Source organism: Dendropsophus ebraccatus, chromosome 4, assembly GCF_027789765.1.
Source record: "Dendropsophus ebraccatus isolate aDenEbr1 chromosome 4, aDenEbr1.pat, whole genome shotgun sequence".
Lineage (NCBI taxonomy): Eukaryota > Metazoa > Chordata > Amphibia > Anura > Hylidae > Dendropsophus > Dendropsophus ebraccatus.
Window position 1 is genome coordinate 83,235,510 of NC_091457.1, and position 72,089 is coordinate 83,307,598.

At 40.5% G+C, this 72,089-nt stretch overlaps 1 protein-coding gene across 2 annotated transcripts; it reads right to left on the reverse strand.

The window, feature by feature from the left end:
• Positions 1-28,343: 28,343 nt before the first annotated feature.
• On the reverse strand, positions 28,344-58,627 carry KCTD15 (potassium channel tetramerization domain containing 15). 2 transcript variants are annotated; one of them, XM_069968554.1, is made up of 5 exons: positions 58,219-58,627; positions 52,220-52,395; positions 42,846-42,990; positions 34,074-34,379; positions 28,344-30,569 (listed from the first exon to the last, which is right to left on the reverse strand). In XM_069968554.1, exons 2-5 carry the CDS (start codon positions 52,381-52,383, stop codon positions 30,417-30,419), a joined length of 768 nt encoding a protein of 255 aa, XP_069824655.1. In that variant the 5' UTR covers positions 52,384-52,395; positions 58,219-58,627; the 3' UTR covers positions 28,344-30,416. The 2 variants fall into 2 exon arrangements, with proteins under 2 accessions (XP_069824655.1, XP_069824654.1); XM_069968553.1 differs by lacking the exon at positions 58,219-58,627 and adding an exon at positions 57,902-58,176.
• Between the last annotated feature and the right edge of the window lie 13,462 nt (positions 58,628-72,089).

Consider the following 72,089-nt stretch of genomic DNA (forward strand, 5'->3'; position numbering starts at 1 on the left):
GTGTGGAGCAATACAGATGGGGAGCCTGTGTGTGGTGTTGAGCGGACAGGCCAAACTGTTCAGGTTTGGTAATGTTCTTCAATCCTGGATTCTCGGCATTTGACTCCCCACAGCTGCAGAAGGTAGATGCAGCCCTGGGAAGTCCTGGAAAACATGGATACAGCCTATCCACTCAACACTTCTTGTGTACCATTGGAATCATCTTCTAAATGGGTTGATGTATGTGAAAAATACTGGTCTTTTTATAATGGATTTTATTTAGTAATCGTATGGTGATATTGTGTGGCAATAATATCTTTCTCTTATATACTGGTAATATTGGTCTTGGTATACTGGGATTGCAGTTTACCAAGACCAAAACTTTAATAAAACCATCGTCACTTTCCCTTTCTATGTCTTTCTTTGCTGTGTTTGCCCTTTTTCCAATACTCTATATCCACCTAAGAACAAAATGCCTCTTTCTTCTTAATCATTTACTACCGCCCCCCCCCCCCCCCCCGCCCCCTTTTCAGGTACGACAGATACCTTTATTACCTGTTATCATTGTGCATTGTGAAAGAAAGTATTTTAATAGACAGATTTTGATTTATATGAAGGCAACAAGCTTAGGCTAGTCCACCAGGCTGATAGACAGCAAGCGAGTAAGTGAGGTGTATATGAATTACATGTTTTTATTTCTTCTTTTGTAAGCAATTTAGCCCTTTAGGCTTTTATATATTTTTGCAATCAGTATTTAATAAATACTAATTTATCTATAAACCTAAATAACAGTAACTGCACACATGTCCAGTGTGATCTCGCTAGGCTACAAGTCCATAGTTCTCCACCTTAGCGAAGGAAAAGGCAGATAATAAGCATCATTCCATAGTTAAACAAATGTGGAAAGTCAAGTGTCAACACCAAGAAAAGGGATTCGGCACAATTGTCAAATTTTCTTTTTAGATCCCTTGTCATTGCTTGCAGTGGGAAGCTAAAAGTGATATGCAGGCACCAAAGGGTCAAATCCAAGAGAAGGGTGGTGAAAACAAAGACACTTGGATTTGCTCACCTTATGATTAGAGATGAGCGAACCGGTTCGCCCGGTATGGGATCCAGTTCGGATTTTCCCAAAAATCTGAGTCCGATCGGATTCGGATTTTTGGAAATCCGCTTCAATTTTTTTTCCTTGCTTTTTAAAATGGCAGCCGCCATTCTAGAAAGCAGGAAGTGTTCCGGGCGGGAAAAGCGCCGTTCCTTTCTCTCCATTTCGTGTTTTTACTGTTCTCCCTTCTTTGAACAGCTCGCACTCCTTCTTAAGACCCACATGTCCAAATTAGCAGGATATGCCTGTGCTCACATGTCAGTACCTTATGTCTTCCCCATTCTGTGTGAGCAGCTGTGGTGAGTGTAATACTTTATTCATACTTGTGTTGTTTGGGGGCAGCCTTCCCTGCCGGTGGTGCTGGCCGGGTTCTGGTGGGGCATTTAGGGTTTGGTCCTGTGACGTTGGGGTTGCAGGGCCATTTCATGGCCTCCCTTCCCTGCATGTGCACGCTTTGCAGGGTTGGCGGTCACTGACCGATACGGTGTGGAGTTAGCGTAGGGACCCTTGTGAACCAGGGGACCTGCACGTTGGTACACGGGGTTATTATGGTTTGATCAAATTTTATACAGACACCCTGGTGTTGAATTTTAAAATAGGCCTAGCGGCATTAGTATCAGCCATAGATGGGATGTGCAGCCGTTCCTTTGTCTCCATGTCGTGTTTTTACTGCTTTCCCATGATGCCCGGAACACATCCAATCAGCAGGGATCTTGAACTAGCCCACCCCCTGTGTGACGTCGGTATTGCTTTAAAAGGAGCGGTCACATGACCGCACCACGCAGTGTGTAGAGGGAGAGAGAGAGAGGAAGCAAGCTGCTGTTGTTGTGGTGGTGTACTACAGACTACTGAGAAGATATTGTGGGAAAGGAAAGATTAGGAAAGCGGAGAGGAGAAACATTTAGTGATTGAGAGAGAAATATAGAGAGGGCGAAATATAGATAGATTAGGCATTGGAAAAGGGTGCACAGAACCAAAATGTGCAGTACAGATATACAAGTCCTATACTACTGATAGTGTGTATATCACATCCGTCTTATCCTGAGAGACAAAAATACCTGGTTCAGGTGTATAGCATTGTATCTTTAAAAAAGTGCTATATATATACAGTATATATATATATATATATATATATATATATATATATATATATACATACACCCAATTTCTATACTTGGACCCTTCTGATTGAAAGTGTGTATATCACATCCGTCTTATCCTGAGAGACTAAAATACCTGGTTCAGGTGTATAGCATTATATCTTTAAAAAAAGTGCTATATACCCAGTTGGCTACTGCTGATCCTGCCTGCCCTCCATGTTGACTACTGTTGCTCCTGCCTGGCCTCCATGTTGGCTACTGCTGCTCCTGCCTGGCCTCCATGTTGGCTACTGCTGCTCCTACCTTCCCTCCATGTTGACTACTGTTGCTCCTGCCTGACCTCTATGTTGGCTACTGCTGCTCCTGCCTGACCTCTATGTTGGCTTCTGCTGCTCCTGGCTGGCCTCCATGTTGGCTACTGCTGCTCCTGCCTGGCCTCCGTGTTGGCTACTGCTGCTCCTGCCTGGCCTCCATGTTGGCTACTGCTGATCCTACCTGCCCTCCATGTTGGCTATTGCTGCTCCTGCCTGGTCTCCATGTTGGCTACTGCTAATCCTGCCTGGTCTCCATGTTGACTACTGCTGCTCCTGTTCTGGCCTCAAATGACTATTGCTGGACCTCCACTCGCCTCCAATAACTACTGCTGCTCCTTCACTGCATTTGTGACCTTTTCCCTGCATAGACCCTGTAATGGTGAATTTCCTGCATAGACCCTGTAATGGTGAATTTCCTGCATAGACCCTGTAATGGTGAATTTCCTTCATAGACCCTGTAATGGTGAATTTTCGTCATAGACCCTGTAATGGCGAGTTTCCTGCTTAGACCCTGTAATGGTGAATATTGAAGTCTAGAAAAAAAAATTGACTTTGAGATATTGAACAGATAATGATGTTACTGACATGTAAAGCCCTAAATTTAACACTACCCCCGTATCATAAAGATACTTTAACCCCTTAGGGACCAAGCCTATTCGAGCCTTAATGACCAGGCTCATTTTTCAAAATCTGACCTGTCTCACTTTATGCGCTTATAGCTCAGTGATGCTTTAACATATGCTAGCGATTCTGAGATTGTTTTTTTCTAACATATGGTACTTTATATTAGTGGTAAAATTTGGTCACTATCTTTCGTGTTTTTTGAAAAACATAAAAATATCATGAAAAATTTGAAAAATTTGCACTTTACAAACTTTGAAATTCTCTGCTTCTAAGAAAAGAAAGTTGTATCACATAAATTAGTTACTAGGTCACATTACAAATATGTCCTCTTTATTCTGGCATAATTTTGTAAACATTTTACTTTTCTTCGGTGTTACGGGGCTTAGAAATGTATCAGCAAATTACCAATTTTTCATGAAATTTCCAAAACTAATTTTTTTAGGGACCAGTTCTTTTTTTAAGTGTGTTTAGGAGGCTTGTATACTTGAAACCCCCATAAATGACCCCATTTTGGAAACTAGACACCTTAAAGAATTAATCTAGGGGTATAATGAGCATTTAACCCTACAGGGGCTGGAGGAAAGTATTCACAATTAGGCCAGAAAAAAATGGAAAATAGAAATTTTCAAATAATATGTTCATTCAGATTAAAGTATCTCATTTTCACAAGCAGCAGGAGAGAAAATACACCCCAAAATTTGTAACGCAGGTTCTCCTGAGTACAATGGTACCCCATATGGGGGCGTAAACCAATGTATGGGCACACAGCGGGGCTCAGAAGGGAAGGAGCGCCAATTAGCATTTTCAGTGCAGATTTTGCTGTACAAGTTTTCAGGCGCCAGGTGCGTTTGCAGTGCCCCTGTAGTGCCAGGGAAGTGAAACCCCCCAAAAGTCAGCCCATTTTGGAAAGATAACCCCTCAAAGAATACATCTTGGGGTGTGGTGAGCATTTTGACCCCACAGGTATTAGAGGAAAGTATTTAAAATTAGACAGTAAAAATGAAAAACATGAATTTTTTCAATAATATGTATGTTTAGTTTGAAATTTCTCAATTTCACAAGGAACAGGAGAGAAAAGGCACCCCAAAATCTGTAACGCAGGTTCTTCCGAGTAGAAAGTTACTCCATATGTGGGCATAAACCACTGTATGGGCACACAGCGGGGCTCAGAACGAAGGGAGCGCCAATTAGCATTTTCAGTGCAGAGTTTGCTGTAGAAGTTTCTGAGCGCCAGGTGCGGTTGCAGAGCCCCTGTAGTGTCAGCAGAGTGAAACCCCCCCATAAGTCACCTCATTTTGGAAAGGGCACCCCTCAAAGAAGTCATCTTAGGGTGTGGTGAGCATTTTAACACTACAGGTATTAGAGGAAAGGATTCAAAATTAGAAAGTAAAAATGAAAAAAATAAATTTTTTTCAATAATATGTTTGTTTAGTTTGAAATTTCTCAATTTCACGAGAAACAGGAGAGAAAATGCACTTCAAAATTTGTAAAGCAGGTTCTCCTGAGTACAACGGTACCTCATGTGTGGGCATAAACCACTGTATGGGCACACAGTAGGGCTCAGAAGGAAAGGAGCATCATTTTGCTGGTGCAAAACCGCAGCTAGTATCGGTTATTAGAATAGCGCAGGTGCTAAAAAATTTTTTTTAAAATGAGATTACAGGTAATCTGGGGTAGTGACGGGCAACCTGGGAGTGTTAACTTGCTATCTGGGGTGTTTATGGGCAATCTGGGGGTGTTTACTGGCTATCTGGGTTGGTTAGGGGCAATCTGGGGTGGTTACGGGCAATCTGGGGGTGTTTACTGGCTATCTGGGGGTGTTTACTGGCTATCTGGGGGTGTTTACCGGCTATCTGGGGGTGTTTACTGGCTATCTGGGGTGGTAACGGACAATCTGGGGGTGTTTACCGACTATCTAGGGGTGTTTACTGGCTATATGGGATGGTAACTGACAATCTGGGGGTGTTTAATGGCTATATGGGGTGGTAACAGACAATCTAGGGGTGTTTACCGGCTATCTGGGGTGGTGACGGGCAATCTGGGGGGGGGGGGTCACAGGCAAACTGGGGTGGTGATGGGCAATCTGGGGGAGGAGTGACAGGCATTCTGGGGTGGTTACGGGCAATCTGGGGTGGTTACGGGCAATCTGTGGCAATCTGTAGTGGTTATGGGTAGCCTGTGGCAATCTGGGGTGGTTACAGGCAATCTGGGGGTGTTTACTGGCTATCTGGGGTGGTTACGGGTAATCTGAGTAGTTACAGGTAAACTGGAGTGGTTATGAATAATCTGGGGTGGTTACAGGTAATCTGGGGTGGTTACAGGTAATACGGAGTAGTTACAGGTAATCTGGGGTGGTTACAGGTAATGCGGAGTGGTTACAGGTAATGTGGGGTGGTTACAAGTAATGTGGGGTGGTTACAGGTAATCTGGGGTGGTTACAGGTAATGCGGGGTGGTTACAGGTAATCTGGGGTGGTTACAGGTAATGCGAGGTGGTTACAGGTAATGTAGGGTGGTTACAGGTAATGCGGGGTGGTTACAGGTAATGCGAGGTGGTTACAGGTAATCCGGGGCACTTGACTTTTTAGAAAAAAAAAGTGCCGGAAGCATTTGGAACAAGTGATCAGTGGTATATAGTATATACCGCTGATCACTTGTGCCAGGAGCACATCGGCTAGTCCCTGATCATTGCCCCATGCAGGAGAGAATGCGAGTTTGATCTTTTTTTAAGGGTACAAACACATTTGTCGTATCCGCAGCGAGTTTCTGGCTGCGTATTCGCGTTGAGTGAGGCTTAGGATCCCGGCCCTGTGTACTCAATGGCAGACAAAGTCGCAGCAGCGATGTACATCCCTGCTGCGAGTTTGTCCACAGTTTGCCCCGTTAACTCCCCGGCCGCTGGAGACTATACGCCACCTGATCCCGGCTACGGGGCTCCCGACGTCTTCATGGCCTGTTCAGCCAATCAGTGCGCTGCCCCACCACAGCGGGACGTGCCTGGAATCAGCGAAGGACCTGGTGATGTATAGTCCGGACCAGGTGATGCAGTGGCGTAGCTACCATAGAGGCAGGGAAGACGGTTGCTATGGGGCCCTGGAGGGAAGGGGGCCCAGGGATGCACAGGGAAGATAAGAGCCTCCTGTGTCCTTCTGCTTAACCCCTTATTTACTGCAGTGTGTAAGTGAACCAGTGTTCTCTAACATGCTGCAACACAAAAAAAGGTTAATAAGCTAAAGACAATTAGCTCTCTGCATCACTAGTCTGATAACCTCTGACCTCTGTTCTCTGAGCTCCTGCAGAGGTCAGGGGTTATCAGTGCAGGAGTAGTGAAGGAGAGAGCTAATTGTCTTTAGCTTATTAAACCTTTTTTGTGTTGCAGCATGTAAGAGAACACTGGGTTACTTACACACTGCTGTACATAATTGGTTAAGCAGAAGGTCGTCTGCTCCTGCACCTATGTATATAACCATGAGGCTCCTAATAGGCTGTTATAGTTGAATACAGTGGATGGACAGAACAAGAAGACATTGGCTTTCTCCTCTGCCAGTCACTGTTGTGGCTGCACACACTACACACAGGATTCTGCCTTTGGCCACAAGAGAATTTTTTTTTTTTTCGCCACATCACCAAGCATGTAAATAAATATATATATATATACATATATATATATATATATGATAGTGGGTAGGGGAGGGGGCCCCCAAACAGTTTTTTGCTATGGGGCCCCATGAATCCTAGCTACGCCCCTGAGTCTCCGGCGGCCGGGGGGTTAACGGGTCGGCCTTTGGACAAACTCGCAGCAGGGATGTACATCACTGCTGCGACTTTGTCTGCCATTGAGTACACAGGGCCAGGTTCCTCAGCGAGTCTCGCTGCGAATGCACAGCGAGAAACCACATTTGTGTAGGTTTTTTAACTATTACCACTTTGGCGCAATAGAAACTATCTTCCTAGCAAAAACCCACAAAAACTGTCGCCACATTGCAAGATCCATAGCGTTCTTATCTTTTGCGCGACAGAGCTGGTTTTGGGCTTATTTTATGCGGGAAGATCTGTCGTTTCTATTGATACCAAGTTTTATATGTATATGACTTTTTGATCTCTTTTATGATGTATTTTCTAAAGCAGATTGATAAAATACAGCTATTCTGGTACTATTTTTATTTTTTATTTTTTTTTACAGCGTGTGTCGTGCGATATAATTATTGATATCGTTTTATAGATTGGTTCGTTACGGACGTAGCAATACCAAATATGCATAGGATTTGTGTTTTTGATCACTTTTATGTAATGTTTTATAGTGTATGGGGAATGTAATGCATTTTTATTATGGGGGGGGGCTGGGGGGGATTGTGCTTGGTGCACTTTTTTTTCCTTTTTTACACTAGTGTAACACTTAGATCACAGTATACAATACACTGTACTGCTTCTGCAGTACAGTGTATTGTATCGTGTGACCATCCTGCTGACAGGCAGTAGCACAGCCACCCCTGTCAGCAGGATGGCTTGTCCATGGTAAGCCCGGGGGCCTTCATTAGGCCCCCAGAGTTACCATGAAGACGTTGGGGGGACTGGACAACGCCGCGGGACCTCTGATCATGTAAGTGGACCTGCGGCGCAGTCTGGTACTCACCGGAACCCGTTAGATGCCGCTGTCATGCTTACAGGCAGTTACAGGAGGGTGTCAGCTGTCACACTAACCACTGATCCCCCACCCTGCAGCCACCGCCGGGCGTTAATTTATTCTTATGCGCCCGCCGTTAAAAGGCGTTCGCATCGGAATAAAGCCCATTAGTGGCCGCCGAGAAGAGGCAGCACGGCGGTCACTAAGGGGTTAAACTATGAAATACGAAGAAATACGAAATTCGGTCGGACCGAACCTTCCGAAAAAATCCAAAAGTCCGGTCGGACCGGACTTTTGAAAAGTACTTGAAAAGTACTACTTTTGATGATGTACGCAGAGCACAACATCTAAATACACTCTGTGGAGAAAGTGATGTAGGTTGGAGCAGCCACAGATTTCTAGGTTACTGGGATCCTAAGCCACTGGGTCCTGGCAGGATATGCAGAATGGTGGGGTGTCCAATTTCCACAGTTGGCCGAAGTCCAAAGCAGGTACTACTAAAAACACATTTATTTGTCTCAAGAGAATGTGTTTTGGGGTACAGGGCACCTCGTTCTCAAGTCAGGAAGACATGCAGTAAACAGTAGGGAGCAGGCTATTTAAATGCCAGATTCGGGCAGAAAATTGGGACTTAGCCTTGCCCCCAACCCAAGTTACACATAACAGGGTAAAAACACATTAATGAGTTTCTATTTTATACGAATTGCAAATATTTGCGCAAAATTGTAAACATTATTCGCGAATCACATACAAACGAATTGCAGAACAAATTTTTAAATGATTTCTTCCTATCGAGAAATAATATACAGCCTGAAAAGGGTCTCTACAGTAGGCTGCTCTCATGTAGTGCCTCATGGAAGCAGCTCACTTCAGAGCCGATATTCTGATTACCTATTAGAATCCAGGTCTGGAGTAAGCGGCTCCAATGACCCGGGATGTATATTTCTATGCTCTATTTATTACTATATACAATGGGGAAAAAAGTATTTAGTCAGTCACCAATAGTGCAAGTTCTACCACTTAAAAAGATGAGAGAGGCCTGTAATTGACACCATATGTAGACCTCAACTATGGGAGACAAAATGAGAAAACAAATCCAGAAAATCACATTGTCTGATTTTGTAAGAATTTATTTGCAAATTATGGTGGAAAATAAGTATTTGGTCACCTACAAACAATCAAGATTTCTGGCTCTCACAGACCAGTAACTTCTTCTTTCAAAGTCTCCTCTTTCCTCCACTTATTACCTGTAGTAATGGCACCTGTTTAAACTTGTTATCAGTATAAAAAGACACCCTCAAACAGTCAGACTCCAAACTTCACTATGGTGAAGACCAAAGAGCTGTCAAAGGACACCAGAAACAAAATTGTAGCCTTGCACCAGGCCGGGAAGACTGAATCTGCAATAGGCAACCAGCTTGGAGTGAAGGAATCAACTGTGGGAGCAATAATTAAAAAATGGAAGATATACAAGACCACTGATAATCTCCCTCGATTTGGGGCTCCACGCAAAATCTCACCCCGTGGGGTCAAAATGATCACAAGAACAGTGAGCAAAAATCCCAGAACCACGCGGGGGGACCTACTGAATCCAAAGTACACTGCCAGGGCAACGAAGGAGTGGCTTCGTAAGAAGCATTTCAAGGTCCTGGAGTGGCCTAGCCAGTCTCCAGATCTCAACCCTATAGAAAACCTTAGGAGGGAGTTGAAAGTCTGTGTTGCCAAGCGACAGCCCCAAAACATCACTGCTCTAGAGAAGATCTGCATGGAGGAATGGGCCAACATACCAACAACAGTGTGTGCCAACCTTGTGAAAACGTACAGAAAACGTTTGACCTCTGTCATTGCCAACAAAGGATATATAACAAAGTATTGAGATGAAATTTTGTTACTGACCAAATACTTATTTTCCACGATAATTTGCAAATAAATTCTTACAAAATCAGACAATGTGATTTTCTGGATTTGTTTTCTCATTTTGTCTCCCATAGTTGAGGTCAACATATGGTGTCAATTACAGGCCTCTCTCATCTTTTTAAATGGTGGAACTTGCACTATTGGTGACTGACTAAATACTTTTTTTCCCCACTGTACCTAAGTATTATTGCTCTTTTCTGTCTCTAGGAGATTATTTACTGTTTTGGCCTGTTGTTTTCAATAGATGTTTTCCATCCCAGAAGTTGGGTCTCCTGATGAAGCATTATTTTGGGGGGAAACATGTTTGAGATCCTCTCTTTTTTGTGCCCTTTTGTCTGTTCTAGAATAAATGTATGCATCTGCCACCTATTGTGACATTGAATGTCCCCATATATTATAGCATATGATGGTTACATGGCAGTTTTATTTTGTCACCAATATACACTTATTACGGCAAATGCACATGAAGTGCTTTTTTTACTGCACTTATCAAGGCTTTACTTCCTGGATAAAATGGTGATGTCACGACCTGACTCCCAGAGCTGTGCAGGCTGCGGCTGCTGGAGAGGATGATGGCAGGGGAACACTGAGGGACTCAGGGCACTGGAGGGACACTGAGCATTCCTCTGCCATCATCCTCTCCAGCAGCCACAGCCCGCACAACTCTGGGAGTCTGGTCGTGACATCACTATTTTATCCAGGAAGTGAAGCCTTGATGCAGTAGTAAGTGCAGGGAAAAAAGCACTTTATAAGCATTTCCTGTAATAAGTGTGTATTGGTGATTTGTATAACTTTTGGGGGGCAATACAAAAAATTTCCCTGGACTTCTCCTTTAATGTCTGCAGCACAACATATGGCACCATTAATGTGGCACTTTTTTTTTTTAGGGGGGCTGTCTTTGTTTTACTAATTTGAGCGGGTAATGGTAAATATAATTCAATAATCTCTCAAGTAGACAGTATTGGTAAACTGTGCTACAGAGAAGGAACAGTAATAGGGGCATACAAACCAGAAAATGGCACGAATTTGGAACAGCAGCAGGATAAGAAGTTTTTGTAGGTTGGAAGAAGGTAGGAAGATGCTTGAAAAGAAAACACTGCAGATGCAATTTGTCTTTATGGTGCTCTGGGCTGTTGGAGAAGATGGGCAAAGTGACAGCTCCAATTAGTGAAGACAGCACCTGTTATCATTAAATGGATTATATGGTCATTGCTTGGGGTAGTATTGGTCATTGTATAATATTTTCATTCAGTAAAAGTGTGTTAATGTTATTGAGTGTCTATGTAGATGCTTCTAACCTGCTGATAGTTTCCCTTTTTGAAATGCCTCTACAAGTGCTAGTGATTATCACTGCAGGTTTGTGAACTCCACCATTTGTATTAAATAAGTGTGGCTGTGCTATTTATACAATATTTTAGCATGTGGGACCACACTTTTAATTTTACCAAAGACCTCAATGTGTCTAAAACTGTCCTGCCTCTAAGACATGTCTGTAAGCAGTGATTCAGGCATGAATAGAGAGAGGCAATTAATAGACATCATGTCAGTGATACAGAGACGCTGCCGTGGTTCTCTACTTCTGGGAGTGATACTCTGGTCAGTTCAACAAACTCATGTCTGTGACTGAGTCATACGACATTCAGGACCAGTTTTGCCATTGTTCTGTGTGTCTCGCAGTCATATGTTGCAATTGTGCTGGTATTTTAGATGCTTGTAAATACTCGTGCAAATCAAGCTTTCCTGATGTTCAGCTGCAGGGCAGGGCGTGTTTCTTTTAAATGCCTGGGGAAAATGGGATGCAATTACATCCAAAGAGGGTGTAGCGTGCAAGAATATGCCAGATCTGAATGGTTCCAGGCGGTTTGCCTTAACTAGTTTGGGCTAAACATTCCAGCTCAGGAAAACACCAGGGAAAGACTGAATAAATTCTGCTTTTGTTAGAGCATAAACTGGGCTATTGTGTCAGGTTTCAAGTACGAAAGGGAAAAAAAGATCTGCCTCATCACTTGAGTTTATAAAGAATCAGAGGATACTGATTGTTAATGCTCTCCATGCAGTCATCTCAAATTAAAGTGGATCTTCAGCTTTGTGGAGTTGTAAATACAGAATGGGCAAAATCATAATTAAGAAAAAGAAGATCTTAGATGAACCTCTCACCCTGGTAAATAGCATATGCAGACATCAGATACCCACATAAAAATGTAAATTATTTGCATAGAGCATTTATTATAAAACAAAGGTAAAAGAATTTGTGTCTGTGAGTTGCCCTAGTCTTCTAAATTGCTAAATATTCTATTTAGCTTGATCTTAGTTACCTCCCATCCTGGAAAAGCTGGGTGACATCAGGTATGGTCCTTATTTACAGATGCTACATTAGTTGTCAATTAGCTTTTCTTAGGCCATGTTCACATCTCGTTTTCGGCCCCACGTCTGGCTACACGTCAGGAATCGGTAAAAAAAGAATGATGATGTGCAGCCCGGCGTGCGGCCGACGACCACATTGACTTGAATGAGCAGGACAGAGTCATTTTGTTACTACGTTCTACTCATTTGCCGGACGTATTCTGCTTTTGTGCGGTCCTGCATTAATTACTCCGTCCTGCTCATTCAAGTCAATGTGACCGTTTGCCGCACACTGGGCTGCATGTCAACATCCTTTTATTTTTTTTTACTGATTCCTGACGTAAAGCCCGACATGGGGCCAAAAACATACCTTTAACTGCAAAGCATTTATCAAGGGGTTGTAAAATAGTTTTACACATACTGTATACCCTTTGATCCTTTGCCGCCATTTAGGAGAGCTAGGAAGGTAATATGATACAATTCTGATCAATTCTAAGAAACAGAATTAGCCACTTAACAGAAGCTGGATGTGGACTCTGGTTTAACTACACTGATATTGGCATCCATGTAAGTTTATATTTACCTTCTCACTTGGACTTATAGACAGTTATTTGCCACCTATGCAATACTGACCTGCCTTAGGTGACTGACCCACTAACAGTCTGCGCTGGATGTCTCCATATGTAGATTCAATTAGGAACCAGCAGAAAGCAACATATACATGAACATTGTGCAAATAAAGAAAAAAAGTTCACTTGGCACTACTCCCATATGCAAATGTATAATCCATAAATTACTGCTATGGCTCACCCTTACGGTCAAGCTGTTCCAATGTGTGACCTGGCGTGGTGCTCTGCAATCCGCAATACAGAATCCAATATGTAGCAAGTAGAAGATGATATTGCGGCACTCACTTGGAATTCATAAAAGGTCTTTATTTTTCATTGGACAGCATACAAAGTAACCACATGTGTTCAGTATAGGTTACATGGCAGATGCAAGTACAATCACTCAGAGCGACGGCCGTTTCGCGGTCATACGCATCAACGGGCTCAGTGGTACTACTAGGTGTACCACTGAGCCCGTTGATGCGTATGACCGCGAAACGGCCGTCGCTCTGAGTGATTGTACTTGCATCTGCCATGTAACCTATACTGAACACATGTGGTTACTTTGTATGCTGTCCAATGAAAAATAAAGACCTTTTATGAATTCCAAGTGAGTGCCGCAATATCATCTTCTACTTGCTACATATACATGAACATGAATGCAGTGAAACCTTGGATTATGAGCATAAATCATTCTGGAAATGTGCTTGTAATCCAAATCACTCTTATATCAAAGCATATTTTCCCATAAGAAATAGAGACAATTTTTTCAAGAACTGAAAAATAAGGTAGGGAAGGTGTTCTGTACCAATAAACAACATTGTATCAGTAAAGAAGGGGTTAGTCAGTTAACTCTCCCTCCACACCCTGTCTGCTGGTACTAGTGCCATCAGTAAAGGGAACCAGTGGTGATGCGGACATGCACTGGAGGAGAGCCGGAAGGCGTCCGATAATCAGCAGAGTTAATCAGGAAGCAGTGGCTTATACCCAGTATAATATCAGAATGGGGACACAGGGGGCTTGTATTACCAAATATTCCTTGTATTCCAAGTTACAAGTTTTTAGAATCATTAGCTTGCCTTGCAAAGCTAAAGCTAAGTTACTTGTAATGCAAGGTTTCACCGTACAGGCATGGATAATATCCTACACTAGGCAGCTAAGCACTTTTATTTTAGACCTGGTACTAACCTTACCCTCCTTTACCCCAGACATCTGTTTATATCTAGAGTAGACATGAACCAACCTTCTAAATTTTTCACACGGACCTGAATGATCAGCCTTTGTATCCTGTTGCCTGGAGACGGTGGATACAGCCCAAGGACTGCCTGAAAAATCCAGATACAGCCTACAGCAGGTTTGCTCATATCTACTTTAGAGTCTTTTAAGGGGATTGGGTACCCCTTCCTTAGACCTGCAACCTGGCTGATGAGTGGAGTTGCCAGAAGCCAAATGAATGCTGCTCCACCAGTCAACCTTAGTATGAAGGAGAAGCATTGCTCATCACATCTCTCTCTAATTGTGTGCAAGTACTGCCCCTGGGGCACCTGCTCGCTGCCTAGGCTCACCATCAGCTTCTTGTATGTAGTATACTGTCACCCCAGAGGCGGATTATAATAAGGGCAATCTGGGCAACCGCCCGGGACCCAGGGCTCCAGGGGGCCCAGTGAGATTGCCCTCATTACAATCGCACGCCGCCGCCGGCCATCGTCGGCCATCAGATGGGTGAGTGCATCAGCAGCACAACCCCCCCACCCCCCCTTGTGTTACTCCGCCACGGCCGCTGCCATCTTAAGCTGATTGGGTGCACTGAGGTTGTGTACGGCCTCAGTGCACCGCTGCTAGTACGTGCGCTGCCCTGGCCCGCTCACCTGTCAATCACCGCCGGCGCCGTGCTGTCCCCCTGGGTTCCTTCTCCTGCACACCAGGTCAGTCACTCCCTGAACATCATAGGAGCCGGACGGCCTCAATGACTGCTGATGCTGCTGACTGAGACAAACGATCCAGCTGGTAAACAGGGGAAGGGGGGACCTGGACATGTGGCAAACAGGGGAAGGGGGGACCTGGAGGACATGTGCCAAACAGGGGAGGGGTGGGCCTGGAGGACATATGGCAAACAGGGGAAGGGGGGACCTGGAGGACATGTGCCAAACAGGAGAAGAGGGGGCCTGGAGGACATGTGGCAAACAGGGGAAGGGGGACCTGGACATGTGGCAGGAAGGGGGAGCTGGACATGTCGAAAACAGTGTGGGACATGTGGAAAACAGCTGGAGCTGGACATGTGGAAAACAGTGTGGGACATGGGGCAAATTGGGGGAACTGGACATGTGGCAAACAGTTTGGGACATGGGGCAAACTGGGGGAGCTGGACATGTGGCAAACAGTGTGGGACATGGGGCAAACTGGGGGAGCTGGACATGTGGCAAACAGTGTGGGACATGGGGAAAACTGGGGGAGCTGGACATGTGGCAAACTGGGGGAGCTGGACATGTGGCAAACAGTGTGGGACATGGGGCAAACTGGAGGAGCTGGACATGTGGCAAACAGTGTGGGACATGGTGAAAACTGGGGGAGCTGGACATGTGGCAAACAGGGAGAGCTGGACATGTGGCAAATGGGGAGCTGGACATGTGGCAAACAGGGGGAGCTGGACATGTGGAAAACTGTGGGACATGTGGAAAACAGTCTAATAGTATTTGGGGGACACAGCAAGGAGCCTATTATATGGGGCACAGAAGGACAGACTATTTGGAGGTACACACTGGGGCTAATCGCTTATATGAGGGCACAGAGGAAGCACGGTTACTGTGTGAAGCAGATATGGACTTTATATAGAGGATGATGCTGGAGTGAGGAGTCTAAAATGTTTGTCTGGCAGATCCTGTGGGGAAGAGTCATGGCTGGGGAAGTCTCCATGATGGCCGGACCAGATGGAGAGGAAAAGAAAAATGAACAACTTTGATTTAGCAAGATGTCACTTGTAATTCATGCAGTGAAGACGTCTCCTGTAAGTCACTGAATGTGTCCTGTGTTTACTGGTATTTTGGTAATATATATTTTTTCCCCAGAGTGCCACAGATTTTTGTCTTGATGGATGATAGAGATGGATGGATAGATAGATAGATAGATAGATAGATAGATAGATAGATAGATAGATAGATAGATAGATAGATAGATAGATAGATAGATACACTACCTCTCCAGCCTACACTGCAACAAACTACTTGCAGCAGATCTTTATCTGTTAGCTGACAGGTGGGGATGGGGTGAGTGCTATCACAAAGCAGGATGCAAAAAGTGACAGATCTGTGGTGGAAAAAAAATCTGTGCCATGTGAACTACAGAGTGATTCCTATTGACATACAATACAAAGTTATGTACTGTAATTTTGTAATGTGTGATAATTAAGCAGAAAAATTAATACGGAAGAGTTCACCTTTAAGCTGGCTCTTGCAGTGACATTCTCTAAATATTTTATACATAAAATTACACTGGTTATCTGAGGTGACAGTTAATGCTAGAGACAAACTGACAATTTTTTTTTATTTTTTTTTGAGTGAATTATGTGACATCACCACTAACGCAATGTGATGTCATGTAAAGGAGCTTGATTGGGGATAGTAATGTTGTTAGGGGAATTCAAAGCCATCTGCTGTAGACAGGCATCAACCAATGGGTTCTGTCACCAGCATGAGGTGGATGGTGCATTGGTAGGCCTCTGCAAACAGTACTCAATTGCCCTATCCACTTGGCTGCCTCTGACTAACAATTCTTACACCAGACATAGAGAGTAAGCTGTGTGCGCCTCATAAAATGACATCTTAGTCTCTAGGAGGATATTAAATCCACCAAAATCTTAGTAGGTTGTAGTTCCCTGAGGACCTGTGTGTCTCCTAGTGAATCTCAATGTTTTTACTTATCAAGATCAGGTCTTGCCTGTTTCAGGTCTTGTAAAGGCTTTGAAGTTGCAGTCCACCATCTCTTTTCAGTTGAGACAGTGTATCCGTTTCATCATTTTCGCCTTGTCTCTCTGGGTCACAGAGAAGCAATAGCCTCAGCTGTAGATTCTTTTCAAAGCTGTCATGTCAAGAGAGGAGAGTAACTTCACTTTTAACTCCTGAATTGCCACAAAACTTGTAAACCAATTGCAAAATACTAGACTCATGACATGGCTATTAGCTGCTTGCTATTGTTTGCAAGGGAGGACAGCTGTTCACTAGGTTGTGTTTGTAGCAGTATGATAGGTAGCACCATGCAATAAATGGAATGTTAGCCTGATTTCTTAGTACTTGAACTTGCAGCCTTGCAACCAGAATTATACAGTGATTGTCAGTCACAAACACTCCTGCCAACAGCAAGACAGCCTCTGGTTCTTCTACTCCTTATACTCGAGGTATCTCAGGACATTTCAGCTGTCTGAAAACCTAGGACAACAGTATTACATTATGTAATTGATCAATGGATGTAATGGAATTATTTGGCTTTACTTTGTTATGGGTCGGTATGTGGAGCTTCAGCTCTCAGGGGACCATTGCAGGTTGGACAGACAAGTAACAGTAATACTGTAATCACTTCTGGATAGCATCATTTCATCCACATAGATTCCAGCAACTCCTCCATGGTGTATTATTTTTATGTTTTAATATTTGTTTCTTATTGTATGCTAAAATGTTTTTTCTAACTTTACATTTAAGGTTCACTAAATGATCACTGCATTAGGAACACCTACTGAATAAGGGGTTGGTCAATTTTTGGGGGGCAATCATAGTTTGCAGACATTGCGTAACAGTGCCCACAAGGATTCTCCACACCCAGCTTGACCCACGCCCACTGCAGCAGTGGGGCAGTGGTGTGAGGGATCATTTTTTGACTGTGATCTATAGTTCTACTTGGTACCATGTTTGTATATATGTGACCTTATAATCACTTTTTCATTTAATATTTTTCTGGATTTGACCAAAATTCCGCAAATTTGGACTTTTTTTGGCGCTTACACTGTACTGTGCGCGTTCAGGAATGTGATCATTTTATTGTTTGGGCAATAACACTTAATCTTTCAGGCTATTCTGAGGGTAATTGGTTTTGTAATATTTCAGCTATCAGGGTATGCTGGGGGTTGTGGCTATGTAATATTTCAGCTATCAGGGTATGCTGGGGGTTGTAGTCCTGTAATATTTCAGCTATTGCTATGCTGGGGTTGTAGCTTTGTAATATTTCAGCTATCAGGGTATGCTGGGGTTGCAGTCTTATAATATTTCAGCTATCATGGTATGCTGGGGGTTGTGGCTATGTAATATTTCAGCTATCAGGCTATGCTGGGGGTTGCTGTCTTGTAATAGTTCAGCTATTAGGGTAAACTGGAGGCTGTAGTTTTGTACTGTTTCAGCTATCAGGGTATGCTGGGGGTTGTAGTTTTGTATATTTTAGCTATCAGGGTATGCTGGGGGTTGTAGTTCTGTAGTATTTCAGCTATCAGGCTATGTTGGAGGGTGCAGTCTTGTAATATTTTTAAGAAATTTTCTGTTTATGTTTTATACACTATGCATGGGCCCCATTGACTCCAATGGCCCAAATGTCAGATATTGACTATGTTTAGGTGCTTCCCACATGTATACATGTTTGTCTTGGACTCAAAAGTGTACATATGGGAAATGGCTCAATCACAAGCTGACCACGTTTGAGCCATTGAAGCATTTTTCTATGTATTGGAAGTGGAGGCACAAACAAACATATAAAAAGTTACATCGAGTCTTCTTGACCTAACAGCTATCTAATAGTTTCAGCAGTTTGATACCTGAATTGTATCTTACAATTTCACAGCTAATATGTGTGTGCATGTTTATACAAGACTCAGGGGAAGTAAGTATTCAGCCAATACCCATCTTTACTTCTACCTTTACTTCCTGGTACCTTGATGTGATGTCTAAATTGACATCATATCATATGCCTGCAGCAGTTTGCATTGTCATCTCACAGCACTGGGGTTTTGGGTTCATCTACAAAGCATTTGTGTGGGTTTCCTCTGGGTACTGGTGGTTTCATCCCATGCTCCAAAACATTGTGAGGTTCATTGTGAACCCGAGGGGATCAATGTGGGTGATGATCAATCCCTTTACAGCACTATAACATTTCTTGGTGCTATATAAGGCCTTACTCACACATCCCATGATGTTGTCTGTGATCACGGATCCGTGATCACTGACAATATTATAGCCTATTGCTTTCTATTTGGCTATTCACACGTTCCATTTTTTCACAGACCCACAATACTGTACGTTCCGTGAAAAAATAGGACATGTATTAACTCGGATGAGATGACGGCACGGAATCCCCCATTGAAGTCTTTGAGATCCGTGTTTTTCACAGATAGCACGGATCTGACATCTATGCAATACATGACAGACATGGATGTGATGTAATCAGTGTAATCAGTGTAATCAGTGGAGGTAGATAGCGGACTTCATCCATGGACCTTGAAAATCACTGAACGTGTAAATAAGGCCTAAAAGACATAGGGGGAGATTTATCAAAGGGTGTAAAATTTAGACTGGTGCAAACTGCCCACAGCAACCAATCACAGCTCAGCTTTAGGCAGTGCTGAAAGGAAAGCTGAGCTGTGATTGGTTGCTGTGGGCAGTTTGCACCAGTCTAAATTTTACACCCTTTGATAAATCTCCCCCATAATGTCCTGCCATAGTCACATGGCATCACTATGGACAATGCGTTAACACACCCAGCAGTAAACAGAACAAAATTCCAATAGTGAGAATATTAGTAAATTTATTATTTTTCTATTTAACCTTTAAGGGATTTACTAGTAATGAAAAAGCACCCTTTAAGGGGGTCAGATGAACATTGTTATTGCAGTGCCCAGGAGTAAGGGTACCTTTGATCATGGACATTTGCAGACATTCACTATAATGGAAGGCCATCACTATCTCACTTTATTGTACTTTCAAGGGATAACCTGCACTGTGTTGTTCTGTTGTGCACACTTGTACGGTGTTGTAGTATTGAACTTTGTTTGGTATGTTGTGTTTTATGTTCACTGTAATTACACTGTACCTGCACCATACTCTGAAGGGGTTAATATAAAGACAAGCTATGACACAAGAATCCTAGAAGCTGGTAGTTTTCCACTGTTACTGTGAGATAGAGTGCAGAGCTGAGTTTTTGGAGGGAAAAAACAGACATGTTGACCTTTTTGCGGGGTTGGTGGTCGCTGACTGACAGGGCGTTAAGGTGTTGAGGTGCTGTAGGAACCAGGGGACCTGCACTTAGTACATGAGGCAATATGGTTTGATCAAATTATATACCAACATCCTGCCGTTGTTTTTTAAATGTAACCAAGAGGCATTAGTGTCAGCCATAGGTGTGAGGTGCAACAGCTCCTTTCTCTTTTTGTCCATATTTTACTTTTCACCCTTCTGAGTAGCTAGCACTCCTCCTTTGTAAGACCAATGTGACCCCAATTAGCAGGAAGCACCTGTGCACACATGGCAAGTACCTACTATTCTTCCTATTTTATCTGCAGGAGCAATGGTGAGTAGTAAGACCATGTTCACACTTGTGTTGCTTGGTGGCCGCTTTCTCTGCCGGCAGCGCCTGCTGGGTTTGAGGGGGCACTTGGGGTTTGGTCCTGTGACATTGGGGTTGCAGAGCCATTCTATGGCCTCCCTTCCCTGTTTGCACTCGCTTTGCGGAGTTGGCGGTCGCTCACTGATACAGTGTTGAGGTTGTGTAGGGACTCATGTGAACCAGGGGACCTGCACGTGGTACATGAGGCAATATTGTTTGATCAAATTATATACCAACATCATGGTGTTGGTTTTTAAATGTAGCCGAGAGGCATTAGTGTCAGCCATAGGTGTGAGGTGCAGCAGCTCCTTTCTCTTTTTGTCCATACTCTATATTAAGCCATGCCATTGTACAGCTTATCATAAAGTATCAACTACCAGGGAATCCCGGTATTGAACCGATATTTTGCCCAGAGAATTGATATTGGAATAAATTTTCCCGTATATTGTAAATCACTTTTCTCTAGTGTTCTGAGTCTGATGGCACCAAGCATAATGTTGTTAAAAGAAGGCAGTATGGTCTAGGAAGACCTTCTAATAATATGGGTGCTGACGTCCAGCTAAGTTCCTATACCATTTCCCATTCAAGGATTATGGTATGATGATCAATTCTCACCACCAACCTGTTGAACTCCAATGGTGCACCCACAGGATATAACCAAGAACCACTGACATTGTTACTATATGTCAGTATAGGATGTGTTTGCGGCGCTGTATAGGACGTGTTTGCGGCGCTGAACAGCACGATTCACAGATAATAAAAGTAGTAATGTTTTAATTGTCTTATTGTTATGAGACAATTAATAGAGCAATTTTAAGCATATTTACTTTTTTTAAAAATATGATTTTTTTTTTTTTAAAGTAGTAAAATAAAATAAAAGGTTCATGAATTGGAAATCATTGTAATAGTATGGATCTGAAGAATACAGATAACTTGTCACAATAATTAGACTGTGAAGGGCGTAGAAACAGGGGCATCATATCCGCAATCTGGGGGGCATTATATCCTCACTCTGGCAGGGCATTATATCTTCAGTCGGGGGTTGGGGGGCATTCTATTTATATATTTTTTTACTTTATTAGGTATCAAATTGGTGCCCAGGTCAGTTGTTCAACTGTGGTACATCATTGCAGAGATACTGTACCAAACATGTCATTTAATGCCCACCTCTAGGATCAGCCACATTGGGGCCTCCACTCTGTGATCTTTACTCAGATATCTGTCCATGGTGCATTCAGTCTCTGTATATTTTTGATAATATCGTTCAGAAACAGCTAAGATCAGCTGTCCTGTGGTCAAAGACAATCATGTCACCATGTGCAGAAATGATTGATCAATTCAGTACCTAGGTACTGCATCGATCCCTATGAGCAATCATGTATAACTCATAGTAGTCACCTGGGGGGGGGGGCTTTAAAAAAGTGCTACAAAATGTGAATACATGTATAATTAAAGAAGAAGTCTGGCCATTTTAAAAAATTTGTCAGCCGGCAAGGGGGGGGGGGCCATAATAAACAATCACTACTTACCTCTCCCATGCCTGCGGAGTGCCGTGTCACAGTCTCCAGGACCCCATGCATTTCCCCCCTAGTTACTATGACTCAGGGGAAAATACCCGACCAGCTAGTGGATTGTCCCATGAGCCATGAGTGCCTGCAGCGGTGTCCTGCCCCAGTCATTGAGTGGCTTATCCTGCAGTCCATCAACTAGGTCTTGACATTGCAACCAAAGGAGATCCCAAGCCTGGCGGGAGTGGTGAGACAGCACTGCAAAGGCATCGGGAGAGGTAAGCAGTGATAGTCTATTATGTTCCCCCCTCCCCTTGCTGGCTGCCAATTTTGTTAAATAGCCGGAGCAGAAACCCTTCCTGGTTGGGGAATGTTGGTTGTTCTCTTCCTCCCATTACTTCACACTTCACACTCTTCAATGTCTCCCTGCCGACAAGCCTCTTCATAACAGTGCATGCATTGTTATAAAACAGTGGCACATGTGCCACAGTGAACCACTGCATAACAGCTATTACTGTTGTAGCACTGTCACATTTGTACAGAGATTTAGCAAAATTGTGGTATAAAGAAGAATTTCACAAAATTGCAGTAAATATGTAACACTACTGCAAGGGTACCACAACATTATGCACTGATGTAACCACATCTTGGGCAGCCCACATCTTCAGGCGGTTGAGCCCCTAAAGAACGTCACACTATTCTTTTGGTTCTAGCTGTTAACATTACATGGTTAGCAATGGGCAAAGAACAGACAAATATACTGTTTATAGAAATATATCTGATGACAGAGGTTACACCAAACATGTGCTATTAATACAACTATAATACTGATGACTCTTAAGATCACACCATTTTTATAAATTAGACATGATCTTATGCAATTCACATAGGGGCCCAGGAGCTTGAAGCTGCTCCTCTGGCAGACTGTATGGAAGAAGTGACCACTAAATCACAGAGGTTGACAATGAGATGTTGAGTAATGACATCTTACCTCAATCATTTGTATTAAATGATAATTGCTAAATGTTAATGTTAGAGCTCTTTTCTGATGATGATGATGATGATGATGATAATAATAATAAATGTGCTGTCTAGGGGTGTCACATACTCTGAGCTCCATCTCCTTTCAACATTGCATGAACATGTCATAACCTCTGCTTGGTATTATACATATATAGGTAAAATGTGAAGGGGATTGAGTCCTTCAGTTAAAAAAGGCTGACTTGGAAGGAAGGCAGCACAAACATGACTTGCCCGGGGCTTTCTCACTGCACACAATAAGCACTGGAGCCTGCAGCTTCTTTTTCTCAGAAAATGGCCCCGCCATGGGTCAAACATTGCCTGGAGGGGAAAGCCACCTTTTATGTCTGTTCTGCTAGAGGGCAAAAGAGATTGGACTCCAAACTATGCAAGAGATGTGGTCTGTGACATGTACAACAGCCAAACCATTCATCAGGGCTGGTCATGTACTGCTGGGTATTCCATAGCTGCACAGGGACATGTGTATGGCGTTAATTGGGGGTGGGGGGAGTGTGCAGCTCTGAAGATTGCTTTTATATATATATATGCAGAATATTAAAGCAGAATTGTTTTAGTGCCCTGCTGAGGCAAAAGTAGATAAAAGAGAAGAACAGACTATCTACCTACTGTATCTATAAAATACTTATCAGCCGAAGATTTTGAAATACATGCAATTGCAAGACATAGTGCTGTAGTTTTTGTCACATTGACATACAGTAAGCATTTTCCCTACATGGGAATAGAAAAAGGAGTCATATAGAAAATTAAAATACCATTTCACATAGTTTATATACTTCACATCTTATTGGCTGAGCTGACATTTCCTGTGGGTCAAAAGTGGAGGTGTTTTTCTTTTGTATAGAGGCCCCTATTGTAAGGCTATATTCAGTTGTGAACAAGGCTTGTGGCACCCCAAACGCGTCAATTGCTTTACTTGTTCCTGGTTTTATTTTGGTTTTGCAATAAAGAAGTATTCACATTGTATCTCCTTGGAGTGCTGGACCTTTTCTCTGAATTCCATGCTGTAGCAATGGTTGACCTTTTGGAAGTTTCTCTCATTTGTGGATCTTTTGTGCTGAGTGTGGAAAGCCTCTCTTCTCTGATTGCTTAGTGTGGTGCGGTGGCTTTTCTAGGAAGATTCCTGGTTCTTCCTAATTTTTTTTTTTTATTTGTGAGTGATGGATGCTATTGTGCCCCTGAGAACCTTCAGTGCAGCAGACATTGTTTGTACCCTTCTCCAGATCTGTGCCTACACAATCCTGTCTCTAAGTTCTATAGATAGTTCTTTCCATTTCATGGCTTTGTTTTTTGCTTTGATATGCATTGTCAGCTGTAAGACCTTATATGTATATACATGGCTGTGAATTTACCATAGGTGACTTGAATCTAGGTGTAGAAATATATCATCTACTGCCCTTGATCAGTAAGAATTTAACACCTATAATGCTGCTCTCAGTGGGCAAGAATACACTTAGTATAATTCTGTCTCCCTTGTACAGAATTATAATGACTTTGACAGTGTCCCCTATGGACAAGAATGTGACTTCTAATGTATGTATTAATGTGTGTTATTATCAGTCTTTATTTCTGTATTTTACATTTACGTATACATAAAAAAATGTTTTTTTGACACAAATCTTCATGAAGCCGCTGTGTATAGAAGCCTTTAGGCTACGAAATTATAGGCTAAGACTTTATATGTAGACTAGGAAAATCCCCTCTACATCAAACTAAAGCGGGGGCTTTAGCGGTGTTCCTGTAGACAAGTTTCCATCCACACCCTGCAAAAGAATCCAAACATAACTTGTTATCCTTTTAGATTGACATTATGTCCCTGCTGCCCATAGTGAAGGTTTCCTTCAAGTTATTACTGTATAATTGTCAATAGATTAAGGAAAATTATGAAGATTGCATTTCAGGAATGCTTTTAGGACCGACATTAACTATTAAGATGACATGTCTCAATAATGTCATGCTTGTCCTCTCAATAAAATATGAACTTTAGGCAAAAGATGCTGCATTTATTTTCCCTTTGCTGTGCCCATAAAATACAGTATACTTGCTTAAAAGCAACATATACCATTTTTATGAGGAGTGGTCATTTTCTTTGCCAGAGAAGCAAAAGTAGCACAAGTGGTTTTAGGTAAGATCCATAGTGACCTCTATTCTGAATAAGGCCAACACCCTTTTGTTACTAGGATTCTTACCTACCTACAGTATGTACTTACATGCTAAATTTCTGATCTCTGAGACCATGGCATGCCTGGGTGAAGTTTGAGCTTGTCCCATGCCACCTTCATTAATAAATTATGTTGATTTTGCACCAGAAAACTTTTTAAAATCTCCTAAAATTAAATCAATAATCCTTTTAACTTGGCTGCTCATGGTCATGACTTGTGTGATGGATCAGGTAAACGGTTAGGTTTCTGTGAATTAGAAAACGTGGTGGGAAAAGAGCTGTATAGGTCAATGTCTGTGGTGACAGCCTCTTCTGTCACTTTATTATCTGGCTATACATACTCCTTATATATACAACCTCCAGTTCTATACCTGGTCCATGTGCAGACAGAAAAGGGGGCCTGGGGTTTCATCTGACATTATACGCCAGTCGGCAGTGGGTGCAATAATATGAGCACAGGGTCTATGCTCGCCCACAGAGTGGCACAGTAGGAAAAAGATGGCATCAGGTACATTTTAGGAGAGCATAATGCCATTTAAGTATAAAGTGTTTATGTACAGAAAGCTGAATTAAACAATGTAAATCACATCAATTCTATACAAGTAAACAGGAGCAACACATTTGCCAGTATACGGACTTGACTAACAATCAACCAACAGGAAATTCTATATGATGATGTATAACATTAATGCTATTATACCATGGTTAAGATTGACATGTATTTTGATAATTTTTTTATGCTGAAATCGACATCCACAATGCAATAATAGTCTGTCTCCAATACAAAAGAGTCAGGTTCCCTAAACCCCATTTACAAGCATCGGAAAAATTTAAGGATTAGCCTTATTGATGAGGCTAATCTCTATGCTGATTGGCGAGTGCAAACTGTACATCCCTGACCTCCACAGCCTCAGATCTACAGTAAATGTACATTGGATTATTATCTGACATTTAGAAGTACCTCTAAACCATGCATAGGAATAAAATTAATTACCGCATAATGGCATTTGGAATATCATACAGCATACAGTCAAGAGTAAGGCCTTATTCACACGTCCCGTAATTTGCAGATCCGTATTTCCTTATTTGAGTTAGTCCACATTGATGTCTGTCGGGCTATTCACACGATCCGGAGATTACAAGGATGCAAACCAATGCTGAAAAAAAAGGACATGTCCTAGTGCGGACCCAGATTTTCTCTACGGATCATCTCATAGAAATCAATGAGATCCGCAAATTTTTATGGATTGTAAACTCTTTGGCATAAGTATTTTGGTAAAAAAAAAAATACGCATGACTCATAGGTCATAAGGTTGTGTTTCTAAGCAACCACAGCCGGGAAGAAGGAGTTGCAGGAGCACATGTGCTTGCAAACAGAAAGAGAATTAACTGATTAACAGAACTGCCTTACAGTAAAGCAAACCAGAAATGGCAAAGTAAAATGGCTGATAAGCGATTATGTAACCTTTTTTTTTAGGGGTTGAGCATACTGGTGCTAGTTTTTTTTTTTTTTTTCAACCTACTCAACTTTGTTAACTAGCTATTGTGCAGTCAGTAAAAAAATAAAAATAAAATATATATATATGATGCAATGGCCAATTCGTAATTTTTAGCGGATTGTGCAGGAGGACTCGAAAACAATACTGAATGTGTGAATAAGGCCTAAAGTGTGTTAAGTTGAAAACAATTGGCAAGTATGAGGCTCTGAGTAACTTTTGCCAAGAGGCAATTGTGTTGGCTTGATAACCTAGAGCATCTCTTATGGGTTGCAGATTTTGAGGGTTGTTCCTAGTATACAGTGATTAGTACCTACAAACAGCAGTCCAATGAAGGACATAATGTAAACTGGTGATATGAACGGTCATGGCTTATTGATACACAGAGGGAAAAAAGGCTAGCCTGTCTGAACCAGAGAACTGTAGCACAAATAGCATACCTCCCCGTGACCCATGCTGTATTGAACCCCGAATAAATTGGATTTTATGCTTCAGCAAACGGTGAGTGCTAGCTCTTTCTTCTTACGTGGACTGATTTGGATTTAGCTTTTTTAGCTTTATGCACCACCCAGCTGAATATCCACTGCCTGTGCATCCTCTACTCCTAGTCCTGACCCAGAGTATTCCACATATACCGTATATGCACACTGGTGCTCGCTCCTAATTCTTTTTGGGACTGTACAAATAGCATATTGCTGATCGGCTGGAATCACAAAGGGCAGTCTTTTGGAGAGCTGCTGCTGCACTTTTTGTGCCAACACCAGAAGTGTGTTCAAATAGGATGGAAAATATAAAGGCAGGACTTGAACTTCTTCTCTCTTCTGTTGGATCCACTTCTGGCTTTGGCACAAATACTGCAGTGGCAGTTTAGAAAAACCTGCTGTGATTTCAGCCGTAGTTCTATCTGGCTATGATAAATGTCAGCATACACAGTGCATTTCAGCATGAGGAATCACTTTTTTTCACTATGAAGATGGATAGATGCATCTATGGGAAGAAGCCAAGCTGACAGAGCTAGTGTGACAATCTGAACAATGTTTTTCTGGGGAAAACAGATGTTTGATATGTACCACCTACCCAAACATTGTTGCAGACAAGGAAATCAGTATTCACTAATAGCAGTGGTATATTTTAACAGGATGATGTTCCAACCACACTGCAAAACTGGCTCAGGAGTGGTTTGAGAAACATGGCAAAAAGTTGAAGACATTGACTTGGTCTCCAAAGCTCTATATCTGAATGATCATTAGTGGATGTGTCACTGCTGGTCAGGTGACACGAGACCTACATTATATTAGTGCTATGGTTTTAATGTTATGGCCGTTTGGTGTATGTCTTTTAAAAAAGACAAAGAAAAGAAACAGAAAGAAGACCAAAAAAAAGAAACAAAAGCAATGAGATTTAGTTTTTTTTTTTTACTATACAGAAATGTTTATGGCATGAATTACTATATTAGAAATATGTATACACAAGTACATGACAATAGTTTTTTACAATAATGTATAATATACAATTCTACATATAATATATATACAGATCTGAATGCAGCACCAGACTCAAACAGATATAAAAACGCTGAATATTGTAATTTTTTCTCATTTAGAATTGTTTACCTGAGGCCATTTGTATAGTTAATATATTGTTAATGGCCCTATATATGTAGTGGCTGCATGGCTGGAAACTATAATGTTACACTTCAGAATCCTTCACTACTAACATTAGCTCTTCTTAATCCATTAGATAATCCGTACCCAAGCTTTGAATATAGTATGTAGCAACGTCTGTTATTTCTGAGAAAACCAGTAGTCTGTACTCATCATAGATATATCTACCCTTATGTATAAGGGTAACAGGTGGCTTATAAAAGAACATTGTCTTTAATGCATTGATCATTCATTGGGACAAAATAACCTCCTATAGAGATGTAGCGAGAAGCTATTTATATCTCGCCCCCCCCCCCAAGTGACAAATGACGGCATATTCCAAGCTGAAGGTGATCTGTCAGACTCAAAGGGGAGCCAGTTGTAAGTATCAAAGAACGATGTGGCAAGTAGAATGGTTAACTAGAAATAGTCATCTGCATGTAAAATGCAAATTGAGAATCTTCAATATAAATGTCACCAAAACTGAACCCCCTGTAAGGGCCAGTTTACACAGAGTAAAACTGCTGGAATTCCGTGGCTGAACTCTCTGCCGTTGAATCTCGCCAGCCTCCGTGTCAGACAGGCAGTCTATGGGAGGCCTGTATGACACAGAGGCTTGCATAAATCTGCCAGTTTTACATTGTGTGAACTGGCCCTAAGTCTATAATTACACTAGTGGTTACAATTTCACCAATAGTATTCCAAAGTGCTATCTGTGCACATGTAGTTTATTTCCTCGGCCAATCAGAAACACCATTGCCAAGACTATTGACATGATATTCCCCTCAAAGTTACACGATTTGTCTCTGAGTACTGACTGAGAAAGATCGTGAAGAAAGAGAAAACCAACAAATGTGCTATAAAAATGTGGAGTGTTTTACTTTGAATACCCTCCTTCCCATACCATCCTGGTGCATCTGTGACCACTAGACTTTTTTTCTGTCAGGCTTGTTTTAAAAGAGGCCTGTCTTAGTGACATTCCCTTAAAATACAAATATATGTGTAATTAATGTGCATAGAATGGTGTTATACTTTTTAACATTTAAAAACATAAAAAAAGAGGAATTTTTCAAACTCACTTAAAAAAAACAACTTCTCCTGTAATGCTGCCTTGGTGTATGTCCCCACCCATCAATAATTTTCTTCTGTTATGACAGGGCTATAGGATTATGACTGAATTCCGGATTGTAGTAACGGATCTGCTCTGGGTTTTAAAGCATAGAGAATCATCTCCTTTACAAAAGACCTGTGGCCTACTTCAAAAAAATGAGAATTTCCTATCATTACAGGGTGCCCTGACTGTGCACCTTTTTACAGGTTTTTGAAGCGCCCTCTCAGTCCTGAGATACAGGTTTTAATTTAATTTAATTAATTAATGAACTTAATTTTAATAATGGGAGTGAATCAGGAGAGGGTGTAATTTCATAATGAGGAGGTGTGAATGTTTTACATTGAGGGGCATTTGTGCCTAATATACACACCCCTAACTATATAATCATACTCATCACCTGATAGCCACTACTATTACTTATATTAAGTTTACACCCTTCCATACATCCACATATCTCAGAAATGGGAGGGTATATCAAGAACTGGTAAAATAGTGTGTAACCAGGGTACTCTTTGATAGAAAACCTAATTATTTGTGGGTTGGCCACAGGTCCTCTTTAATTCCTAATTTGACTTTCACGTCTTCCTAAAAAGACAAGGATGGATAAGGCCTCTCCAACATGAATGGATAACAATTATGTCTTCTAGTGAAATCCTTGCATAAAATCCAAATTTTATACTGTTTGGACACCCTAGGATTCCATAAGAGCCTCTGAGCTGGCTTCTGGCTGGTCTTCAGCTTTACATTTGTCAAACATTTTATTGTTGCTTAGTCCTATGTTTCCGCGTTATCCATCTGAGAGGCCATAAAAGTAATCCCTTTTCTCATCGCAAAGGAACAGACGTTTGAATAATCAGATGATTGCGACAAGCAATCTGCATGACACATAAAATCTATAAAAAGACAATGCAGCTTATTCCGTGTGCCTGTAATATCTTCATTATTGGGACGTGTTCATTAGACTATACCAGCCAAACATTTTTGTGCTCATTTCTGATTGGCTGCTTTGTTGTATTGCAGCAGTTCGAAATGGGTAAACGGATCCTTGTTACCGGGGTTGTCATTTACAGCACAGCTGTTGAGATGAGCTTGTCTCATCCATTGAGAGTAACGGGCTGTTCAATTGGCTATGTCAAAAGTTACTGTTAAAAAATATCACAAACTGGCAACAATAAGTCATATGAAGTCTAATAATACTGGTTTGCAGGTCCTGAGGTTCTTCACATCAAGGACTAGTGAACACTTCAATGGTGACAAGGACATTTTAGGAACCATCAGTCCAGAGGCTCCTGTTTTATCCTCATTGTGTTCGGCTGCACCCTTCTATCCTCTCGGCATAGTACATATTCGCTAAACTGCGAGGAGTCAACTCCACCCCCACAAGAGGCTGCCACGTGAAATCCTTTTTGAAAGAGTCTTTCAAGGACCTGTAGAGAAAAGAGATAAGACATTTAAAAAATAGTTTTTCATTGTAATGTAGAGTCGACATAGTGAAACAAATTATATTACTAGAAGAAATGGAATGTATGATAGATATTTAGAAATTGTAAGAAATCCATCTTTTGTGAAAATATTTTTTTTTCACCCCCCCAAAAAAAATAAAAATAAAATCACATTAAATGTTTTCCCATGAAGTAACACCAAATATACTATTAAGTGAGCAATTAATACACCATATTCAACATTTATGAGTCATACATATCAACCATGTAAAAATGCAGGGAGGGGAGAGTAGAGGCAGAGGGAGAGTAGTTTCCATCACTTTTTCACCTATGGAACTGCCTTTAGTATCTGTCTGATAAATGATAGAAGCATAAAGTTTAACCAAGCTTACAGGCTTTCAACAAAATGTTCTTAGGGTTCCCACTAAATTGTGTGTATATTTGGCTTTTCCTTTAAAACATAAAATGCAATGAAACAGATGCATGCACAAATATAAACATCTCTCATTTGTTGCAATGAGCATGCATATGATCAAGAAGTTTTGTTCTAACTGTGTAAGCTTGGTGCAGCCTCAGGCTGGGTTCACACTACGTATATTTCAGTCAGTATTGTGGTCCTCATATTGCAACCAAAACCAGGAGTGGATTAAAAACACAGAAAGGATCTGTTCACACAATGTTGAAATTGAGTGGATGGCCGCCATATAACAGTAAATAACTGACATTATTTCAATATAACAGCCGTTGTTCTAAAATAACAGCAAATATTTGCCATTAAATGGCGGCCATCCACTCAATTTCAACATTGTGTGAACAGATCCTTTCTGTGTTTTTAATCCACTCCTGGTTTTGGTTGCAATATGAGGACCACAATACTGACTGAAATATATGTAGTGTGAACCCAGCCTCATGCTGGAACAGAAAAAGAAGCCACATTCTTAATTAAAGAAATTCTGAACACAGCTCCCTTTCTGTTGTGGGTACAGATGGAATTGGCCCTGCCACAGCCTCTATTGCTTGCCGACAATAAATCACCAACATGGTATGTGTACAGTATCTTGACACAATGCTGACAACACCGCCACATTTGTTTACACATTTAATGCAGTTATATGGGAACTACTGGTGGTCATTTTATGTCTTCCAGCCCTTCTATACTAAATAATAGTATTTTACAAAAAAAACTAATTCATCCATTAAGACCATTTCCCCATCTGTCAAAAATGTCGCACGGCACTGGGCTTCTGTGTACTGACACTTACGAGGTATTGAACACTGTATACTAGTATGTGTTTCTTTGATGTTACCAGTTTTGTTTTTCTGGTTTATATGAATGGGAGGTTGTACGATGTTGCCCCCAGGATGTAATTTTCTTTACCTGTAACATACTGTATCATTGCTATTTACCATATAGTCGCCCATGTGCTCTGCCAATCTAGTTCTGATTCTTTCCTTTGTTATTATGTTGTATTTTAATTGAAGATCAATAAAAAGTGATTTTACAAATATAAATTTGGGTTTTCAGCTATATAGTCGTTTTGTAGGTTTGTTATACTAAATAATAGTATTTTACAAAAAAAAAACTAATTCATCCATTAAGGCCATTTCCCCATCTGTCAAAAATGTTAAAATTTAGCTTCAAGTTCCTAATAAATTTCAAGACTTACTACACCGTCATGTAAACCCTTTGAACTTTATTAATCCTGATATTGGAAAATCCTGAAACTGCACCAGGTGAACTATTTCTTTCATTAAAGCCAATATATCTACTGTTATCACATTTTCTGCAAGAAAGTTGTCAGCCTGAAAAAAGGGGATGTTATCTGCTAGATTCTAGATGGTAATAGCATTGTTAATGCTGAAGGTGCTGGAGGCAGCTTCACGGCAGGATGTACCTAAAGTGATGAGGTGCTAAAGAACATTACTTGGGAGTCAAGTCTTATTAGATCATATGACTCATGCGTACCAGATTCATTTAAATTGACCATACACCTACAAACAAAATGTGTGATTTTCAGGATAACCCCTTTCTATGGGCCATATGGGCATCACAGAGATGATCTCTATTCTGTATGTGGAACTCCTCTTTAAGGCTGCTGCAAAGAGCCCTAACTGTAGTTGATGCAGCTTTTGCACCCAGGCCCTGGATCCTGAGGGTGCTCCAGATGTCTTTCTGTACTATAGATGGAAGGCTGATGCTATAAAGGTTATATGATAGTTGGGACTAAATTCATTGCCTCAATTTGTTTAGGTTGCCCTAGGAAATGACCCACAGTTAGATATTAGATATTACTACTTCTAAGCACTGTAGAGATGTGTTCCCTCTAAGTACAGCATCTTAATTCATTTATATCATACCTACACCTGACAAGCAGCCTAAAAATATGGTACTTATTTTACTAGTTGATTCCTACTGAAGTGTCATAAGCCTTGTATCCTAGTTATGTAGGAACATACATTTGTTAACAGTCCATGGGCAATTTTTATAGAAACTTTCCCTTTCAAAAAAGAAAAAAAAATAGCAGATCAATTTTTTTATGGTCCATACCGCAGGCTCCATCATTTAATTATGAGCAAGTCATAAATTATGCATTAATACATTGTTGCATCTCTGAAATGGCAGAATATATTTTTTTCTTTTTTGGGTTGTTGGGCGTATGAGAGGCTTATCATGGTTAATCAATGTGATGAGAAACAAGCTATACATTTATACGTATAAGCCGAAAAACTCTGTACATTGCCGAAATGCAATAATTGTTATATGTACATATGTCTTAGAATAAGTCAGTTTGGGTAACCTTGGGTAATCTGTCATTTAGGGGGTTTTACATTTTAATTGAATAACCAATCACAATAAATAATCTATAATGGGAATGTATTTGCATCTGTAAATTTAATGTATATCTTAAATTAAATAATGCATAGTACAATATAGTTATTTTAGAGATGCTCAGGGCAGTCAATGGGAATATAAAATCACCCCAACTGTCCTCCTGATTTTTAGTAGTGTTCCTACAGATAACATCACTTTATGCATAGATTTTTACGCATGTCCCTTAAGTATTAATAACAGTGACCATACAGATATGGCCAACTCTTCTTCAGGAGAAGGGCCCACAAGTAATATACTATGTTCTTCACTGTCAGCAGTTTCCTAGAGCAGGTCCAACTAAGGGTGCGTTCACACTATGGAATTCTTGCAGATAACATCCAGCAGACTGTGCCGCTCGGACATTTCAATTCTTTGGACAGACGTCGGAATCTGCCCGTGCATAGAATGGAGTCTATGGGACGGATGGAGAGGCAAGCGGAAACGAGCGCCGGAATCCGTGGGATGTTATCCGCGAGAATTCCGTAGTGTGAATGCAGCCTAAATGTACACTATAAAGGTTTCCCATCCAATTATATATACATAATAATATATATCTGTACCAATATATTATGATAATACAAGAATAAACATAAATTGTTTCTATAGCTGTAGCCTACCTGCACAGAGTTTAATCTGCAGTAGCCATTAAGTGGAAATCTGATGACATGTGTTGGGTCTTGGTTCCATCCAGCATTTACAGAGTTGCACATGACATCTCCAGTCTCAGGAAATATCTCCTCTATTAATGCTTTCTCTCCACTAAGTGCAATTCTCTCTCCAAGATCTGGAGTAACTCGTACCACTAGACAGTCACATGGCTGGAAATGCTTCCGGTGCTCCTTATCCTGCTTCCACCTCTCGAGTTCCTTCACCATAGGATGGAGTTGATAGTACTTTGCTTCTTCATATAATAGATTAAATTCCTAGGATCACATGAAAGGAAGAGTAAGTTTATATCCATCCACATCTTGGCATTTGCTAACAAGCCTTTAAAAGCCTTTCAAATAGAATGTCTACAAGCTCTGGACTAGAAGGAAAAAGGATAGCCCCTATGACAGTGTCTATACTATGTGTATGGCCAGTACTACAGCAGTTGTGAACTGAAGCAAGTTTAGGACACAACACATTCATTAGAAAGTTTCTAATAATGATCATGATCTTTATTAGTGGCCGTCTATATAATGAGACATCCGCCTTTGCCCAATATGTTCCCGAATTGGGAATATAGCCTATTTCTTGTTCTATTGCTCTACTGGCAATAGTTGTAAAAAATGCATTGATGAAAGATATATATATATATATATATATATATATATATATATCAACCTGCTCAGCCTCTCCTGCCATACCCTATAACATGGTGCTTGTTGATTAGATAGCATGGCTTCCCCTATTATTGAAACTAACAGGATAGGACTTATATTATTATGATGAAGTGTTTCTAGTACATATTAATTTAATTAATACATTTTGTGCTTTTATATCTGGATTGTAGACATTGTTAAAGGCAAATGCAGATATTTTATACTTTGTTTTTTTCCAACATTTGTTATAATAAATCCTTAGAACATGAAACAAACTTCAGATGTCAACACATTTCAGCGTTGCCCACACAGCCCTGGATTTGTGAATGGAAGAGATGAGTCACATCTATACCTGACACTGAACTGTGTCTTTTAAATCCTGCAAATAAAGAGAACTGCTGTCGATCACAACTGGGTGTATGTACAAAGAATCTCTTTATTAACTATTATTTAAAAGAGAGAAAAAACAATAATTAATTTGACTGTTCAAGTATCCATCAACAGTTCTGTAGCTGTAAGGAGAAATATTTCCAATTTTAAATGCACATGGGATGAGCTAGAAGCAGCTGACATCTCTAGCTCTATTCTACATGTTAAAAAGTCTCTGAATTCAACATACATTAAAATCCGCCACACCAGGAAATCAAATGAGCATATACAAAAACTATAATTTTAAAAAAATTAGTCATGCTAGAAGATGGGATTGAACTTTTAATAGTGAATTTCCATTTACATAGTTACCAGGAGCTAATTAGCTACCTACACATGACGGCCCCTAGCAAACGTAATTACAGATGCCCAAGAGCCCTTAGAACTTCTCATTTCTCCTATACAGAGAGCAGAACACAGGTTTGATATTAACTGGCACCCAGATCAATAGGACACATGCAGAGAACAAGTTGTTGACTGATTTCAGTTGAAACATCTTTGTCCTTCACTCCCATCATTGTTATTAATACCTTTAGTATCAGTATGTAAGATCCAAGAATAAGTATAAACAATATCATATCTCTCTCTTGTAATCTATCCATTCATATTTCTTCCCAAAAATTTAGATAGATGAGGTTTATACGTATAGATAAAACCATTTCATTTATCTGACCTTTTAAAATTGATGACCTATTTAGAAGATGGGCCATCATTGTGAGATCATTGGCAGGGGCCTTACTCCTGTCACTGCCGCCAGTCAGCTGTTTGAAGAGGCTGCACCGATTATGTGAGAGCCAAAGCTTCTTGAATTTTAGAACGCAGTGCATTCACTCCTAGCTTCATGTCACAGGACCTAGATGGACTTTCAGTGTAAGTCTATGGGGTTCGTCTAGGTAGGAAACACAGAGCGAAAAGGGAGCGCAGTTGACCCTTTGCTCACTTGAATGATCAGTCAGGGTCTGAACACTCAGACCCCTACCAGTAAAAACATTTGACATGTCTCTCTGACATAACCAATGGAGATGAAGGCCCAACGGCACCGCAATGAGTGTAGATTCAATGGTAGAAGGAGTAGAGCATGTATGCTGAAAAGTCAGCAAACCCCAAAACTGACCAAGGTATCGTCCAAACACAAAACCCAACAGCATCCACATGGAAGATTAAAGGGAAACTAACAAAACATATATAATATATATACCTGTGCTGTCAGTTTCCAGATGCCTATCACATGATTATCACATACATAACTTTAACAATGCTGTTTGATTCAGCATTTTCTGTAAACATGTTCTTCTTTCAGGGTCGCCCTTCAGGAGAGCGGGGGTTACGGCTGGCCTATGCCAGGGGTGCATCATTAATAAATTGTACAATTTAAGTGGACACCACCTCACAACTTTAAGATGTGCTGCTAACATCTTTATGCCAAACATCACAGGACACCTTCAGTGGGCTTCTGCAGTCTACATCTTAACATAGTCTTTTGTAGATATTGCAACACATAGCTGTATTATGATCATAGCTATTAATAAGTCTAAGAAGCAATACCAGTTACAGCGCATGGGCAACAGTGGTGATGGTTCCTAGGGGATTAAAAGCAGAGCTTTTTCTCCAATCCCATACAACTCATTTGATCACCCGACCAGAAAACAAGAAAAATATTCCTCTTCAATACATGTTAATCAGATTGTTGATTAGTTGGTATCATTACCAACGCATGTGATAGAAATTACATAATTATGTAATAGTGGCTTTTCAGTTCTTTCCAGAGTTTGGCACGGATTCAACCATTGAGTTACTATATGCTATCTTGAAGACAACCTATTCCAGGCTACATTTTTGCCAGCCTTACTATAAGTAACACATCAAAGGTTGAGAGAAGCCTTAGGTTATTTTCAGAGACCATAGTAAAAGAAAAAAAAAACAACTCTGTCATAATGCTGTCTTTTGGGCGTGAAAGCCTGAACCGTCGGCAGCGTTGAGGGGTAGTAACAACTAGCACAGCCAGATTTGTGTGCAATGACTGAGGCTGGGCCTCCTCCTAAATGACTACACCTAATGGTACTATTGAGATTTCTAATACAATTGTTTAGCAACAACCAGTGTGGAAGGAGTTATGTCTGACAAAAACTCTCAGTCAGTGCACACAACTACATTGTACAGTGGAACACACATGCCCCGATTACCTGTTATACAAAGCTGTAGGCACTTTGTGTACTGTTGTATTGTGCCTAGATTGTCCCTCTGGAAGTACCACAGAGAGTATCTTCAAAATATAACCGAACATGCCAATGACAGAAACCACAGCGTGTCTCCATGTAAAGTGTATATGATTCCATATGGCCATGTATGTGTTTAAAGGACCTTTTACATGGGCTGATTATCGGCAAGGAGTGTTAGCATAAACACTCCTTTAGCGATATATAATTGGTCCATGTAAAAGTGTCAGTGATCAGCGGAAAAACACCTGATCTTCAGCTGATCGCACCTTTTGTGTTGCACTAAAATATATTGCTTAGGCTGCACATCTCTCTGTGTAAACAGAAGATGAGTGTCCGACAGCAATATATTTAAATGGGCCCAGACACAACACCGAGATTATTCATGCGGCACAGCAGCGCAATTAATTGTGCCTTCTAAAGCCACTGCAAATGAGCACAGATCTCACTGATCAGCACTAGTTTTCTTCCATATCGGCCCCATACCTTGAGCCCTAAGCTACCACTGGAACTTAACAATTTTTGTCAAGTTTCAATAATTATCTGGCCATTATGATACCTTAACAGATTGATTTTTGCTTTGCATTCTATGGACTGGTGGAAGTAGACTAATTGATTCACTAATCTCGGGTCCACACTGAAATATGTAAGGCTGGATTAACAAGCTGCAGATTCTGAACTCAAAAAGGGCACTTATGAGAGGGATATTGGATATTGATTTTTAATAAAAGATTTTGGGGAAACTTTCTGGGAAGATGCCTTAACAGCAGTCTGCTGTTGTATAGATTTTCGAAGACATGCAATAATGTTTTAACCAAAACCTGTCATTTTATTTATATATGAATCTAGCTGCCCCTTTAGTTATCTATCTGTATTTATCTAACAATCTATCTATAAACAAAGACAACTCGAAAACAATGCAAATACATTTCATATTGTGATTCCAACCTCTATCTAGCTCCTAGAGGTTTCAAGTGCAATAGAACATATATATACTCCCATTTTACACCCCTTTCCTAAGCATTGCAAGACTTACAGACAGCCCTCCCCCTCCAGCTTCACCCCCTCCTCAATAGTGGCTACATGGAAGCTTGGCAGAAATTAACAGGGATCTCAAATTGTTCAACACTAAATATTCCAAAACTTTTAACAACTTTCACGACTGCCGGGGTGAAACGAAATGCGATGTAACCCGACGGCACTTTCTTCTATTTGATTAAACAAAGGTGAAAACTGATAAATATTCAGCAGCTCGTTGTAATGATTTCTTTAACATAAGACACGGCTCGGGATAAGGGAGAGAAAAAACTGCATGTGTTTTACACTCTCCAAAGTGTTTGCTAATTAGAAAAACACAAACACTATATTTATCTTCTGTATACAATTAGCCAACATCCTACTACTTACTGTTGAAATAGTTTTTTTTTTCTTTTAAACTCACTAGGATCCATTACCTAACATTGTACAATGGTGAAAAAGCTAATTTACATATAACCATAGAAACCAATCACAGACTTGTTTTCCTAAATGCCAGTGGCTCAAAAACTGTTAAAAAAAAATTCTCTGTTATAATTTTAAGGGCAACCCCATTGCTTTGACCTATTAGGGCATATAGGCATATAGGGGGACATTTATGAAGTCCAGCGTTTTTTCCGCCGGGCTTACAAATGTCTCCGCAGCCCTGGAGCTCAGGGGATTTATGTAGAGGTGCAGTGCCACTACATAAATCCCGATTGCATGGAGCCTGTCCGTGTAAAAATTTTTAAACCTACGCCAGGTTTCAGTATGATTTGTCTGCGGAAAAAATTATAAATGCGTTGCACGCAGAGGTCACTCCCCCTCTGCGTGCAACCGCACAACCCCTTAACGCCCCCTCTCTGGCCCACTGGTGAAGGTGGCACAGATGGGGCTGGTGCGAAATATTCACATAAATACCCTTTGCGAATATTTTTACGCCAACCAGCCCCATCTGCGCCCAAAAAAGGCATTTTCACCTTTTCAAACATGTCCCCCATAGAGGTCAAAGAACAGGGTCTCTGTTCAGGACCTCCCTTCCCCCAGTATTAGCAGTAGAACACAGAGGTGTTCAGGACAGTCCTTTTTTAGATTGTGTAAACTATTATTAAATATCTCTAGCTGACTCTGGGGTGACCATCAGGTCCAGACTTGATATGGACCCCTCTAAGTTCTGTCAAATAATATATTAACTAAATATGTTATAAACATATGTAAGAATATATATTTACAGTTGGAAAACTTTGAAAAATGTTGAGTTTAGGGTTCCATTGTATACCATAAGATGATTATAACACCCTCCTAAAACACCCTGTACTTTCAGTTTGTGAATTCACATTTCTCTCCAGTCCCAATATCACAATAACCAGGCAGAACAATATATGTGCATCCACCTGTTAAAAATATAACCCATATGCATTGCTGTACATGTACCTGTATTATCTTACACATGATGGTCTCTTACTCTGTTCTAATACTGGGCATTTCCTGGGTTTTTAGCCTCAAGTGCCACTATATGAGTTTGTTTTTTTCGGATTTGGTGGGATGTTAGATTTTTTATGGTAAAACCTAATAAATTCTATTTAAGTTTTGTTCACATCACATTTGGGCTATACAGTGGGATAAGAGCTTGACTTACCAGGCAAACCTGGACAGATGCCAGGGCCTGCTGTGCACGGAGACCCATGGTCATCTAAGTAAACATGCGTAAACATGCTTTAGGCTTATCAGGCCAAATGGCTCTGCAGATGAGGGATACCTTTTTTTTTATTTTTTACTGTTAAAGGTATCACAATTTTTGCTACGTCAAGTTATTTAATGTAAGGCCAGGCTCTGCCATTCAGTGGTATAAAAAAGTATCTACCATATACATGCCAAATTGAGACACTCTTAGCATAGAACCTAAGGAAACATTTGTATTCTTTGAATCTGATCTGATATGTCATGTCTAGGGCACAGTGCCTTAAACAAAGAAACACCAAATGTGTCTCTTGCTTCTGTTTAGCTTAGTCTATTTTGATACATGACGAATTTGCGCAAACATCCCAGCAATGGTTTATTATACTGTACTAGATTTCCTTAAAAGCCATCTCATATAAACCCCTTTCCACTATTGTACATGATTACATTTCTTAATACTTTGTACATGAATCCACTGTACATATATAGTCACCAATGGGTCAAATAGGAATAGTACAGAAAAGAGAAGTGACTGCTGAGTTTTGTTTACTGGTTGCTTAGTAACTATGTACTGCAGAATAATACAGAGAATCCAAGGATAGAAGCCAACAGCAAGTCAGTGATCTGCGCTGCCATGGAGCAAATTATAAACCATACATATTCCTATGAAATGTATTACACCTGGTAGGAGTGAATGATCCAGTCTCATCCTGTAATTAACCAATTCCACCCCCAAACCTACAATATTTATATAGTCACAACTAGACAGATGGCATGAGAATCACTGCACCAACAGGCAGGGGCGGACTAACACTGCCCTGGGCTTTACCAACACAGTGATGTCACTTAATGTTAGTTTCTCAACCAATCAACAACTTATGGCAAGAAACCAACTCTCTGCCTGCCATATGGTGCGGGGCCCATAGCCCTTTAGGCTGATTGGCCTCAAGCACTTTCCAACCTCCTTACTACTTAAACTTTTCAACCAGCAACCACATTCACAATGCTAGACAAACCTGCAGGACAAAAATATTTACATCACTATATCAAAAAGGAAAAGGTTAAATGGGTCATAAGGAAGGTGCCAGTGCAATGACTTTATGCAGCTGGTACTACGTCTGTGTGGTAACTGCAGGAGGGCTAGATGCCAGACAATTGGCAAAGGGGTACCTCCTAAGAGTGGAAGGTTCAAGATTGCCCTGTACATAACTATAGGTGGAATATGCAGAAACTGGGAAACACCAATTGGCCCCTAATGTATGTAGGTAAACAAACCAGTAACTTGCCAATGCATGGCGGGATTTCTAAAACAGAACTGCAGCCTCTAAAGGGTAACTATAAAGTTTTGCAGGCAGCAGGATACTATGAGTAAAAACCTGCCACGCTCCCGATGCAGGCATGCATCAGGTACGGATTTCTTGCAGCAGTGCTTTTGATTGCATTGCACTACCGGCAGAAATCCACACCTGGCAGGTGCCTGCATCAGAAAGCGGCAGGAGTGGTGTGGCTGGTTTTTACACAGCGTATACTGCCTCCCCCAAACTTTATAGTTACCTTTTAATCAGAAGTACTCGTAGGACCATTGCTGCCCGGAACATCTGAAATGATGTCTGTTATTTTAAGAAAGAAAGTTGGTGATGCAAGTCTAACATGTCTATACACTTTAGTGAGCCAGATGTAGGAGACAAACAAACAAAAAAAAAAACAGTGTGCTACAATTGTGCTTGTGCAAGGCTTGTGCAACTACATAGGCATATGTTCTGGTGCATACATTTGTGCCCACAGAAGATGATGCCAAATGAGGTGTGCCTCTAGTCTAACACAGGCTGATATAGAAAATGGCATATGGTGACTGACTGTAAGCTACTTCTTCTGTTATTCTCCTCTTGGCTGTTAGCAGCTCCACTTACATTTACATTCTATAGGCAATGCATCCACACTCAGTAATCTGTAAAGTTTTCCATAGTATTCAAATTTGAACTGTAATTCTGTCAGAACCATTTTGAATATGACAGCAGTATAGTTTTAGGTTTAATTTACACTAAATCGCATATGCTTCTAAACCTTAAAGGAAAAGTCCAGCCCAACCAATAATTCACTGCAGGCAGGGGGTTCGGGAACATAATAAAAATGTATACTTCCCATCTCTATGCCCCTGTAGCACCACATCACCACCTCTCTAACAGTAGCCAGGCTTCATTTTCTCCTCGCTACCTGGTACCTAACGGCCTTGGGGAAAATACCCGCTCAGCCAACCATTGACCGCAGTAGTGTCCCGCCTTATTCACTGAATGGCTGAGCGGTCATTCCTAACGTTGCAGAAGCGGGAGCCAGAAGAGGGTGGCAGGGGTCTGGGAACAGTGATGCTGCGCTACGGGGGCACAGGGACGGCCTGCAGTGGAGTGTTAGTTGTGGCCCGGATTTCTCCTTTAAAGGGGAATCTTATAGAAGATTTATGCTGCTTAAACCACAGGCACAATGAAATTTGGACCAGCTCCACTGATACTGACAACTATGAAGGATGTCTTCCTGGCTTAATATTTAATCTGAAGAACCTCTCATATGTAACCTCCTTTGAGTAAGTGGTGGTTTCATTTGCTGAATACTCACTCTTCTCTCTTTGTTTTATAAATCTGATTGACATATATTTATTTTTTGTAAGGAAAACTCATATAAATATCAGCTCGACAGCTTGCATTATTATAAGATAATATTGCGAATCTTAGAGTTTTCATCACAGCTTTACCTTAAAATCTTCAGGAAGGAGCAACTTTGAAGTTCGTAGAAAACTTAAGATGTAGCGGAAAATTTCCCCATCCCGGTCGATAAAGTAATGCTGTTTTAAACTGTCCAGTACAATGGGTTCTGTGCCATTAAACAGACGACTTATTCTGTGGAGCAGAGAAAAAAAAAACATTCGTTACAAGGGAGAATAAAAACTTTCCCAGATATAACAGCTGATCAGCACATTGTTAAGGGAATAGGATATAACCTTTAAAGACATTGTCTTTAGGTGTCAGTATTATAGTAATTGTATTATTTTTACAATATTGTATACATAAAGCAGTATCATAGTAGCGATATTCTTGTATATAGGAACAGTAGAATAGTAGTTATTCTCTTCTATACAGGGGGCAGTATTATAGTTGTATATAGGAGCATTATTATAGTAGGTGTATTCTGGACATGGGGACAGTATGCTAGTAGTTATGTTCTTCTTCATAGGAGGCAGTACTATAGTATGCATATTCTTACACATAGGGGTTGTACTATAGTAGTTATATTCTTGTACATGAGGGAGTGTTCTAGTAGTTATACCCTTTTACATGTATTATAGTACATAGATTGATCAGTTTCATCATTAAAAAACAACATAAACATAAATAACTATTGTGAAGGTTAAAACCGCTCTGACCCATCAAGACATGAACTCTACAACCCCTCTAAAGGTGTGCTGCTGTATCTGGCATCAAAAAGTTAGTAGTAGTTAGAAGTTGTGAGGTGCAGCCTCTGACTCTTTACCATATTCCTCAAACCATTCCAGAATAATTCTTGCAGTGTGGCCAGAGCATTATTCTGCTGAAAGAGTTCAATTGGAAATACTGTTTTCATGAAGGCTTGTACTTGGTTTACAACAATGTTTGGGTAGGTTACATATTCTAAAGTAACATCTAAATGAATGCCAGGACCCAAATCTTCATAACACGACATTTCCCAGAGTACCACATTGTCTTGGCTTGTTAGCTACTCATAGTGCTTTCCATGCCATCTCTTAGGGTCCATTTACACCAGGGGTCTCAAACTCGCGGCCCTCCAGCTGTTTCAAAACTACAATTCCCATCATGCCTGGGACAGCCAAAGCTTGCTTTGGCTGTCTCAGGCATGATGGGAATTGTAGTTTTGCAACAGCTGGAGGGCCGCGAGTTTGAGACCCATGATTTACACGGAAAGATTACCTGCCAAATATTTGAAGCCAAAGCTAGAAACAGACTATAAACAGGGATCAGGTCATAAAGGAAAGCCTGAGATTTTTCCTCTTTTCAAATCCATTCCTGGCTTTGGCTTCAAACCTTTGGTAGATAACCTGTCAGATAATCTTTCTGTGTAAATTTAAGTGACACAGATATATCCAGCTGTCCAAAAGACCAGTTCTCCCTCATCTATTGCTCTATGACTTAGTTATGGTGCTCACGTCGACTACAGGCTTTTATGGTGGTAGACACGGATCATCAGAGGCAGTCAGACTGTTCCGCTACTCTGCAGTCCTGTATACCGCTACCTGGTATGCACTGTGTCTTCTGACACCTTTTTATTTATTTGGCAATTTGTACTACACTATTTCTGTGGGGTTGGACTAGATACGCTAGCCTTGCCTCCCTATTTGCATGAATTTTGGATGCTATCTTTTCATAGGTACTAACCACTAAATACAAGAAACACCCCATATGACCTACTGTTTTGGAGACATTCTTACTCTGTCATCTATCCATCACAATTGTGCCCTGGTCAAAGTCACTCAATACATCACCTTTGAGAAGCAGCTGTTCAACTACTTCTTTAATGTATCACATTCTACAACCAATGGTGCCATTGACATTGATAATCATTTCATTGGTTTTAAAGCGACTTTGTACCCACAATCTGCCCCTGCCCCAAACCGTCCTAAAAACAACTTTTTAAACAGCCCTGTGTAAAATTGGCGTGGCCTAGAGTGACTGTGCCCCAGGCTTGCATCACCCCTCCATCCCTCCTCCCAGCCCTCTTCACCATTTGGAATGCCCCATGCATGATTTCTCCTAATCATCACTTGTCTGAAAACATGTGTTGGATCATTAAGGCCCATGGGCAGTGTTCAGACAAGTGATGAATGGGAGAAACCCTGCCCGGGGCATTCGTAATGATGAAAAAGGCTTGGAGGAGGGGTGGTGCAAGCCTAGGGCACCGGTACTCTAGGCAACAGCAATTTGACACAGGGCTGCAAGTTTAAAAGTTGTTGTTTAGGACAATAACTGCATCACCTGCCAAACGGACCCCAGGACAGATTAAAAGCAGCTTTCTGACGGTACAAGCAGTTTGGGGGGGGGACAACTCTATCTTCGTGTGCAATATAGCGAAGCCATTTGTTCAGATAGTGCCAGCTTCTGTCTCTACCTTGTTTTCAATTATAGGCATTATATTGTTTTAGCAGGGAGCAGCATTATAGACATTTTATTGTTATAGTAAGCAGCAGTATTATAAACATTATATTCTTATAGTAGGGAGCAGTATTATAGACGTTATATTCTTATAGCAGGGAGCAGTATTCTTGTTCCTATATTATATTGTACAGTATGTATTTATATGTATCCTTAGTGCTCTTGATAAATGTTGAGCAGATACATAAATCTTGCAGAAAAAAACTGAATGTGAAATATTAGTATACATGTTAGGGTTTATTTACATCTGTTAAGACCCTCTACTTGGAGAATCTTCTGCCATATTCCTCTGACAGGAGGCTGTACGGTATCTACTGAATGGGTATATGATAATATTTTTTCAATAGGCTCCCATTGGAAAAGCAAACAAGTAAAATAAAATATAGTATAGTATTTTATTGTGCACCATTGTATGGCTTAATATACTGTAGTTTACTTTTATTTACTATACCAGAAAAAAAGTAATCTACAGCATGCTACTCTGGTATATGCCAGTTCAGCATGTGCCTATGTATATGGTTAACAAGTACACCTAAAGCTTTTCTGTCGAATCTGTCAAACATTGGGTCAAAATGAGATGTGACTATTTAATGACCTGAAATTATGGTTTCCAGGCCCTCTGTCCTTTTCCCAATTGGTTTGTGACTTGATGGTGGTGTTTAGCTAAGTGTCCAGGGTTACTCTTTGTAGACTCACACATTCAGTTGTGCAGCACAAAGCAGCAGCAGTAGTGGCATCTTTTTGCATCACTCATTTGTGTAATAGGCAGTGAAGTCTCTGATTTCTGATGATAATTTCAGCACCGCAGAGAGGACTCCATCCCCTCCCCCATCTCATATGCAGCTTTGCTACACATGATACACATGTTACAGCTGTAACACTAGGTCAATAGCCCCTGGCTTTGAATCTCATCAAGCTTTGGGCAATCTGCTGCCCACGTTTTCTATAGATTTCAGCAAACAGTAAGAAGTATTCATCTCTGAACATCTAGTATAATATTCACAGGGGCAGGCCTACTCTATTACATTCTGATATGTGTACAATGATGAGGATGTCACCCTACACCCACAAGCCGTTCCATAGACTGTAAAGTTGATGTGATCTGTATTAGAATAGAAGGCAATCTCACCCGTCAGATTTCCACCATGCCAAATGTGAAGCAGGCCATATAGTACCTAGCAATAAATAGAATTTGTGTGTCTGTGATAAAACGATTGGCCACAAATTTCTAGTGTTAAAATATGTTTGCACTGTGTTCACATAGTTTATTTCTATACTACATATGCTTTACATACTGTTTAAACTGAACCAAATTATTTAAGGCATAATGATTGCTAAGAGTACACTATAATCCTTACCACCAATAGTATGTGCAGGCCTGTTGTGCTGTAGTGCTCTTACACATGGCTACATTACAGACCTCTATCTGATGTTATAAAGATCGTGGCATGTTCCATCATATGTTGTATCATAAAGGTATTCTCTCCACAAAACCAAAGAATACAGTGCCATACAGAGGCACCATAACAAAGGCTTAGAGCTCCATCATTTGTGTGCATGAGGCCTACGCTACAGCTAGATAGATACCAAGCTCAGAAAATTGTTCTTTGCATATTGCATTTTATATGCAGTCAAATGGCACTTTACAGTCTATGGTGCACTACATTGCAAAACATGTTTGCTGTGCGGTTTTTTAAAATTGCATTTGAGTGTTTTTAGCATTTGTGGTGTGTGTTTTTTTTTACACATAGCATGCTCTAGGTATAGCGTCCATAAACTTTTTTAAGTGTCACAATAAAAAGTTTAAAAAAAATAAAATATATATATATATATATAGAGAGAGAGAGAGAGAGAGAGAGATTATTAAAAACAATTGTGTAAACATTCATAAAAATGCCTTGAAACACATGTTTTTACAACCTATAAAAGACAGCTCATGGCTGTGGTTGCACAAACTGATGTCACTTATATTTGCACTAAAAGTAAGGTGCAATCCCTGCATATACTTTGTTATCCCATAGTGCTCTCCTAGGTTTGCAGCTGCAGTTATTTGTAGAATGCTATTGAGGGTTTTAGCATGAAACAAAACACAGAAGGCAATATTCAACAAAGAAGGTTGGAGTTTTCACAGATCTCTTAAGGCCTTTGCCTTTTGCACTCATACAGATACACTGGCTGGGTCATCAGACCTGAGGTGTACAGCAGCAATCTCATTTTTCATACTTTTTCTAATATATATCTTCCTAAAATTAATATTTAACTCAACAAGGAAGCAAGCAAGAGAGTCCGGGGGAGGAATAATTACCTCTTAGGATAAGGAATGCCTGAAGGACTTTGTGCAGAAGACAAGATTTTAAAGGCTAGAGGATGTCGGTGGTTGCAAAGTTTCATAAAACAGGACTTAGGTTTATAATAAAAGATATATAACACCTATTATGGGATAGAGGATAAAGACGATCATTTTAAAGGGCCACTAATCCCATTAGCAGTTTATTCATAGTGTTATGGGGAGAGTTGAGAAGCCATTGCCACATCAGACATTAAAGACACAACCACACAATATTTATGATTGCTTGGGGTCCATAAGAGGTCTACACAGTTGCACAAACAGCCCAGACCACTTGCTTGACTGTTTCCATAACTCTCACAGTGGAGAGATTCACACACTCACATAGGTGGTCCCCTTTCCCTATTCATGGTCACCTTTATAGACCAACTTTATTCTATGAAAACAACCCTATATTCTGTGGATAGCCTCAGCATAGCCTCAGCCCCTGGCTCCACACAGCTGTGAAGCTAGAAAACTCAGGTCCATAGATTGCATTGTGTAGCGGCTATGTCATGTCACTTTATTCATATGGGTCATGACTGCTGCCAGGGCTTCTTGCTCTATATGTTTTTTCACGTAGTCTCGGTGGATTTGCTGGACAGCTGATGGGATGGGGTTCAGGCAATGCTGGCCCCTCCAGAGGATATGTTGTCAATGATGTTTTCTTGTAAAACTTTTTTATTTAGGGTACAAACCCACTTGACATATTTGCTGCGTGAATCAGTCTTAAAAATAAGCAGGCAAAACGCAGGTTGGCTTTATACAATTGTTCTGCGTTAAAATACGCAACTGCGTATTTTTGAAGTGTGAAGCTACATGCGTTTTTTCGCACAGGTTGTTAACAACTGATGCTTTGCTAACAACAAGCTTCACGCTTCAAAAATACGCAATTGCGTATTTTAACGCAGAACAATCGTATAAAGCCAACCTGCGTTTTGCCTGCTTATTTTTAAGACTGATTCACGCAGCAAATACGTCAAGTGGGTTTGTACCCTTACACCTGTTTCTGAGGAAACTAGGTGGCTACTGATATGGCTGACATAAGGGGTTAGCCAGCACTACATGGCCACCTTCTTCCAGAGACAACACAACTCTTGTCTTCAGTTCATGTGTGGTTTGCAATAAAGATCCATTCACTTCAATGGAAATGAGTAACAAAACCCCACCCAAACTGGAGACAAGAGAGGGTCTGTCTCTTGAAGAAAGTGGCCATTTTTGTGCAGCGCTGGATAACCCCTTTAATGAGGTGGCGCTTAGCCTTTCCTGACTCCTAAATAAGATTTCCCCCATGTCACACAGATTTACACCCCTTGCTCCCTTACTTTTTCCTAAAAATTTTGACGTTCTGATGTTTAGTAGTAATTAGTAAACTAAGTATTATTAAATAAAGTGTCCTCTGAAATAGAAATAGGCCAGTTGTTCCTTCTAAATCAGGACACTGAACCACCCAGTATGGGCTACTAATGGTTCTCTCTGTAATTATATATACAGGTGAGGTTCTGAGCACAGTACCTGTAATTACAGGTGATCATCAGTTTACATGGGAGCTTGGTTTCAGCCTCTCCCTTATGACAGCACAATTGTTACCTTGCGCAGCACACTCACTAGTGTAAACACTGAGACTCTTGCACAACATTCATCCTGCCATTTGCTGGTCGAATACAGTTTTTGATCCAATGAAAAAAGGAATGATTTAGGAGCTGGGTGAAAATCCAATCTTTAAAGTCTTTATTGAGTAAGAACATCACACTCCATAAGTCCACATCTGTATCTTCTTTTATAAAGTTTTTGATTCATCCTCTTCCTTCTGTCAGAGTGTTAGTGTTCTATTCAGCCCTTTCTGACTTACTGTATATCACTTTCTGGGAAAACTAGATGACAACCAGTATTGCCATCATTCGCAGCCTCACCAATGGCAAATCAGAAAAAAACAGACCTGGGAAAAGCTGAATAGTAACCCCTTTGGGATCTATTTCGGGGGTCATATGGGTGAACCCAAAGAGATCTCTTGGATGACTACTCCTTTTCTGGCATCCTGTGAGGGTATATGGGCATTATGGTGGTGGGCCACATGCCATCTCTGTGAGCAACAGTGGCTTATCCAGTATGTACAGCTACATTTCCCCTGTAGTGTCTGAAGTGTATGGGCAGACATAGGCGTCTGGGCGATAATGGCTGATCACTAATTGTTAGGCTAGACCTATTGTCATCAGTTGATTACAAGAGGTGGTCTTAGTGATTCAGCAACTTTAACATTAATTTAGAATATGTTTAAATAATTTGTCCTGGCTTACTCTCCCATAGATATTGAGCATGAAAAGATGCTACTATGTGTATGGTGCTAGGTTGCTAAAGCAACTGAATAATGCCCAGTGAGTATCTAGCACAGGTCCTATTAATTAGACTTGGACCTATGTACAATACTGTCTAGGTCTTCTGTTCTCCATGCCTGATATGAGATCAGATGAGACACCTTAATAGTATGTTAGATAACCAGTATTGAACTGTCCTATTAAACATTTCTGTTCCTACCTGAGTCCTCCATTGCTATTAATAAGAAATCAAATGTGCTTTTACCCTCTGGAGAACCCTACTAACCAATAACATAACACCCATTAAATATCCTTTGTGCGGTAACTTGTGAGCTGGAATATTTTAATCCCTATATTAAGGTCATTGGGGAAAGAGCCACAAAACACCCAAGCTAGGGAAATGCAAAAATAAATTTAGATTCAATAAAACTGTACACGTGGCTGCTGGATAAAATCCATTTAGTTTGTGTTATTTATCTGCCTCCAGTGTTTGCCTAGCAAGACACAAGCCATTTCTATGTTTTTTCGTATAACATTTAAAAGTGGTATTAAGCCACAACATATAAAGCAGTGTTCACCAACCTGTGGCTGTCTAGCAGAACTGCAAATCCCAGCAGGCTCTTATAGCCTCAGGCAACAGCCGGACAGCCAAAGGTTGCAAACAACTCATATAGTGCTTTCTTATAGATGCAATTCTAGAGGTATGCCTTACCCCGGATAGTGTAATTCTCACAACTCGATATAAGGGGTTGTAATGTCTGCAAGTCTTGCCAAACATCTGGCAGTAAAGTTATGTTCCTAATTACCATGCAGAAAGTATGTCGCATACACTGAACTGCCATCTCTCCCAGGGCTGCTGCAGATTTTCCTTAATTTTTTTTGTTTTTCAGAATCCCATGGTAGAAAAAAAAAACTAAAAGCGTCTAACTATGACCTTGCTTAGTGGAAGGGAATGGTTACAGTTTAACCAGAAAGAAAATTATTCAAAGAAGTCAATTACAACCAGTGAGTAACCTGGCTTGGCCGTTTCTTAATATGTTTGTGTACAGGCGTGTCAGACATAACCGGAAAACACAGCAAAGTCACCCTCCTGTCTCCGCCGCCATAATGTGAACGCTGCTAATTAGAAAACTAATTGGAAACACGGAGCTAATGAAAAAAGCCTGTCTACGGTCATACAGCTGTGGTTCAGGGGAGGGGGCAGGCAGGACTAGTAAATAGAAAGTTTTGGGGATCCGCCAACAACCTATTATTACGGGATCCCCAGGAGGGAAACTAAACATAAAGTTTGTGTGCAAGTGAATGAATGAATCTATTGTTTCCTGGTATCAGCCATTTTATACAGGAGGAGAGAGGGTGACTGTAGTATTCTTCATTGGGATTTCAGTATTCATCAGTCCAGGAAAAAAAAAACTTTTTCCAATGATCACTGCTTTGTCACTTATATCTAAAAACTTTTAAAAAAACAAACATACATTTAGATAGTTGTAGACTATCAGCTCCCGGTCTCAATGGAAAACGGAAACTAAAATCAGCCAGCGGATTGGCTCTTGGGCTCCATGTCAGATATAACAGAGCTATACTTAGCCTACTCTTTTATTTTATCTAAAAATTTTATTTTGAATCTATTTACCCTTCTGGAAGTCAATAATAGGTGAAAATTTAGTCTGAAATTTTATCCAAAAAGGAAAAATCTCAAGTTTATTTTTATTCCTTCATTTAGATAAAAGACAATTATGTTAAAAGTATATTGTCATTTAATTTAAAGTTGTATGGTCTTACAACTTGACTGTGTGGAAGTTTAGGAATATTGGAGGGTGAGCCACACAGGGATAGTGCAGTATGTGAGGCCCAGTAAAGTCAGGGCTTTCTTATGTGCATACAGGGCGCTGAGGTATGTCTACAATAAATAGATGCAGCAGAACATTGTACAAGATTATGCGCTAAGTTTACCTTCACCCATGTGTACAAGAACTGATAGCAAGTGATATCACACTGACTTATGACAAATCACAAACTCTGCTTTGCTCTATGAATTGTAAAGTATTCCGAATAACTGCAGAGAAATTCTTTTTTCACCCATGATGTAAAAATATCCAACCTCCAAAAATCTTTAATTGAGCTATGAAATCCCTTGGTAATGGTTACAGAGCAAGTCCATGACATACTCCAGTGTCTGGGAGTCAAAAGAGGACAAAGAGTGATACTAAGAGAACAGTCTGATCTTGGCACAATGGAATATTATCATTAATTTACACATGCAAATGAAGAGATGTGTCCTTACCTTGAGTCTGGATACTTGGTCAGGGTGGCCAGGCTGCTTGTGTACATGTGTCCCCCCACGTCAATATGCACAGGTGCATTGGATTTGGTAAGCTGCGCTGGGAGAGGTATTCCTTGTGCAGCCAAGGGAGAGACCGGGGAGCGGGTGAGAGAAAGACGGGACATGCTGCTTTCCTCCTTGATAGCAAAGGAAAAAAAAAAAAGAGTGCTCTTTCAGTACAATGACTATTATGTTATAGATGTGATCACAAATCTAATCAGATCATTCCTGCATCCGCCTGATCATACATACAGCGTACAAATTACAAGCCCTGCCGCAATTAAATGTATTTGCATGGGTTTTTTTAAGTACCAGAGGGTAGGTGGAATATGCTTATTAGCAATAAGAAATCAGGAACATTTTTTTTCTCCTTCTTCTTCCTTTCCAAGGTGTCAGCCTCAAGGGGCACAAAACAAACTGCAAAATTCTAATTAGAGGTCGTGGGCTTATGTGTTAGATGTGAAATATCCCCTGACAAACGGAGAACCAATTTGTGAATTGAGATTCAGGGGTTTTTTGCAAGTGCGTCTCAATAACAAGACACCTCTAAATTAGTGACTTCCTCGGTACCCGAGGCATTTATTTGATACACCGAGGTACATTTCACATCCATTCACCTACTGTAACATCTTGCAGCCTTTACCTACTGTACCTGGGTGCAACAAGAAAACAACGCCAAGCACAATATGACATTTCAATTTGGTGGAGAAAAGTTGGAGGAAAGTATTAAGAATGTTTGATGAATCTACCTGCCAGCACCAATTGGCAGAGGTTAATGCTAAGAATACCCAAGACTCCAGTCCTTTGATGTATGCATAAAAATGTAAATTGTTACCAGCTGCTTGATTTAAAGTACAAGACACTAAACTAAAGTTATCCGTGACCTGTATATAGTACGAAGCGGCTAACCCTTTGAGAGACAGGGTCCTAATGCCACCTTCTACTATTCACAGTATGTAAACGTAGCAGAGCTGAATTTGTCTGATTTTTGTTATGGAGATTTATGAGTAGCTTGAACTGGAGTCCAATGGAAAATCTCAGAAAACACATTGTGTGCCATATGATAAATTGAGCTATGTCATGTCTGAGGGGATTACACCTGAGCAGTATACTGATGCGGCATTGATATTTAAGATTGTGACAATATAAGCCTGAGTGGAAACTTTTGTGCTCAGGGCTACCTTTACCTTGCTTTCATGCCACTTCCATCTGCTAGAATACATTGATAAATTAAGAAATAGTCAGTTCCTTTAAATGTGTCAACTCCATCAATAATCAATATATAAACTGACTGATCGAGGCTAAACCGAACCCTGCCCCATTTATATACACACTTAATACCATGCTATCACACTAAAGCAGGCTCTGCTACATCCGTATAAACAATACCATACCATTGTTTTCTTTGTACCGTCTAATAAACTTTAGAGTCACAATTGGATCCAAGTTTGTGGCTGGGTTCACACCTATTATTTTGGTCATTTCGATCTGTATATTTATCAAAACCAGGAGTGGAACCAACACAGAGAAAAATTATACTGGAAAGGTTTTTGACTTTTTCTGTGTTTTCCACCCACTCCTGGTTTTGGTAAAAATACTGTGTGTGAACCCAACCTAAATCTGTACATCCCTAACAAACAGTGGGGCACAGGTACAACAATCCTCATCTTTCATTGAGGAGCATCAAGAAAGAGCAGGAGTAACATGAAAAAGTAATACATAATGCACTACAGCAGGTGGGACAGGTGGCAAGACATTTGCACATATATTTATTACAGTTCTAGGTACTTAGAAATATCCCAAAATAAATGGTGTGTCCCATCCTACAATATCAGCCTTTCTAATATATGAGCGATCTGAACCCAAATTGCTGGCCAAAGGAATTCCGGGGAGATTGCACTTTACAGATGAGATGCACGTCTGCACCTTTTTTCTATAATGGCCACAAATAGCGAACTGTTGAGGAAGTTAGAAGGAAGAAAATGAGGCCAAATGGTATGGAATTATACTCACCATATTGGCTGCCCAGGTTTTCGTAATTGACCCCTAGCATGGTGTACCTCTGAAGGGTGAGAAGTGTATTTACATGGTGTCTTTTTGCAGAGGTTTGTCACAAGGCTCAGCTAACAGCTTTTTTGCCACAATTTTTTTTTTACAAAATTTCATGTGCCATATGTGACATGTTAATGTACTATTGAGAATGTAAAAACATCAATGTTTTATCTTTTACAGTTGCCTCCTGCATAGCGACAAGACACATTTTAAGGTAAGTGAGTTCTTCATTTTACATCTATTTGTAGAGTTCTTTTTGTTGTACATAACAAGCATCTGAAAGCCTGGTATGGCAGAGCCATATAAAGGTCACTGTGATCACTCCCAGATAATGCACTAGCTCTTCCTAGCACATAAGAGATGACAGCTTGTGATACAGGAGGTGTGTGACTCTTTACAAACTCCCCTCTTCTACATGTACTGATTAAAGTTATATGGTCACTATAAAACTATGTGATATATTGTGCTTCATCCTCACAAATACAATTGAACACGTGGGTGTTTCCTAGTCACTTCATTTATTATACATAGTTTATATAGTATACAATAGGATCAATATAGAGTGCAGTGTAAAAAAAAATCATTGCATAGTTCAGACACAATAGCAGCAGCCATAGGGCTTTTTTGTGTCACAAAAGTATACAGTGAGTATACAGGGAATTTGTCCATTGGGATAACTTTCCTGAGTTAAAGTAATGTTGTAGGATTGCATGCCATGCAGTGTAAAACTTCAGATCACAAATCATAACACCATAAACTGAGCCAAATGACAATTCTGCCCTGCTACATCTCTGATATATACAACATTTCTATGAGTCATACGATTCCTACAATACAAGCATGAGTGTTAGCTCCTGTGGTCAGGGCTACCTTCACCTTCCTTTTATATCATATTGACCTGTTAGTAATCAGTCAATAAAATTGTATAGCCTGACAATAAACCTTATATAAAATGACTGGCGGAGAGACATACTGCCACAGTGTGTATTAAACCAAATAGACTCTGTACAATATAACATGTTGCTCATGTACTCTGGAAAGGTCATTTACCTGAATAATTCACCAATCTAGATTAGAAATGTATAAGGCCATTTACAACTAATGAGCATGCAGTCATCTGCCACAATACCTGTAGGCTGCACTCCTATAGGGGTTTACTATTCACCTTTACAGACTGTTAAATAGGTGCAATATCCAACATATGTACAAGGTAAAATTGAGCATTACAGAGTAGCAAAATCCCCCCTCCCCCTTTTATGTTGTAATGTTAAATGAACAAATTATGTAAGAATAATTAAAAATACATTTCCCATCAATACCATGATGTTACCCACTTTTCCTCTTCCAGAAGACACTGCAGAATTGGGCATCCCATGCATCTTGTAGGCCCTTTGGGTACAGAAATAGGGAATGGTTGTCAGGACCACTGTTTCTACCTAGAGCTGCAGACTGCAGGTAGTAGTGTCTTGGAGTGGACTGTCTTATCTGAGGGGGGTTATCTGTCAGGACTGATGAAAAGAATCTCCCACCTATTCATAAAACAATGTCACTGAGCCAAACACAGATGCTTGCTTACTTGCCCCCGGGAGTAGAGGGCCCCCACCTCCCTGGCTCAGAGTGGGTTAAACACAATTGCATTAGTAACCAGCGACTTTAATTGTATAAAAAGGAGGGTGGTCTTCTGCACAAATTGGGTGACGGCTGAACTAGCTGGGGGCAAAACCAATACACCCAGGTCTTCAAATAATGTGAAAGGGTTTTTTTTTTTCTGGGTCTTGTTTTTCCCTCCTCCAGCACATTGAGTTCTATGAAAAGCCAGATTATCTTCCCCCTGTCTTTGTGGAGGTAACTGCACAAATGTTGCTTGTAAAAGCTATTTGCCCATGTAAAGTGAAGCCATAGCACGCTCATTTACACACAAAATGACTCTGTGTCCCATTGTGCACACAGTTGTTTCGCTCTCTAGGGGTGATTAAACTTGCTATGTCGCTGCAGCTTGAGAAGATTTCAAGAAATCGTTTCTCCATGAAGTTGCCTCTTTGCTTAAGCTGTTATTTTAACCATAAAAGGTAAACAGAAGGCATTTTTTTTTCTTTCTTTCTTTTTTTTTTTTGTTGGAGGGAGAGAGAGCTCTATTCAAGGCTTCATGCCTGGGGCAAAAGCCCTACAGCAAGGAATGTTGAAAGAGGAGAGAAAGAGAGAGAATATTCCAGGGTGTTGTCTTCATAGCACAAAAGCCTACAGGAATATTCCTCATTTACTACACACACAAATGGATGATGCATTTAGATCCCACTTCAAAAGTCTAAGAAGTATTACTGGGCGTATGAAGTTTGTTCCCACCTCTGCACATGGCTGCAGGCCCTGGTAACTCATACTGCTATAGTCTGTGGAAACCATACAGAAAGACTGGCTGGGGGTGAAAGGTTCCTGAAATACCCCCAGCATCTATGACGAACAGTGGATTGCAAGAGTCTAATAGTAAAAATATAGGGAGAAAACAGGCGTTGTGGAAGATAATAAGTTATCAGGGATACATGCAGCAACTTCAAGTTCACAGTGACTGAATACTAATAACAACATTTTGTGACTTGGGTTAACCCATACATTGCCTTATGAGAGTACTGATAGCATGAGCCACAAACTTTATGAGCAGTCAGGGGTCATGATGTGACCTCACTCTTAATCAGTAAGGCAAGCCACAGATTAGTAACCGAGTCATTCTGCAGACCTTACTATGGTCATTGTGTCTTTAATGATGAGGAACCAATGGACATCAGACATGGGTTGGGGTTGACCCCTACACTGCCACAGAAGGTTGATGCAAATAGTTACACTACTGGGTTTATGAGCAGTTTTACCACTTCTCTTTGTGTGGTGAAGAGGGCTCTGTCCTCAGATTTTTTACTCTTCCCAAACACCTAAACACCTTTATTGCTTCAGACCAACAAAGTCTTTTGGGAGCTGCTTACTAATGTTCATAGTTCACCAGATGCAAGCCATAATATGCAGCCGTGTTCCTGACTACTCTGTATGTGGCCAGAAGACAAAAGCTTCTGACCTTTGGAAATCTGGAAATGTTGTCAGACAGGCTGAAATGTATTGCCGGTTTTTGCCGTAAAAATTCCTAGAGATTATTTTGGTTACAACGGATACATTTTTGAAATATCAATGATTGGGTCAGGTCAAAGGAAAATCTTAAAAGCTTCTTATAAATGACATATATTTAAATCTACCTATCTATCTATGGATTATAACTACCCAAGGCGCCACTTCTGCCCCTGAGCTGCCATCAGCCCAGCAGCAGGGGACCCAGTGACACACGTCCTTACACAAAACTTTTGGACAGGAGGAAGTGGATGAAAACTCTCAGTTCCACTTGTCTCCCCTTGTGTTTGTCAAGATAAGACCCTGGACCACTCCATGCTTTTATCCCTTTCCGTCTGCTTCCTGTACATATGCACCTCTAGAACCTCCCAAACCTCAAACAAAACCTTCGACACCCTCTTTTGTCACAATTCAAAAGGCAATACAAATGGAAACAATACATAGGAACATATAATGCAAGAGATGAAAGCTGATAGTACTTACTGCAGGCATCACACACACAGACTGACTCCTATACTCAAAGCAGGATGAATGCATGCACAAGACACCAGGATGTGGGCACATGACCCCCCAGCTAGGATTAGGGGTCTCCCCCTCCCCTTCATCTGCTGCCATACCACCTCCAGATCACCAACATGCCAGTAGAGTGCCTTATAGCATTAGCAGTATACTCTGCCTCCATCCTGCAGGGCTCACAGAGCCTGCACATGTTGCTGGGGAGCCTGCAGCAGGAATCGGGGTGCTCCTGTGCCCCTGCGCTTCCAAGTCACTTTTTCAGCAAGCCCTTCCTCCTCTCTTACCTTGATCCCGGCCAGATCTTTTCCTCCTCCTCCTCCTCCTCTTCTTCTTCTTCTTCCCTGAGTGCCTTGTGCTCTCCCCGGAACAGTGGCTCCCTCTCTTTGCTGGGCGCCCCCCAAAGCCCTTGTGCAGCCTGGAGACTAGAGAGGAAGGAGTGTGAGCTGCAGGAGAATGGAGAGGAGGAGAGAGATTGCGCTGCTCACTCCTAGCTCTGGGCTTCCAAACGCCTCCAGGGCAAGGATCAGCTCCAATGAAGTGGCCCAGCTCTGCCCCCCCCTGCCTTCTCTGAGAGGTGCCCCCTCCAGTGCCAGCTGTGGGATAGCGGTGTGTGCGGGGATCACCGGGCTCCTGCCAGGGCTCCGGCTTCAGCAGCAGCAGCAGACGAGGCTCAGGCAGAGAGAGGGAGAGAAAAAGCTGATTTTAATCATTGTCATTTCGTCTGATGTAATTTTTCCCCGGGCACTTTCAGCGAGGCATAAATTTTCAGTTCCCAAATAAGTAACACAGGGCACGTTTCTCACATCCTTTGACTTTGTGTGTTACAATTGCTACAGCTACACTAGAACTTGCTGCAAAACTTAAGGGGTTTATAAGGGGGGAGTGGAGAGTGCTCTCTTTCTTTACCTATATCCTAAACTTACCCTGCACATGGTACAAAAATAAAATATAGATTTTAAACAATTTGATGCACACTTTGGCTTTGTCACTAATATATATATATATATATATATATATATATATATATATATATATATATACATTCATAGTAGTGACAGCCATTGAGAGTTTATGGAGACAGATATATAGTTTCCAGTTTAGAAATGTATCCCATGTGCCATCATATTTTGATATTTTTTACCATCTTCTTGTAATTGATTGTATGGCAATGCAGGTATTAACCTTGTTCGAACTATTTATCATACCAAACTGTAGTGAGAATGTAGCGAAATGTCTGACCATAATAGAAATACATACTGTATTATACCCATTCACGCAATTTATGCCCTTTTCAGCTGTTGTGATCATTCTCTCCCCCCCCCCCAAAAAAAAAAAAAAAAAAGTTTTGATTTTCTCAATTCCAGTTTCTGATTTTAACCCTGTACAACCTGAACATTGTTTAGACTCACGTTAAATATATACCAACACCCCCCTTCCCCCCCCACGGGGGCTTTAATTGTTCTTGAATTTCCTAATGTGACTTTCCCTCCGCCTTATTTTAAGGTACTATATTTACTCTCCAGATCGCCCCCAAATTACCCTTTTCTCTTCCCTCCCTAAGCTACCCCCCCCCCCCCCACACACACACACAGTTCCCCCCTCCCCAAGTTCTCTTTTCAGCCTCTCTTCTGCTAATGGTTGGCATTAGACTTCCTCCAGGCCATTAATACCAAATGACGTCTATGGACAGGCTTTGTGCTATTGCAAAATGCACCCTCTGTACTAGCCCCTGGCTAAACGCGCCATTTCAATTATAGAGCACGGCTAGCTGGAGATGTCTGCTATGAAGATCTCCCATGCAGATACTTCACATCCCCCCACCCTCTATCCCTGGCATCTTTGACAGGCTTTGTAGCCTCTGTTCTTTTGACAAGACATAACAAAAAGAGGGGAAAAAAAAGAATAAAAATAAGTTTCAATAAACACCAAAACTTTTGCACATGGTCAGTTTTGGGAACATTTGTTTCGTTCTCCTCCTAACATTCTTTATAATATGGTCACCTTAAAAAGAAACTTAGAAAAGTGAGGCTGCGTAAGCTCTTTTAAAGGATCACGTCACAGTTCATAACAATAACAATGAGCTTTTTCTAAATAATCAAATCTATGTAAATATTTCTGGTGAGTCCAAGAACTGGAGACCTGTTAGAGAAAACGATGATTATAGGGGTAGGGAATTTTGAGGGGGGACATCCTATGCTTTCATCCCATTGAAGAACACTACAGTCAGCCTTTCTGAGCCAAAATGGCTGATAAAAGGGAGCAAAGGATCACACTTACAGCACATAGACATTGTCTGTAGGTTTAGTGTCTCTATAAAGCTGCCATTGTCTGTAGGTTTAGTGTCTCTCTAAGCTGCCAGCCATTGAGTAGCATTTTATAGCCATTTATCAGTATGATTCTAGATGACATTTTGATAGACAAGGGCTGCAAACACCCCAGACTGAGGGGGGTATAGCCTCCCACTGTCCGGATAGTCGGCCTCTGCTTCCAGGGATTTCCTACTGAGGAGTGGTTGCATTCTACACCACTTACATCACTAATCTCTGCTGCACATCTGGGGATGTGGCTTTGATATGTATAGTTTTCACTTTTTGTGCTTGTAGTAGTGGTAACATCATAATACTATGAACATCTCATTCCCAAATTTCTTGATCGTCAGCACCAACTAGTGTCAAAACCTTGCAAGTGCAACCACTCTGCGTTCACCCCTCTCAGAAAGGTCAAGTGCTTTTGTTTTAAGGTTAGCAGGAGACAAGGTCCCAGTTGTCACTTTTGTTTGGAATGACTGGGTGCTGGGATTAGTTATAATGAATTTAATATTCCATATGCCTTTTGTTCCAACGTATCACAAAGCTACAAAGAAACTTCATACAGTTCTTCCTATCCCCTTGGCAGGAATAAACAACTTTTTTTTCCTGGGGCCCTTTTTTTTTGTTTTTGGAGTACGAACTCCAGCAGAAAAGGGAAATTTTCTCATTAAAGTTACATCCCCGCAGTTAGTTCAATTACTTGATATATGCAGAAGATGTTGTAAATTTAAAGATTTAAATAGCTTACAAAGATGCCAGGGGCTCCATCAGTTAATTTCCTTAATTTATGGATTTTTAACGCGGCTTTTGAAAATGAAAAGGAAAATGAGAAGTAGGTCATCTTAATGATTAGCATCCCGCACGCCATCACGTTGTTTTCAGGCGCATTTATTACACAGGACAGGTAGATCAGGTAGACAATACAGGTGATTTCCCCAGAGACTTGGAGGCGTTGGTCAGGGATGGCTGTATTTATTAGTATATTCCGGTACACAGAGACATTGTATGCCTGCATAGTTCATTGTAACACCTGCACGCTGATATTGTAGCTAAAATCTTCATTACATATTCTGTTTGAGCTCTGGAGGGTGTGAAGAAAATTCTAAGTATTGTGTGATTGCGAGTTGTAGAAATCTGAGACTGCTAACTGACTATTCATCGGTATCTGTTGCATAAAATGATTTATATACTGAGATGAAGGTTTTATTGTGATACATTAGTATGCTGGTGCTGGTGGTGGTAGCAATAGGACTGCAATTTATTAAAGATTTCCCCCCTTATAACCCCCAGTTACCCTCGTTTAAAGTTTTTAGGACTTGCTCAGAAAAAAAAAAAAAATAATATAGTGTTATTCCTAGTCCAGGGCATGACACGGTGATTCTCTTTGTGGTGTACTTTCAGTCCGTATTATTAGACAATGTGTTAGGCATAACACAATGTATCAGAGCCTAAAGGGTTAATCCAAAGTTGTTTTGTCATTTGGTAAATAGATTTGTATGAAATGGGTCTCCCAGGGGATTGCCAGGTTTCTATATAGTTTTTAGAAGTTTGAGACAGTAGGGTGACAAACCTAATGGGTTTCACAAACATATATTAAGAAGAAACAGCTGAATAACAAAATCAGGGGTGAATTCTAAAGTAGAGAGGTTGTATAATTCTTTATACTGATCTACTCCTTGAGCCAAAAAACCTGAACAGAACTTTCTGTAATCTAATATCTAAACGTGTATGAGCATTCACATAGTTAAATGTAATGTATGTGTATGTGTACAGTTTAGTTTTGGACATTGCTGTGGAAGAAAGGGAACCACAAGGTCTCGGAGGAGCATGGCTCAGCTAGAGATGAGCAAACTTATTTCACTGGAAGGTGTCTATCAAAGGTGTGGGGCCAAGGGGCCAGATCCCACAGGATGCAATATTACTGTTAAGGGATGCTTCTTTTGGAGGATGTCAGACTCCCACCAATCAAAATTATAACCCTAAATAACTCCCTTTAAATGTTCACCAAATCGGACAGAATTTTTTTTTTCTATCTTGTAAAACACTAAATAGAAGTTGAGGGTAGAGGAGAAGACTGCAGTAGCACCAGTGCTGACTAATGCCATGAGCAAGGCAACATATTTTCATATTACTATTATTATTTATTTTTTTAATTGTCTGACACTTGTTATTTCTAAAGCAAACATCTCTAATTTATGTGCAGGCTAGTTTTAACAGTAAAAACGGGTTGTCCTTTATGCTACTCATAGGCACTTTAGACCATATTAAATATAAAATATGAAGATTAAAACATATTTTATAGTTCTAGTAATCCATCTGTGACTCATGACTATAACGCTACCTGCCTACTTATTTTATTGACATACAATAAGTACTCCATAAAAAAGGATGTTTCAGTAGTTAGCAACTAGGATGCTATTGTGATTTCTTGGGCTATGTTCACGCTATGTAAAAGCAACTGCTGTATTTCATAACAACTACTGTTATTGTGCAAATAACAGATGTTATTTATGAAACAACGGCCATTATTGGCAAAACCGCAGCCGTTGTTATAAAATAAGGCCATGTTTTTACATAGTGTGAACATAGCCTTAAATTGTTTATTACTCAGTATACTGTATCAAGCATAGGAGAAGAGAGCTTGCTAGAACATATTTGTACCTGTGCTGGGTGATGAAGTAACAAAGATAGTTTTGTATCTATTCTAAAATGGATATCTTTGGAAGCAGTTACCTGATATACCCGAAATACAATTAAAAGAAAAATGAAATACTGTACAGAGAACAAGAACAATCATATGAATATGTATGTTTCATAAATTGGATGGGGAAGCTCTATAATGTCCCCTTTTAACTTTCTTACATGTTTAGCTTAAGTTCATAAAACATATTTATTCAATTATGAATGGCCTTTGTTGAAGATTGCAACACCGGCTGTTATTAACTGAATAAATACATTGCATTGACTATGGAATCACAGCCGGGGTGTATACTCATGCAGACAATGTAAAGTGCGGCTCTAAACGTACTTTACATTGTCTGCTATGGGTAATTGGACTGTGGGCACACCCAAATGCACCTGCATCCCAATTAAAAAGAAATAAAGTTCATCCGGCCAGTACTACACTACCGGTCGGGATGAACTTCACGGACACTGGCCGTTCCGTGACACAGTCGTGTCACAGAATGGCTGGTGGCATACATGGTGCGAACCCGGCCTTAAAGTGTACCTGTTGTTATAACTTTCAAAAAGTAAATTACCAGTAGATGTGAAATAAAACAAGTTTGCAATATACGTTTATTATTTTGTTTTTAGTTTTCATGTTGTAAAATAAAGCTGTACTTCCAGAAATCCAGGTCCAGTCTCCTGAAGGCCGATTTGTAGTCTTGTGCTGGTTAATAAAAAGAGACTAAATACATGAAGCCTGACCAGTACAGAGAGTCACAGCTCAATGTGTCCATCAATCATATAACTTCCTTTTCTGTGAGCGCTCAGATGACCTGAGAAACACTGGACTTCCTGTTTTTAGACTCAACACAGGGAGTGCTGTGTTTTCCGTGATAACTATTAAAAAAATATTGAATATAAATTGCAAATTTGCTTTATATTACATCTACTGGTGATTTGGGTTTTGAAAGTTATAATGACAAGGACACTTTAGGTGCCTTTTAATACAATTATTAGGCGAGGTCTTTTGATTTTGATGTGTTACCTATGGGCTTGTAATCTTTATAACTTGTAATAGTTTTACAACCTTTACATTGAAAGTTTTCTCGTCCACAGGTGGCCGCAAATAAGCCTTGATCAGTGAGAATGGCATTCGTTTGCAGTTCCTTTGCATGGCACAACAAATCAAGCATCGGGCTGTACAAACAATTCATGTATCGTTCGTGCAGCCATAGAAACTGACAGCATAGATGTTCATACAGCATATCTGTGCTGTCAGTTTCCAGGAAACGCAGCACTATATACTTACCTAGTACACTTCTGCTGCGATCCAGTATCCTGTTCTCCGGCTCTCCCATTCAGCTGCTGGGTCTTCAGGCCACATCTTCTCCGGCTGTAAGTCATTCTGGAGTAGGTGGTGGTCTGAAGATACATGACAATAGAACCAAAGAACAGATTGCCAGATCACAGCAGCAGCGCAGTAGGTAAGTATGCATTGCTGTGTGATCTGGAAACTGACAGCATGGATATAGGCATATTTGTGCTGTCAGTTTACCTGACCACTCGTTGGACCCACATCCCATGTTCATCCGATAATGATAAATTTTAAAGCTTGCTCTAAAGACACGATTCTCAAATGGACTGTACCATTTAAAAAAAAAAGTTTTAAAATCTTGTCCAGATGGTACAGGTGCCCTACAGTTTCAAACCGTATGCACCTTTTCACTGAAAAAAAACCTTACTTTTATGAGATTTATATTGAAATCCCATAATTTAATTTTATATTAAAAACAATGATGCCTGTCCCATGGGATATCAGAGAAGTAAGCCTTAAAGTGATTCTTTTCGAGGATATAATAGTACCACATAGCACATAGAACAATCTAGTGTCTCCACACACAAGAAAACCACTCTTAAGAAAAGGAATTCTCAGGTAAGGGGTTGTCAAACGAAAATATTTTTCTTTCAAGTCAACTGATATCAGAAAGTTATATATATTTGTAATTTACTTATATTAAAAAATCCCATACTTCCCATACTTATTAGCTACCATATCTCCTGCAGGAAATGTTGTTTTACTTTCAGTCTGACACAGTGCTCTCTGCTGACATCTCTGGTTGAGACAGGAACTGTCTCAGTTTTCTATGAATCCCCATAGAAAACCTCTCCTGCTCTGGACAGCATGCTCGAGGTTCGCTCATCTCTATGGACAACCCCTTTAAGCACACAGTTACCTCACCACTTGTGCCAGAGCCTCAATGTGTTTTCCGCTGACGGTAACGGGTTCCTGAGGAAGCTGCTAACTGGTTAATCAAGCATTAAATAAAAACTTCCAGTGCCTCTTGATATCTCATCCATTAGAGTCGCATGGAAAGACAGCCAATACTGCATACACAAGTGCTTCCATTGAAGCTAGATACCCAAGCAATGTTGTGGTGCAATCACCGTGTGCCATGTGGAGCTACTCACTCAACCCATATGCCGACGTAAAGGAAGCTCCTTATGGAAAATTAGTTTTTTGCACTGCAATAATAATTAGAGATGAGCGAACCGGGTTCGGGTCGATCCGAACCCGAACGTTCGGCATTTGATTAGCTGGGGCTGCTGAACTTGGATAAAGCTCTAAGGTTATCTGGAAAACATGGAGACAGCCAATGACTATATCCATGTTTTCCACATAGCCTTAGGGCTTTATCCAACTTCAGAAGCCACTGCCAATCAAATGCCGAAAGTTCGGATGGACTCGAGCATGCTCAAGGTTCGCTCATCTCTAATAATAATGTAAGAAGTAATTCAATGGAGTCCATAGATTAATACTGATGGTCGATCTTTGGAAGAGGCCACTACTATCAGTTGGGTCTGACTAATGACACCCTGACCGTTTAGCAAATTAAAGGGGTCATGCTATACTGGCATGCACACCGGCCTCCAATTTGCTTACTTATTAACAGTTCCATACCAAGTAGCAGCTGTGCCTGGTATTGCAGCTAAGGGGGCCTTCACACAGAGAGATTTATCTGACAGATTTTTAAAGCCAGGAATGGATTTAAAAAGAGGATAAATATCAGTCTTTTCCTTTCCTTTTTTCTCTGTTTATAGTCGGTTCTGTATTTGGCTTAAAAAATCTGTCAGATAAATCTCTTTGTTAAGCCACCCTTAGGCCTTATTCACACTTTCAGTAATATTTTCTAGTCCTGAAACAACCCCCTAAAAATTACAGATTGGACATCCGTAGTACATCCGTATTGCATCCGTATTTCCGTAAATCCGTTTTTACTACTGACTACTTTGTACAAGTTAATAAAGTTGAGTAGGTTAAAAAAAAAATAGCACCAGTTTGCCCACCCCCTAAAATAAGTCACATGATCGCTTGTCAGCCTGTGGTTGCTTAGAAACAGAACCTTGTGACCTATGAGTCATCCGTATTTTTTTACGGGAATATGGAAATACGGATGCCAAGCATGTTGCAATTTGTAAACAATTGATTTCAATGAGAGGAGCCGTAAAAAAATCTGGGTCTGCACTAGGACATGTCATTTTTTTTTTGGCATTGATTTTCATCCGTTTCATCTACTGATCAAATTACGGGACGTGTGAATAAGGCCTTAGTCTAAACTGGAGACAGGTGTGGTGTTGTCTCCAGTGTGAAAGTGGCTGTGTTTTTCTAACTCTGCATAACCCCTTTAAGTAACATAAGGAGCTAACCAAATATACATAAACACCTTTTTTGTGTGCTTATACATTACTTTTTTTCTTTTTTTAATCAACTGGTTACAGAAAGTTATATGGATTTGTACTTCTATTTAAAAATCTTAGGAAGTGGTGTATTCTTTCCATTCAGATACAGTGCTCTCTGCTGCCACCTCTGTCCATGTCAGGAACTGTCCAGGGCAGTAACAAATCCCCATAGAAAACCTCTCCTGCTGTGGACAGTTCCTGACATGGACAGAGGTGGCAGCAGAGAACACTGTGTCAGACTGGGAAGAATACACCACTTTTTGCAGGACAAACAGCGGCTGATAAGTGTGGAAAGACTTGAGATTTTTAAATAGAAGGAAATTACAAATCTATGTCACTTTCTGAAACAAGTTGATTTGAAAGAAAATAAAGTTATATTACTTTGCAAAATAACCTTATTTAAAAAAAAAAGTATATTTTTTTATTTACATATATACTTTCATTGACTGGCAGCAGTAAGGGGCAACATGCTCCACCAGCAGTTGTCGGGAACTGCAGGGTTATCTAAGCCCTGCAGTTCGCAAAGCCATGCTCTATTTTAGTGATGTCGCTTTTCCCTCTGTGTGCTGTATACATAATTACTGTGTCCATCAGGCTCTGCAGAGTAAGTGGTGATTGCTGGAGATAAAATTAGCACATAATTGAACCCGTACAGTGACCACAGAAAATTATAAGGATATTGGCCAAAATTTACCACTAAGCTAAAGTACATAGTGTCACGAAAAGCTTTGTCATAATCAATAGGATAATATAAAGCATTGTAGAGCTATAACCACATGGTGTACGACAGGTCAGATTTGAAAAATGGACAACTCCAGGCACAACAAAAATCCCGTGCAGGCAGGGGGTAAGGGGAACATGGTAGAGAATGTATACTCGTAACCCCTTAGTGCCCCATCACCACTCTTGGAACCCCAACGGCCTCTCCTAGTTCCCATTCCTGACCTGGGCTCAGGGATGCCAACTCAGCCACTCAGTCTGGACACCGCTGCAGTCACTGACTGCCTGAGCTGTTACTTTTCTCCGGGTTGTGATGTAGCAGGAAGCTGGAAGAAAATAAAGTTTGGTGGCTGTCAAAGAACTAGTGATGCTGTGCTGCGGGGTGCCGGGGGGATGGGTAAGTATACATTCTTATGTTTCCACAACTCCCTGTGGGCACTGGATTTTTTGATGTGGCCAGAATTCTCCTTTAAAGCAATTTTGACCCGGTCCTGAAAAGGTTAAAGAGCTACATTTGAATCCTACTTTTCTAACCTTATCGTTGTTAACAAAGCTAGGAGTCTATATCAAAATTTTGATTTTTAAGAAAAGAAATTTGTTTTAAAAATAGCTATATTAATTATATTGTTGGCAGTAAAGGGATGATACAATCAAAAAATCTAGCCCCCACCCCCATTTAAAAATAGTAAAATATAAAAAAAGAATTTTTGCATTTCTCTAATACATATGCATTGGCAGCACCTGAGGTCTTGCCTACATCTTTCTTAAGAAAAATGTGTTTTAAATGTAAATATAAATGAATATAATAACAGAAATATGTAGAAATCTCATCTGAAAAACAGTCAAAGTTTTTAGGATTGATGTTCATTATTTAACATTTTATTCCACCAGATGAAAGTTCCATGATTTGCAAGGTACGTGTCAAGGACGGATATATAAAAGGAATTCTTATTTATTCACAACTGCAAGACTAATTGCTTCACTTTGCCTGAAGGCCTAGAGATTGGTTTTAATATGGCACTTCAAAAGTATGCATAGAAGTACAGAGATAGTAAGTGTTATTGTTTAAGAGGGGAAAAATCTCAATATGATATTTGTGACCCTGAAATGAAAAATCTATTTTATTGAGTGATGTGAAAATGTTTATCAGTGCTGTTTTTAATATTTAGCCGTACCTTGAAGGTGAAATGTATTCTAATCTAATGAAAGGCCACAATTAATTGGTAGAATTTACGTACAGTGCCTTATATTCTGGTTAAAGGTTTCTTTCACATAGAGCTGTATAGAATCCATCTTATTGTTGGCTCTTCTTTGGTATGGATATCGTCTTTTGTTAAAGATCTGAAAGTAAGTATAATGAATCCCAAAAACTGCAACCGCCTTTGTATTATTTAAATCAATAACTGACTGGAATATCATTAATTGATGTTAACAAGCACTGGCATTTCATATCATGGCACTGAATGTATTTTTAGTACTGTATAACCTTAAGAAATGCCCATATGGCCAGACATAGGAGTGTACAAGTATAATGCCTGACATCTATTTCCCTTGATACCACACTTGTGTATTTTAATTGTATAGCAGTATTATATGATCCTTGATAGTACCATTATTAGGTAATTATTATATACTGCTACTTGGACACAATAGGGCTGATTTACTAAAGTGTTCCCGGCAGCAAATGGTCAGATTTTTGTCCATTTTTTTTTGTCCATTTTAAGTGTATCGACTAGAGATGAGCGAACCGGGTTCGGGTTTGAGTCGATCCGAATCCGAACAATCGGCATTTGATTAGCTGGGGCTGCTGAACTTGGATAAAGCTCTAAGGTTGTCTGGAAAACATGGATACAGCCAATGACTATATCCATGTTTTCCACATAGCCTTAGGGCTTTATCCAAGTTCAGCAGCCACCGCTAATCAAATGCCGAAAGTTCGGGTTCGGATGGACTCAAGCATGCTCCAGGTTTGCTCATCTCTAGTATCGACACATTTACTAAAGGCGCGCAACACAGTTTGTCTAAAAACCTGTCAAGTGGGTGTGTCATAGGTGTGTCCTTTAAAACCTGTCACAAACTACAGATTTACTCAGCAATGTGTCATTTTTCAATGGGTTTTCTATTATAAAAAACAGCCACTTTTGTGTAGTTGTATTTACTTTAATTTACATCACTTCACATTTAAATACATTTACTTTGTGCAACAGTACTGCCTGTACTTTTTAGCAGATTTGTAGGCAATTTGAAGTTTGGACAATATACTGTATACTACTCATAGGGAGAAATAATACGTGTGTATTGTGTTTAAAAAGACGTCCGTTATTGCATCATTTTAATATGCTCAGGAGAGATAACCGTCCTATTGGGTGCACCTTGTCCACGCCAGGTATTCTTCTCAAGTATTCTCAAGACAGTTACCAAGGCAAGGAACTGAGCCCCATTAAGACAAATAGGGGCAAAGCTGAAGTGTTTTACTAAGCACGGCTCTTCTGGAAAACCTGGGAAAGTCTGCTATACTCAGTTGGAAAGGCATGGGGTTAATACTAGAGATGAGCGGAACTTTCGGACTTTCAGTCCGAAAGCCGCTCACTCCAGTGCGATGCCTGCGATCCCGGGAGCGTAGTTGCGCTCCCGGGAATCTGCGGGCAGGATCTTCCAGAGAATTCAAGATACATTCCCTGGAAATCCAGGGAATGTATCTTGAATTCCCTGGAAGATCCTGCCTGCAGATTCCCCGGAGCGCAACTACGCTCCCAGGATTGCAGGCATCTCAGGCATTGTAATAGAGCGAAGATGCCGTCGGACCAAAAGTCAGACGCTTCTCTCATCTCTAGTTAATACTACCTCACAGGGCGGTAACTGATACTGTGTAGGCAGAAGGCAGTCAGATAGAAACTTATTTAAATATGAGTATGAGTATTCTTTACACTCTTCTACACTACTGCAACATCCTAGAGTACACTTCTACCTGGAGCACTGGATGCCATAAAAGTGGCATCTATGGATTGAGGGTAAGAAGCCCTATTGTACAGAACTGCTGACAAGTCTGCCTTACTTGAATACCCCTTTAATATCTTACAACTATATAATCAATTTGCACATTGACATTTTACATTTATTAGATATAATGATGGGTGGTTATAATCTGGAATAAACTACATATTCAAAATATACTTTACAAATATACTGCATATGTCATTGTTGGGTATGGAAAAGTATATTTAAAATATACTTTTCCATACCCAACAATGACACATGCAGTATATTTGTAGCTCAAAGGGTAGAGTATTACATGAAAAAGTTATCTCCTGTTATTTCTTTGCTCAGTTACTTGTGTAATCAGCTATTTTATGTCGAGGTTGGCGCAGCCATCTTGGGTTGCAGTCATTCTCAGAATGGCCGCCTTCATAAAATGCTATTCAGCAGCTGGAAGCAAAGCAGGGTGTCGTCGGTTCCCTCTAGCTCCAGACACATTGCCGAGGACATGATGTATCATATATGTTAGTCACAAACTCACTGGAAATTTGCCAAAGCTCTTCTACTAGCTACAATAGGCTGTGCGCGTTTTAAACCCCTTTCCAAATGTCTTCCATAAAATTAAGTTTCTCCCTTAAAATGGCTTTATAGGGATATTCTGCTGGTTGCTGTGCCAGCACTCTCCCATGGCGAACACATTTATATGGAGGAAAGCTTGACTGCTGTGATTTCAGAATACGCAAAAGCTGTCTCGTTGCAGGCAGCATCTCAGCAAAATGGCTCCAGCGCAGCCAGGAATCCACACGTAGTTTACTGTAATTATAAATGTATTGGGAGCAGAGTAATATAACATTAGAATACTTAATAAAGGTTTTATAGGCACAATTTCTGCTGAATGGCTCTGCAGTGGAAGATTCTTTCCGCTCGTGTTTGAGGACATTACACATGTTCAATTTGGAGGTAACAAAACGCGTAATGTGCATTAGCAAACAATTCGCCTCCGTTTCCTGCTGTGCCGAGATAGTATTTGTTCAGACAGCAGGGAAAATTCTTGCACATAAAGGTTTTTTTTCCTGCCTAAGCACATGGAAAGCAATGTGTTCTAATCCAGAATTAAACCTATATATCCCTGCAATACACATAATCCATACAACATATAATGAAAGTTTAATTTACCACCTAACCAGGCAAATAGTCCAGCCTTCTGCTCAATGGCTTCTTTTATTCTTATGTTTTATTTGTTCATTGTTGCTATTTTTTTTTTCTTTTTCTTTACTTGTTAGGTCATATTGGTCTTGCTAAAACAATGGTAAGAATTAGAAAGATTTCTAATTTAAGGTGCCAAGAGACAGTTTGCAAATTAGGCAATCTTAAAGCGGAATAGACTAAGTAATGTCATTTTAAGAGCAGCACTTGTGATCCTGTCGTTAGGGCTTGTGCTGACCTAGAACACATCTACACAGGCAATTGCTGCTTTGTTAGGCCAGGTTCACACAGTGCAGCTGTAGCACGCTGAAGTATAATTCAACAGAAATTGCTTTTCAGATTGACTTCAGCTACAAGCATCACAGCCGCACCTCAACCACAATATGGCAGCAGTGCATGAACCTGGCCTTAGGCCTCATCAGAGCTGACTGAGTGTTTATTGTAAGAACCTTATTACACAGGGTGATTATTGGCCAAATAGCCTGATAGTACTCTGTGTTATAGGCCCAGCAATCAGCTGACAACTGAGAAAATGCTGG

Coding starts and splice junctions, on each gene's coding strand:
- KCTD15 (XM_069968553.1), bottom strand. CDS start 58,033: ATGGCAGCAGATGAAGGGGAGGGGGAGACCCCTAATCCTAGCTGGGGG. Junction 42,991..52,219: donor ACCAAGTATCCAGACTCAAG/GTAAGGACACAT, acceptor TCTGCTCCACAG/AATAAGTCGTCTGTTTAATG. Junction 30,570..34,073: donor GCAGATTAAACTCTGTGCAG/GTAGGCTACAGC, acceptor TTTTCTCTACAG/GTCCTTGAAAGACTCTTTCA.